The 70,783-nt window shown below is 47.1% G+C and overlaps 2 protein-coding genes across 3 annotated transcripts; one reads left to right on the forward strand and one right to left on the reverse strand.

The window, feature by feature from the left end:
* Positions 1-3,907: 3,907 nt before the first annotated feature.
* On the forward strand, positions 3,908-38,468 carry HIBCH (3-hydroxyisobutyryl-CoA hydrolase). The gene is made up of 12 exons (XM_009911220.2): positions 3,908-4,045; positions 5,287-5,371; positions 5,715-5,795; positions 9,288-9,340; positions 18,704-18,782; positions 20,345-20,490; positions 21,945-22,031; positions 24,421-24,479; positions 24,819-24,900; positions 29,679-29,798; positions 32,573-32,606; positions 38,272-38,468. The coding sequence occupies exons 1-12, from the start codon at positions 3,908-3,910 to the stop codon at positions 38,385-38,387; spliced, it is 1,080 nt and encodes a 359-aa protein (XP_009909522.2). The 3' UTR covers positions 38,388-38,468.
* A 5,994-nt stretch (positions 38,469-44,462) lies between these two features.
* On the reverse strand, positions 44,463-60,181 carry C37H2orf88 (chromosome 37 C2orf88 homolog). Of its 2 annotated transcripts, XM_054177004.1 has the most exons (3): positions 59,874-60,181; positions 52,269-52,345; positions 44,463-46,158 (listed from the first exon to the last, which is right to left on the reverse strand). In XM_054177004.1, exon 3 carries the CDS (start codon positions 45,988-45,990, stop codon positions 45,727-45,729), a length of 264 nt encoding a protein of 87 aa, XP_054032979.1. In that variant the 5' UTR covers positions 45,991-46,158; positions 52,269-52,345; positions 59,874-60,181; the 3' UTR covers positions 44,463-45,726. The 2 variants fall into 2 exon arrangements, with proteins under 2 accessions (XP_054032979.1, XP_054032980.1); XM_054177005.1 differs by lacking the exon at positions 52,269-52,345.
* Positions 60,182-70,783: the final 10,602 nt, after the last annotated feature.

Here is a 70,783-nt window from a genome sequence, read left to right on the forward strand (position 1 = left end):
AACGCGATTTCAGTCCACACAGCTCAGCTCCCAAGGTTTTCTCTACCTTGGACATCAACCCCCGGAGCGTGTATTACTGCTACACACGGCACCATTTGCTTGGCCCACAAAGGAACAGCCTCACCTCGCGTCCTCACACGCCTAATCCAGGATGCATCGCAGCAGCCTTTCACCCCAAATCCTGAAGAGGTGAGGAACTCTTCCCAAAGCTGCTGAGCAAGGGGCCTGCAGCCCTGCTTACAGACCCCACGTAGTCTGCCGGATACTCTGCCTTTGGCAGTCGCTAACTTGACTCGCAAAGGACTATTCGGAGCGAGCCGAAGGATCGCCCTGAGGCGGCCGGGCGAGCACGCCACAGCGAGGGGCGCCGAGCCGCAAGGGAGCGCAAGGGAACGGAACAGACCGGATCGGATCCCAGCCCAGCCCGCCGCGGCCCCGCGCATGCGTCCTACCCCGCCCGCCGCTTTCGTACCCGTCCCGGTGACGGCGATCGACCGCGCCGGCTGCTGCCATGGCGGCCCGGGTTCTGAGGCCGCTGCCCAGGTAATGGGGAGGCGGCTGCGACTGTCCTGAAGAGCGGCAGAGCTTCTCTGGCTTGGCGCTGAGGGGCTTGAAATGGCGCCGGGGGGCTTGAAATGGCGTCGGGGGGCTTGAAATGGCGCCGGGCCAGCAGAGCCCTCAGCCCTGCGGCAGGGAGCGGTAGTTTGGGCAGGCCCCTGAGGCTGCTGAGGTAACTCCCCCTGAACAGGTGTAACAAATAATTCAGTCGTAGATTAGCCAGGCCTGGTTTAATTTCCCCGTTCTAAACCGGGCATGTACTGCAAAACGAGCCTAGGCTGCTGGCATGTAGCGTGTTCCCGGGCTCTGTTTGTCCTCTCGAGCAGCCGAGAAACTTGCTCGTTCAAGCTGACAGCAGCCATGTGTCTGAACTCCAGCGAGTGGCCTTGTTAGCGGTCTCCCTTCCTCGGAGTACCGTGATAATTAATGAGTAACAGCCTCATTACTCGACGTGACGTGTTCCCAGAATGTTCCAGCATGGCCATCTCCTGTCAGCAACAGAAGCAGGAGCCTGGCTCAAGCTGTTGCATAAGCCCTCTGCGGTTGTGTGCACACACAAGGACGTGTTGTAAGGGAGGCTTTGGAAATGCACGCTCTTTGGTTTTTACAAGACCGTGAAAAAAAACCCCAACAAAATATGCTAGTGTTCATCTGGGGAAAGGTTGAAAATCTTTTAAAGGCATACACATAAGGAATCGGCAGGTCTCATCGACAGGGCTTTAAACTAGATTGGAAGGGGGAAGGGGCTGAAACCAATCCCCTCAGGCAGGAGGCTGGGGGTGATAAGCTAGAGCCAGAGGTGAAACCAGCAGCCTGGCTGCAGTGCATGTACACTAATGCACGAAGTATGGGCAACAAACAAGAGGAGCTGGAAGCCTTGCTGCAGCAGGAAAGTTACGATGCAGTTGCCATCACAGAGCTGTGGTGGGACGACTCACATGACTGGAGTGCTGCAATTGACAGCTACAGGCTCTTCAGGAGAGACAGGCAAGGAAGAAGGGGTGGAGGGGTGGCCCTGTACAGCAGGGAGGCACTAGATGCTATTGAGCTGGAGATCAGGGACCATCAGGTTGAGTGCCAGTCACTAGTGGTGTGCCCCAGGGATCAGTGCTGGGCCCCATGCTCTTTAACATCTTCATTGATGATCTGGATGAGGGCATTGAGTCCATCATCAGCAAGTTTGCAGATGACACCAAGCTGGGGGCAGGAGTTGATCTGCTGGAGGGTAGAGAGGCTCTGCAGAGGGACCTCGACAGGCTGGGCAGATGGGCGGAGTCCAACGGCATGAGATTGAACACATCCAAGTGCCGGGTTCTGCACATTGGCCACAACAACCCCATGCAGTGCTACAGGCTGGGGTCAGGGTGGCTGGAGAGCAGCCAGGCAGAGAGGGACCTGGGGGTGCTGGTAGATGGTAGGCTGAACATGAGCCTACAGTGTGCCCAGGCAGCCAGGAGGGCCAATGGCATCCTGGCCTGCATCAGGAACAGTGTGGGCAGCAGGAGCAGGGAGGTCATTGTGCCCCTGTACACTGCACTGGTTAGGCCACACCTCGAGTACTGTGTCCAGTTCTGGGCTCCTCAGTTTAGGAAGGAGGTTGACTTGCTGGAATGAGTCCAGAGAAGGGCAACGAAGTTGGTGAGGGGCTTGGAGCACAGCCCTGTGAGGAGAGGCTGAGGGAGCTGGGGTTGCTTAGCCTGAAGAGGAGGAGACTCAGGGGTGACCTTATTGCTGTCTACAACTACCTGAAGGGAGGCTGTAGTCAGGCAGAGGTTGGTCTCTTCTCCCAGGCAACCAGTACCAGAACAAGACGACACAGTCTCAGGCTGCACCAGGGGAGGTTTAGGCTGGAGGTTAGGAGGAAGTTTTACACAGAGAGAGTGATTGCCCATTGGAATGGGCTGCCCGAGGAGGTGGTGGGGTCGCCGTTGCTGGGGGTGTTCAGGACGAGGCTTGACAGGATGCTTGGTTGCATGGTTTAGTTGATTGGGTGGTGTTGGATGATAGGTTGGACACGATGATCTTGAAGGTCTCTTCCAGCCTGGTCTATTCTATTCTATTCTATTCTATTCTATTCTATTCTATTCTATTCTATTCTATTCTAAATGAAACACTGCTAAGTATCATACAAGCATATCCCCTGAACTTTGTCTTATTATTTCCCGGTTCTACTTCTAACTTCAAAATGTTAGTTGGCATGGGCATCTCCTATCTATTTACTCAGTAAGGCGTTTCCAACTGTTTTGATATCAAAATTGTACTTGGAGTTACTTGGATTTATAAAGGAGGTTGCTTTCAGAAATTTTCCTGACACAGCTTTGCTTAGCTGAGCTGTCATATGTCTGGGGGTTGCATGGCTGGTTTGGGGTTTTAGGTGTTTTTAATATTTCTTTTTCAGGCTGAGGCCACTCAACAGACTGCAAGTAATACTACAGCATTTGGTAAGAACTGTATCTTGTTCGAGCTGGAAGCTTTTGGGCCATTGGGATGTGCTGCCCGGGGAGGTGGTGGAGTCCCCATCCCTTGAGGTGTTCAAGAGGGGATTGGATGTGGTGCTTGTGGCCATGGTTTAGTGGTCATGAGGTGTTGGGTGATAGGTTGGACTCGATGGTCTCTGAGGTCTTTTCCAACCTGATTGATTCTATGACTCTTAACTCTCCTGATACAGCGCGTGATACTTACAGTGTGCCTGCTCACAGTGGCTCTGAATGCCATCATTTATTGCTCAGGCATAATGTTGCCCACACCTTTGAGCACTTTGCTACGAGTTTCTGTTACACTGTAAATTAAAGCTTAATTGTTTTGCCCTTACCCACTTTTATAGCTAGTGTCTATGTTATTTTCCTAGATATTCAACAGTGAGTTTGAAATCAATTGTGACAATACTTCAGCAGTTTGTTTTCTGCTGCTAAAGTCATTTGCAGACAAAGCAATGTGTGTTTTGGGGTTTGCAGGGTCAAACTGCCAGTAGGCACACCTGGAGCTGTTAAAGCTGTGGCAGGTACTTTCAGAATGTCAGCTCTAAAGAACCTTGGTTTTGTATTTTGTTATGTTGTGGGGTTTGTTGTTGGGTGTTTCCCCCTTTGTTTGTTTTGTTTTAAATGAATTGTCACTGTCAACAAAGTGAGTGGCTCGAAAGCTTGTCTGAAATTTGTTGTGCTCTGGAGAACTCAAAATGGTTTTGAAAGAACTCTTTAGGAAATGCAAATGAATCTTGCAAGTACAATTACAAAATGCATGGTTTATGATCTTGTACAGTGAGCTTTGAGAGTATGTTGCAAATTCTTGTATGTTACTCCAGGTGTCTGATGACATATGTTTAATCTATGTGCCTTTGCATGTGCAGATGATGTCTAAGCATACAGATTCCACAGCTGAAGTGCTGTTGGAGAAGAAAGGTTGTGCAGGAGTAATAACTTTGAATAGACCCAAGGCTCTCAATGCAATAAATATTTCTATGATCCGGCAGATCTATCCGCAAATAAAGGTTAGTGGCCTTGCTTCTACTCACCTATATGTTACCTAAAACCAATTCTAATACGCACTCTGACACTTCTAGGTGTACTGGTTGAAGGAATGAAAGTCTCTCTGAGTGCATTGGTCAGATGTATAGGATGGGAAAGAAGAGTTTAAAGCGAGTTAGAGGAGGAGACATCAAAGAAATAAGCTGTCAAACAAAGCTAAATCTACCATCTGGATAGATAAAGAGACACCCATATTAAACTCAGAACTGAATGCAAAGCAAGCAGCACTCAGAGTTTATGGTTCCCTTTGGTAACACACACTGGCCAGTTGGCACTGAGAAATTCCAAGCTATGCAGTGGTGTTGCCTCTTCACTGGATGCATGTTTTGTGGGAAGTCTGCATGCCTGAAATAAAAGATACAAGCCACTGGGAAGGAAGGTGTTGCCAGTGTCATTCCTTAAAGATGAAATTTGTGGATTTGCAGATGCTCTTTCTACAGGCTATGAAATTCCAAGCATGCAATACTCCTTTTTTAGTTTAATGATATTTTTTATATAGGCAAAGTCAAACTTACTAGATACCAGTATTTGTTGGATAGTTGCCTGCTTTTTGGCTATCTTGTTTTTCTTGTATCTGGGTACACTCACTTGAATAAGGGATACATAAACATATATATGCACAATTTTAGTGTGGAGGGAAAGCCTGTAAAAGGCATCCTTTTCTCACCATGGGTGCACTGCTGCTGAAGTCTTGTTACCAGTGTATTTCCCTCAGGCAAAAAAACCAACCCACCACAGTCTTTGTACCTAGCAAAACATCTGTGCACAAATTGGTTTGATCCAGTTCTTGATTAGCACTGGTTGTAGTCATTTCAGTAAAACACTCCAACAAGTTAAATGCTGTTCTCCTTGCCATGCATCTTAGATTTAAACACTTCATTATTTGGTCTGAAACATTTTTGATGTATCTTTAGACATTGGAAGCTTTCTGCCCCAGCATTGTGTTCCCATTGAAGTTTGTGTCAGGTCCCACTGCCTTTCTTCAGGCATTATTCTGAACTGTGGAAGGCAGCTCTGGTGATACCTGATGTCAGGTGTGAACAGGACACAGGAGTAGCAGAAAGGCATTTAACTCTCAAACTTCATTTTAAGACAAACTTTTAAGTATGGTTTGATTTGCTTTTTGAAAAAGGGAAGTATTCAGAAAAAAAGGCAGGTTTTGCACAGATGTAAATCTTACATGGAAATGTTTATTTCTTTTTAGACTTGGGAGCAAGATCCTGAAACTTGTCTAATAATCATAAAGGGAACTGGAGAAAAAGCTTTTTGTGCTGGGGGTGATGTCAGAGGTAAGGACTATAGTCTCTCAAATATTTGACTTTTCTTTGCCAGTTGCTACTTTGCATTGATTTCCTTCATTTACTGTGACTCAGCTTAACAGGGGTCTGTTAAAGCAGTTCACTGACTCACTCATTGCAGGGAGTGAGGAAAAAAAAAGTTACTTCAGTGTGGGGTTGGGTGATGAAAACCTATAGAAGAACACATTCTAATGGAAGAAAATTTTCTCAAAGTACATTAGGATTAAGTTGGTGCAAGGAAAAAAGCACAAACTATTATCATGTAATTTTAATTTTTGTGCTTAGATCTTCTATTAAACTTGTAGTAATCTTTATAATTCTTATTTCTTTGAAGCCATCAGAGATGCAGGAAAACTTGGTGATAGACTGGCACAAGATTTCTTCAAAGAAGAATATGCCCTGAACAATGCTGTTGGTATGTCTGGTAGCAACTTCTGTTTCCATAATAGTGGACTTGAATGTAAATTCCCTTTCTTTGCTGTGGTAACTAGTACTTTTTAAAATGTTTGTTTGTTTGTTTACCAAGTTCAATAGCAGTAGTGTAACGTGGGTGAATTAAGTCTTAGATGCAGAAAGTGCAGTTCTGGACTGAGTATCATTGATCTGCTTCAGAAAAGAGCTGAGATTAAAAAAAGATGCATGGAAAATCACTAATGTTCAGTCAGAAAGCAGAAGATCAAATTACTGCTAAAGCTTTCCATTTTAATAGAATAAACCAGGTTGGAAGAGACCTTCAAGATCGTCGTGTCCAACCTATCATCCAACACCACCTAATCAACTAACCCATGCCACCAAGCACCTATCAAGTCTCCTCTTGAACACCTCCAGTGATGGTGACTCCACCACCTCCCCAGGCAGCCCATTCCAAAGGGCAATCACTCTCTGTATGAAGAATTTCTTCCTAACATCCAGCCTAATGAACTGAATAAATGAATGACTGATTACAAAGGCTGTACTGATGGGGTGAAAGGCAATGGTTTCAAGCTAGAGAAGAGCAGATTTAGATTAGATGTTAGGAACAAATTCTTTACCATGAGCGCAGCAGAACAGGTTGCCCAAGGAGGGAGTTGAGGCCCCATGCCTGGAGATATTCAAGGTGAGGCTCAACAAGGCTCTCTGGGCAACCTGATTTGGTTGGGGATGCCTCTGCTTACTGCAGAGGGGATTGGACTACATGACCCTTGGAGGTCCCTTCCAACCCAAACCATTCTATGAGTACTCAAGCTTGGAGTTACCCGAGTATTGTAAAGAGCTCAGGAGAATGTGGTCTTTAACAGTAAAGGCACCGGGTACAGCTTACTCTGGGGTAAAGGATATTAAGAGAGGATGAATATTCATTCTCAAGAGTAAAAGTCATCAGATGAATCTCCTTGTGAGAAGAAACTTCTCCAAACAGAATCTCAGATTTGTTAAGGTTGGAAGAGGGACCTCAAGGATCATCTGGTTCCCACATCCCTGCCATGGGATGGGACCCTTCACACTAGATCAGGTTGCTCAGAGCCACATCCAACCTGGCCTTCAAAACCTCCAGGGATGAGGCTTCCACCACCTCCCTGGGCAACCTGTGCCAGTGTCTCACCACCCTCATGGTAAAGAACTGCTTCCTAACATGCAATCTGAATCTACCCATTTCTAGTTTTGCTCCATTCCCCCTAGTCCTGTCATTACCTGACACCCTAAAAAGCCCCTCACCAGCTTCTTTGTAGGTCCCCTTCAGATACTGGAAGGCCACAATTAGGTCTCCTCAGAGCCTTCTCTTCTCCAGACTGAGTAGCCCTAACTCCCTTAGTTCAATTGCATGCAGTTTGAATTATTAATTGTTGTGTCCAGTCTTAGTCACTACAGGAGGAGAGGTGACCATGCTGGTACCAAGCTGAGAGAAGAGTGTAGAGTTCTTAGATTAACAGTTACTTCTATAAAGTTTCATTTGACAGTGATTCCATAGTTGTACCTTTCTAGCCTTCATCAAGCACAGTTGAAGGTTTCAGGTATTCCCATGTCAGTTGGACTAGATGATTGTTGTAGGGCCTTCCTGACTAACTCTTCTAGTTACTCAGTTATTGCAAGAGTTGATACTTTCAAAGCTTGGAGTTCTAAAACAATTATTAAAGTGTTCTACATCTGTAATGCATGTAATTACCAAAGCTAGGTTTTGAATAACTTTGGTTATCCTGCCAGGGCAGGATCACTAGAGTAGGTCACACAGCAATACATCCAGGTGGGTTTGGAATGTCTCCAGAGAAGGAGACTCACAGCCTCTCTGGGCAGCCTGCTCCAGGGCTCTGGCACCCTCACAGTGAAAAAATTTTTCCTCATGTTTACATGGAACCTCCTCTGCTCCAGCTTGCACCCATTGCCCCCTGTCCTATCACTGAACATCACAGAGCCTGGCTCTGTGCTCCTAACACTCACCCTTCACATCTTTATAAACAAGAATGAGGTCACTTCTCAGTCCCCTCTTCTCCAATCCAAAGAGCCCCAGCTCTCTCAGCCTTTGCTCATGAAGGAGATGTTCCACTTCAGCATCTTTATGGCTCTGTGCTGGACTCTTTCAAGCAGTTCCCTGAGGGCCTTCTTGAACTGAGGGTCCCAGAACTGGACACAGTATTCCAGATGTGGCCTCAGCAGGGCAGAGTAGAGAGAGAGGACAACTCCTCTTGACCTACTAACCACAGCCCTTCTAATCCACCCCAGGATGCCATTGGCCTCCTTGGCACCAGGGCACATTGCTGGCTTGTGGTCACTGTCCACCGGTACCACCAGATCCTTTTCCCCTATGCTACTTTCCAACAGGTCAGTCCCAAACCTATATTGATCCATGGGGTTGTTCTTTCCCAGATGCAAGACTCTACACCTGTCTTTGTATTTCATTCAGTTTCTCCCTGCCCACCAGTCCAGGCCTGGCTGAATGGCTACATGTGAAGGATTGATCTGCCTTTTCAAATGGTTAATTTTTAAATCAGGGCTCTGTAGTTACTACAGAAAAGCTTTGCAACATGGTTGCAGTGGATACCTGACAGTGTTGAGCCTGACCTCAAAAGGTGCAGTGAGGCAGCAGTTTCATTCACAGTGAACGTCTGAATCTTTCCATGAATGGTAGCTGAAAAGTCTTCATATTTATGCCTCTTAAAGGCCCAAACAGATGAATCTGGCTGATAGAACTGTGGTACTTTAGGAGATTATCATCTCAGCCTGCCTCCATAGGGTTGAAATAAGCAGCAGAGTTGGCAAGACAGAACATTTTTGCATTGCATGGCTTAAACCTACCTGTGCATCTGGCTTTATAGTGAAGTTCTGGAGTGCAGGTACACACCCTGTGCTGGTAATCCAGGCTGCAAAATAGGGTGAAAGGGAAACCATTGTGTCCCAGCATCCCACAAAGCTATTTATAGTATCTTCCACCTAAACACAAGGAAAAACTTTGCTGTGAGGGCAACAGAGCCATGGAACAGGATGCCCAGAGAGGTTGTAGAGTCTCCTCCTTTGGAGGGACTCCAGTCCCCCCCAGGATATTGTGATCCTGGGCAACCTTCTGTGGGTAGCCCTGCTTTACCAGGGGGTCGGACTAGATAATCTTCAGAGGTCTCTTCCACCTCACACCATGATGGGATTCTGTGATAAGCTAAAGCTGTGATGGCTACGTTGTCAGATACTCACATAGCAAACTGCCATTTGCTGGTTGTCCATTGTTGTCTTACAACACTCAGAGTGCAGTCAGTCAGTAACTGGTGTTTCTTTTCATTGCTAAAGAATTATATGGGGTACCTTCATTGTAAGCTGATATTTCACTGTTTAATATACCATTTATGTCCTGTTGGTCTTGCTGTGGTAAGGCATGGGGACGTGTGCCATAGGTCCATTCTTCTGAAAGAAAGCCTTAATTTTTCTTTTTTAATATTTCTTACAGGCACTTGCAAGAAGCCATATGTGGCACTCATTGATGGCATTACAATGGGAGGGGTAAGTTTGGCACCTTGGTGTGCTACCTGATATAATTTGTTTTAAAGTAATGTCCTATTCTGTACTTGGTTTGATTGAAGCACACGTGGGGCAGTTCAAGTATTTCAATTCATTGTGCTCTGAACCCTTGTCTCTTGCCTGCCAGGTTAGATTGCTCTTCTGTTCTGTTCTTTGACAGCTAGTGCAGCTCCTTTCTCTGAGGATCTATTATTGTGGTGACTAAAAGAACAGGAAATGGCCCTCACCAAGTTTTTCAGAACACTGAAGTGTGACTTTGTAGATCATAGAAGAGCTGAGAAAGAGTTTTCCACTCAAAAATCATAATACAATTAAGTGTAAACACTGAAAAGCTGGAAAAATACTATCCTAAGCTAAACTTTTAGCAGGCATTCACAAAGACAGGGTGCCAGAAATGGAACACTACATGATAGAATCATAGAATGTTTTGAGTTGGAAGGGACCTTCAAAGGTCATCTAGCCCAAACCCCCTGCAGTCAGCAGGGACATCCTCAGCTAGATCAAAACAATAAATCACACAAGTATGTAACAACTGAGTTTCTAATACACTCAGGTAGTTAGAATCGCTGCCGATGCGCAGATAGCATAGATCTATGCTGGGAACGCTCTGAATCAGACAAGAAAAGAAAGACCTGGTTGTATTTCAGCAGTGTTGGCTGAAGGCTGTTGATAGAGGGCTTTCCTGAGAGCTTCATTTGCCAACAGATGGGGCTGTAGAGCTTATTTGCTGCATCTCCTTTCTACGCTCCTGTAGTTGATAAATTGGTATTCAAGAGAAAGGTGTCTGTACATCTTTTTGTACTTGCTCAGAGCAATAGGTTCAAGTGACAGGTATGTGTGATGAAGCAAATATCACTCTGCATTTTACTGAAGACTAGTGAAATCAATCATGAATATGACTTTACAGCTAAAGGATGATGTAGACCCTGCTGGCCTGTTGTATCACAGAATTTCAGCAGCTGGAAGGGACCTCGAAAGATCATCCAGTCCAACCCCCCTGCCAGAGCAGCATTGCCTGCACCAGTTTACACAGGAACACATCCAGGCAGGTCTTGAATATCTCCAGAGAGGGAGACTCTACAACCTCCCTGGGCAGCCTGTTCCAGTCACCCTCACAGTGAAAAAATTTTCCCTCATGTTTCCATGAAACTTCCTATGCCTCAACTTCCACCCATGGCCCCTAGTCCTGTCATTGGACAGCGCTGAGCAGAGCCTGGCTCCATCCTCCCGGGACTCACCCTTGACATATTTATAAACATTGATGGCATCACCTCTCAGTCTTCTCCAATCTGAAGAACTCCAGCTCTGTCAGGTTGCTCAGAGACTTGTGGAGCCTGACCTTGAATATATCCAGGGGTGGAGCCTCAACTACCTCCCTGGGCAACCTGTTGCAGTGTTGCACCACCCTCCTGGTAAAGAACTTGTTCCTGGCATCCAGGCTAAATCTTACCTTCTCACATTTCAAACCATTGCTCCTCCTTCTATCACTGCAAGCCTTTGTAAACAGTCCCTCTGCAACCTTCTTGTAGGCCCCCTTCAGGTACTGCAGATAAAGGTCACCCAACCTTATTTCCATTCCCAGCTTTCTTAGGTGCCTGGGCCTCAGTTTGTGAGAGCAATAGCAGTACCTAGTACTGACTGCCTTTCTCTCTCCTCAGTAGAGAAGAACCTGTGGAATACAGGCTGGGTGTATGAGAAGACACCCTGTTAACTGAGCCTTGGGGTTCATGACTGGCTTTCCAGTAGTTTTGTGAACACACCTAGCAGTACAGGTTTTGTAGGCAAGGTCTTTTACTTACATGGAAATTCTACATCTAAGTTACACAGACATCTTTAAGGTTATTATTAGAGAGCAGAATGTTGTAAAGAACTGTTGGAGACTGTTAGTCACTCAGGTAGTAAGGTCAAACGCATTCAGCTTTAGACTACACAGAGGCAAAGAGCTGAGAGAAGCCTCAGGATTATTTTGTTGCACCTGCAGGGTTAAATGTAGCAAGATGATTGCTTAGCAGATTGTCACCTAATGCATTCAGAACTCTCCAACAGCAGAAATTGTGTTGTCTTTCCTAGATGTTCCTCCTCAGTGCTTATTCTTTCTAGTTAAGATTCTCCAGTACAAGCAGCTTAAATTGGACATGTGTAACCAATGTATTTCTGTCTTAGTCACAGTTCTTTAAGAACATTTTCAGATGCTTGCATTCCTTGCCCCTAGCCATCTCTCTTTAATAGGGATAAGGATAGTTAGTCAGCCTTTACTATAGATTAGGTCTCCTGGGTCTTCCTGCAATCCTCTGGAATCTCTCCAGTTTGTGTACTTTACAGTTCATTACCAGAGACCAGACAATATTTCAGTTGGAGGATTCATCAGCACCAAGTAGAGCAGAATAATTTCCATTCATATATTACAGAGATATTCTGTCACAAACATCCCACATAAACAGCAGTTTGCCAAAGCATCAGGTGCCTGGAAGCGACCACAAGCTTCCACCCCAGTGCATTTCTTTATCACTTACCTTTTACCAGTGTTTAAATCCACCTTGAACAAGAACTTCTTTGTCAAAGAATCAGTCTTGGGGAGCTACCCTTTTCATAGACTCATGGAATGGTTTAGGTAGGAAGAGAACCTTAAAGATCATCTAGTTCCCACTCCCCTGCCGCAGGCAGGGACACCTTCCACTGGACCAGGTCACTCAAGGCCTCATCCAAACTGGCTCTGAACATCTCCAGGGAGGGGACATCCATCACCTCCCTGGGCAGCCTGTTCCAGTGTCTCACCACCCTCTCTGCAAATAATTTCTTTCTAATCTCCAGTCTAAATCTGCCCTCCTCAAGCTTCAATCCATTCCCTCTCATCCTTTCACTTCAAGCCTTCAAAGACTACAAGGAAGTACTCAATTTCTGCCCCCAGAAACCTGAGTTCTCCATCAGCTGGCACTGCCTTTTATAACCCCAAGACTGAGCCAGGTGTATTGAATCTAGGCTTCAGCCTTTTGGTGCCTCCTTCTAGAGACTGTTACAGCCTAATACTTTGAGTGGTTCTTTTTGCAGCAACGCTGCAGCATGATTATTTGTGTTAAGTTCATGGTTGCTATTAATACTTAATCAATATGAAGGTATTAGTCCCTTAGAAAATATACTTGCCACCTCTACATTTGCTTTTGCTTTCTTAAGTGTTCTTAGTTCTCTTCATAGAATTAGAGTGTCATAGAATGGTTGGAAGGGGTCTTAAAGATCATGTAGTTCCAACCCCCCAGGCCAGGGACACCTGCTAGACCAGCTTGCTGAAGGCCCCATCTAATCTGGCTTCACTTTGCTAGTTCCTATCTGATCTCCAAAGTGAGATGGTTTTGAAGTCTGATCTTGCCCACCACAGTGTTTGCCTTCACAAAACATAAGCTGTAAATGGTAGCAATCCTTTACTTCATCAGCCAAGCAGGTAGTATCAAATAAAACTTGGTTAACTGCTGGCTTCTGTGTGATCTCAGAAAACTGCAAACTGCTGGTAGGTCTTACTATGCTTTCAGATGATTGTGTCCACTGTTTCATAGTGATACCATCTAGGCTGCAGTTCATGAGTTTGTTTATGAGAGGAAACTCTGCTGTGTTCTTGGGGAAGCATCAGAAGCATGTCAGTTCAAAACATGAAGCTTTCACAGAGTGCTGCCTGCTGAGGGATCTGAGCTGAGTACCTCATGTTTAGCTTTACTTCTGTTTCATGTTAGTGCCACTTCATTTGCAGCAAAAGATGCCAGGGGCCTAACATTAGAGGAGTGTGACTTTCCTTGTAAATCAGATCTCAGGACCTGTTATGTTGGTCTTGAGGTAGAAATCTGCTCAGTTGAATTTGCATCCCTGTGTCTGTTGCATCATGTGAAGTCCATTTATCTTATTAAGGGTTTAAGAAGGATTTGACTTGTGGGGAATGCTGTCATCTTCAGTTTCTTCTGGGGAAAAAAACCAGAATATACCTCTGTGTTAAACTTTTACTGTGCTTTAATCAATGGAGACTTCAATTTTAATGAATAATTTTCCAGAGGGAGTTTGTTGTGATTGATGTCAAGTTTAGCTTGACATATTTGGGAAATTTTACCTCACAGCATTCTGAAAAGGTTTTGTAATTACAGAAGTTTGTTCAGTGATGCTTTGTGTATTTCCAGTGTTAACTCTTTACAGTGTACTGGGACCTAAGGAGAAAGACTCGATGGGCATTTACATCAGATGTGTCATTTCCCTTTGTAGTGACAGTCTTCAGTAGGTTAAGGTTAATGCCTGACATGCAAAATATCAGAGTAATGTAGGATGCTGAAAACAATGCTGAGGCAATACTAAACCAGGATTCACTCTGCTGATGTTCCAGTGTATTTGCCATCTGGCACGCTGGGCTGCCTGCTAAGCTCCTGCTGCATCTGATCCTAGCCACAAAAGCTGCACTTCATTTTGTAGCTAATCTATCTCTACTATAGTATCAGCAGCTCTTGACATCAACAAAAAAACCCCACTGATGGGCAGTTTTGCATGTGGTGTTATTCCCCAAAGGGCTTGTCAGAAAGCACTGTCTTGAAAACAGGAACTTTAAATTCAGGGTCAGCACTGGTGAAGTACAACTCCTCTCCTCTCCCTCTCCCAACTCTACAGTGACTGAGTTGCATAATGTATGCTGTGAAAAGGAATAGATACCACTGTTTTAGACCCAGAAGATAAAGGCAGACTTCCTGCATGTACATTGTACATGTACATTGTTGATGATGCATAGTTGTACTGCATTTAATATTTAGAATTACAGAACAAGTGTTTGCATTCCTGCACATATAGGTGTCACAACAAAGCAAGCTCTCTCTGAGACTAAAGCTCAAGCTTTCAGCTGTACTTTCCTGATTTTGTTTTCCCCTGCAACCTGTGTGTGTCTAAATGAGGTTTTATTTGTGGCTTCATGCAAAGCTTTTCTACCTCTGCAATGTGGACTGTTGTTGGAGAGATTTTTCATAGATTCATAGACTGGTTTAGAATGGTTGAAAGGGACCCTGATGATCATCTGGTTCCAATCCCCCTGCCACAGGCAGGGACACTTTGCACTAGACCAGGTTGCTCAAGGCCTCATCCAAAATGGCCTTGAACACTTCAACAGAGGGGACACCCTTCACCTCCCTAGGCAGCCTGTTCCAGTGTCTCACCACTCTCACTGTACAGAGTTTCTTGGTAATATCCAGTCTAAATCTTGCCTTCTCAAGCTTAAAGCCATTTTTGCAGGCTTCTGCACAGATTTGTTCATTCCATTTAACACCAGACTCCTTTCTTGCTTAATGTTCCACTATTTGTCTCCAATTCCTTCATGCAGATACCTAGTCTCACATCAAGCGTTATCTCATCATTTCTCTCTCCTTCCCTTTATCATAGATCAAGGGAAAAAAGCTCTGAAGAGCATTATCCTTGTCTGCTTCTCTGCCCTTTCATATTTTCTCTATTTTTTCTCTTTTCCAGAGGAACTGGAATGCTCATTTTCTCAAGTTAGTCTTAATCTGTTTTCTACTTTCTAAGCATTTTTTCCCAGCAAAACAGAACATCATTCCAAAATCCCCTTAGTTTATTCATGTCATCCTAAATAACTCTGCATCTGCTTAAGAACAGTCCTGTTGCAAGGGCCTGTCTTCAAGAACAGGAAGTGTGTCTTTGGTGTTAAGGTATAACCTCAAAGCTTAGTCAGGTTGATGGGGTTTCCCTCCTGCTTCCCCTGCACTCCCTGCAGACATTCCTGTGTTGGTCATAGAGATTTCTTGCAGTAGGCACTTTTTTAGGTGATACAGAGGAACAAAGGGACAGAGACTTTCCAGTGCTGAAAAAGGCGTGAGGAAAGCATTCTAAATTCTGGGTGGTCAGAAGGAAACCTCGGTAGGGGTTTTTATGTGTGTGCAAGATCCTACAGCTGGTGCGAGACAATCTGCAATATTAATAGAGGCTGGGAGATGATGTGATTGAGAACAGCCTTGCAGAGAAGGACTTGGGGGCTCTGGTGGATGAAAAGCTGGACCTGAGCCAGCAACGTGCACTCACAGCTGAGCGGATGATGGCATCCAAAGCGGTGTGCACAGCAGGTCAGGGGAGGGGATTCTGCCCCTTTGCTCTGCTAAATGACAAAACCCACTGTTTCTTGATGCTGCTTTTCAAATACCCATACAGGGTTGATTTGTATGGTCATCACCAGAGAAAATTATATTCTTGGTCCAGATTGATCTGTTGTGCTGCATTGCTCTGGTTAACTAAGTCAGCTTGTCTATTACTATCTACAGATAAAAAAGGATTATACTCTTTGCAGTGGTCTATAACATTAATGATGAGTGAAGATTAATTGTGATTGGGTTTAAGATTTGCCATGTCTGGATGCAGGGGGTAATGCTCTTACATCAGTGATTTTTGATCTAACATAGCTGTAAGCTCCTGCTGCTTCCCAAATCAATTCCACTCACTTGCTTTGCCAGCTAATGCTTTTGGAAACAGTTTTGCTGTACCTTGGCTGTCTTTACACATCTCTATTCAGATGTAGTTGCCCTTTGTTGTATCATGCTCAGTTTGTTTGTTGATTGTCACATTTCTTGAATGGCTCTAGCCCTACCAGAACAGAATTGTGTAGTTAAAAGTGAATGTAATCAATTGGTTGTGAGCTGTTACAGCAGGACTTCCATTGCAGACAGCATTAATGTTGCTATAATCATTCAGTTGTTTGCTTTAACAGCCAAAAATCACAGAGTCACAGAATGCATGGAGTTGGGAGGGACCCTTGAAGCTCATCTTGACCAAGCACCCTGCAGTGAGCAAGGACATCTCCAATTAGATCAGGTTGCTCAGGGCCACATCAAATTTGACCTTGAAGGTCTCCAGAGATGGGGCCTCAGCCACATCCCTGGGCAGCCTGTTCCAGTATTTCACCACTATCATTGTAAAGAACTTCATTATGTCCAACCTAAATCTGCCCTGCTCCAGTTTCAAACATTGCCCCTCATCCTATTACCACAAGCCCATCTAAACACTCCTTCCCCAGCCTCCTTGTAGGTCCCCATCAGATATTGAATTGTTCTCCCCAGAGCCTTCTCTTCTCTAGGTTGAGCAGCCCCAATTTTTTTCCTCTCACTCTCAAGAGGTTCTCCAGCCCTCTGATCATCATTGTTGCCCTCCTCTGGTCCTGCTCCAGCAGGTCTTTACCAGCCTACTAAAGAAGATCCAAACAACAGGTTGTCCAAGGAGGTAGTTGAGGCCCCATGCCTGGACATATTCAAGGTCAGGCCCAACAAGGTTCTGAGCAACCTGACCTAGTGGAGGATGTCCCTGCTGACTGCAGGGGAGTTGGACTAGATGACCTTTGGAGGTCACTTCCAGCCCATTCTATGATTCTATACTATAAAACTTGAAGTCTATGTAGAAAACAAATCCAATTATGACTTAAGCACTTGAGACAAGTGAAATGTGATTTAATTACTTCTTTCAAAAGAAAATGACCTCTTTCAACTTTTTATTATTAAAACTCTACAGTTATTTTTATCACTATAAAAAGAGCAAGCTTGGAAGAGAAGCTCTCTTCAGGGAGTTCACACTCAAGTCCTTGTTACTTAATACTCAAACTGAAACTTTGGGTCCTTATACAAATTTATGATTGTCTAGAATAGAAAAAAATGGATAAAAGGACTAAGCAAAAGGAAATTTAACAGTGAGGAAGGGAAGTAAGATGGAACAATGAGAGGGATAAGAAAGAAATTATTTGTATGAAGAAACTTCTTGTGAAGTATTGGGTAAAAGGTTTTGTCTCCAGGTAGGATCTAACTGATGTTTCTGTTGATGTGTATCATGTAGCTAAGCTTTGAGAAGAGAGACTTCTTTCCTCTGCTGGGGACAGGCTGAGAGAGCTGGGGCTGTTGAGCTGGGAGAAAAGGAGGCTCTGGGGAGACCTTAAAGCAGACTTCTGGTACCTGAAGGGGGCCTACAAGAAAGCTGGGAAGGGACTTTTTACAAGGGCTTGTAGTGATAGACAGGGGGAATGAAGCTTGAGGAGGGCAGATTGAGACTGGAGATTAGAAAGAAATTCTTTACAGCGAGGGTGGTGAGAAACTGGAACTAGTGGATGCCCCCTCCCTGGTGGTGGTCAAGGCCAGGTTGGATGAGCCCTTGAGCAAGCTGGTCTAGTAGAAGGTGTCCCTGCCCATGGCAGGGGGATTGTAACTAGATGATCTTTAAGGACCCTTCCAACCTAAACCATTCTGTGGATCTGTGAATCCATGAACGCTGTGGTTGTGCCCAGTAATCCAAATACTGTTGGATTATTTCTAATAGCATAGGGAGACGTTAGAGCTGCATTTCAATATCTGAAGGGGACCTACAGGAAGGCTGGGGAGGGACTGTTTAAAAGGGCTTGAAGTGATAGGACAGGGGAAGATGGTTTGAAGTTGGAGCAGGGCAGATTTGGGTTGGACATAAGGAGAAAGTTCTTTACAATGAGAGTGGTAAAATACTGCCAGAGATGTTCCTGGGGACATTCAAGGTCAAACTTGTGGGCAGCCTGCTCTAGTTGGAGGTGTCCCTGCTGACTGCGGGGCAGTTGGACAGGATGACCTTTGAGGGTCCCTTCCAACCTGATGCAGTTTGTGGATCTGTGTTATAGAATAGAATAGACCAGGTTGGAAGAGACCTTCAAGATCATCGCATCCAATCTATCACCCAACACCACCTAATCAACTAAACCATGGCACCAAGCACCCCATCAAGTCTCCTTCTGAACACCTGCAGTGATGGTGACTCCACCATGTCCCTGGGCAGCTCATTCCAATGGGCAATCACTCTCTCTGTGTAGAACTTCTTCCTAACCTCCAGCCTAAACCTCCCATGGCACAGCTTGAGACTGTGTCCTTTTGTTGTGGTGCTGGTTGGCTGGGAGAAGAGACCAACCCCCACCTGGCTACAACCTCCCTTCAGGTAGTTGTAGCCAGCAATAAGGTCTCCTCTGAGCCTCCTCTTCTCCAGGCTAAACAACCCCAGCTCCCTCAGCCTCTCCTCATAGGGCTTGTGCTCCAAAGCGCTCCCCAGCTTTGTTGCCCTTCTCCAGACACATTCCAGCAACTCAGCATCTTTCCTAAACTGTGGGGCCTGGAAGGACTGTTAGAGAAGAGGGCTGGATACTTACAAATGTGAATTTTCCTTCTGCTTTGGAGAGCAAAAGTTCCCCGATTAAAGAAGCGAACTCGAATCACTAATGCTGAAGGCTTTTTAGCTATTAGTAGGTTAAAAGAGAAAATGGGGTCATGCTTATGATTATTTTTACCAGTAATTTTCTAACAGTGTCCTTTGCTTGTGCTTCTCTCTTAGGGAGTTGGTGTCTCTGTGCATGGACATTTCCGAGTGGCTACAGAAAAGACACTCTTTGCGATGCCAGAAACAGCAATAGGCAAGTATTGTGAGGGGTGCCCACAGGCTCACCGGCTGACGCTTTCGCTGGCTGGGTACTCTGGCTTTGACTAAAAGCAGTGGCACTAATCAAACAACTGCAAAAAGGAATTGGAAATGACCTTGTACAGAAAGTCTTTTCCATTCAATTAACAGGAACTTGGCTGCACCCTGGGAGGTTGCTCCTTGAGGGTCTAAACCTCAGGGTTACTCTCTAGACTGCCACAAAGACTGTGTCACAGGATACAATGGAAGTAGATCTGAGGAACGAAGTCTTTGCTGCAGATGTAGGCAGATACTCTGAAGGTGCCAGTGCCAGTGTGCCAGCTTGATGTCTGGAAGTCACTGTGAGTCGAACTGGCTGTACTGCAAACTGCTCTGCAGTGTTAATGAGACAGGTTTTGGAATTCCAGCTTTCCCTGCAGATCATTGATCTAGCCCCATTACAGCAGTGCACAGGTGACAGCAGTGGTGTCACGTTTTGGTTTGTTTTCTTTTCAATAACAGCATAGAATCACAACGTTACTTGGGTTGGAGAGGACCTTTAAGATTGAGTCCAACCATCAACCTAAGACCACCATGGCCATTAGATCATGTCCCCCAGTGTCATGTTCACACATTTAACACCTCCAGGGGTGGTGACTCCACTGCCACCTGGAGCAGCCTGTTCCAATGCCTGACCATTCTTTTCCATAAAGAAATTTTTCCTAATCTCCAACATAAACCTCCCCTGGCACAATTTCTGGCCATTTTGTCCTGTTCTGTTACCTCATAGAAGGGAGAAGAGACTGACCCCCACCTCACTCCAGCCTCCTTTTAGGGAGTTGTAGAGAGCAATGAGGTCTCCCCTCAGCCTCCTCTTCCCCAGGCTGAACAACCCCAGCTCCCTCAACTGCTCCTCACCAGACCTGTTCTCTATACCCTTCCCCAGCTTTGTTGCCCTTCTCTGGACACACTGCAGCAACTCACTATGAGTATCTTGTGCATTCTTATGTTTGATCCTACAGTTTCTTTGTCAGCTCTGAGTTGTACAAAAGAAATGTTGTGTCTCAGAGCTGTATGAAGGTGTTGGCATGACTCAAGTCAGTCAGATTAAAGCGAACCCTCCTATGAAATCATTCCTGTTTCCCTGCAGCACAATCCTGGCACCAAGAGGGTATCCACACTGAACCTATTACTGTCTGGTGTGTAGACTCCATTAATTCTCTCATCAGTGTCCAAATCCCTTCTCCCTGCCTGTGCCTATGGAGAGTGCTCAAAACCTGTAACCTGTCCTGCATTTCTCTCCTGCAGAATTTCTAGTTTCTACATATTTCCGAGACAAGGCAGCAACAATTATGTGCCAGTGGAAGTGATACAGCTTGAACAGAGCTCAAGAATTTGCTTTAGGAAGGGTTTTGATGACAGAGAAAAGTCAAACCAAGCCAAGGAGAAACTTGGGCAAGAGAGCTGTGTCTGAGTCAGGGAGATCAAAGTGATAGAAGAAGTAGCTACTAAGCTAGATGCACGATCAGGATGAGCACTTTGCCGTTCATGGTTACTGTTTTGTTTTGTTTATTCCAGGCCTCTTTCCTGATGTAGGGGGAGGATATTTCTTGCCAAGATTATCAGGAAGGATTGGCTATTACCTAGCACTCACTGGAAGCAGGCTGAAAGGGAGAGACGTGCTAAAAGCTGGCATCGCCACACATTTTGTGGACTCTGAAAAGGTAAGGTGCTCCCCAGTGCTAGCAAGGGCACAGCCTACAGTCAGCATGCCAAGTCTGGGTTGTGCAGTGCACCAGTATGCTTCTACCAACCTCAGAGGCACATTTACAGCAGCTGGCCATGCATTGTGGATGGGGGTCACAAGATGCTCTCAAGCTGTTGTTTATAACACTTGCCAGCTACTAACCGTAGTTTCCCTCTTCCCTTGGTAGAGGGAGCAAATGTTGCTGTCTTTGTGATTCTGCAGCTGAAGGTCATGATTTACTGAGCATAACTGAAGTTGCTTCCAAAATTGTACAATTTAAACAACAGTGTCTGAAAACTGGTGTTATTTGTACAACTGCAGGGTTTTTAATCTAGGTAGTACAGAATCTCAGCATGGTGGGGGTTGGAAGAGACCTCTGGAGATCATCTAGTCCAACCTTCCTGCTATAGCAGGATCACCCATAGCAGGTTATGTAGGTTGACAGTTACCAGGTGGGTTTGGACTCTCTCCAATGAAGGAGACTCCACAACTTCTCTGGGCAGCCTGCTCCAGGGCTTCAGCATCCTCACAACAAGGAAGTTTTTCCTTATGTTTAGGGGGAACTTCCTGTGAGCCAGTTTGTGCCCATTTCCCCTTGTTCTGTCACTGGGCACCACTGGAAAGAGTCTGGCCCTGTCCTCTTGCCCCCACTCTTCAGCTATTCCTCAGCATTGAAAAGATCCCCTCTCAGTCTGCTCTTCTCCAGGCTGAACAGCCCCAGGTGTCTCAGCCTCTTCTTAGAGAGATGCTCCAGACCCCTCAGCATCTTTGCAACCTCCACTGGACTCTCTCCAGTAGTTCCCTGTCTCTCTTGAACTGGCGACCCTGGAACTGGACCCAGTACTCCAGATGTGGTCTCACTAGGGCAGAGTAGAGGGGAAGGAGAACCTCCCTTGCCCTGTTGGCCACATTGTTCTTAACACACCCCAGGATGCCATTGGCCCCCCTCATGTGTGTTCTGTGTCAGTCTCCTTAACAGATACCCAACTTGTTTCTTACAGAGGCTGTAAGAAAGTGTGAAAATTAGTGTATGTGCTAAGAGTCATTGTGCTCCAGCAACCTGCCTGGACCTAAGTGCAGGACAATGACTTTCTTTCCTTCTCTCTCTGAAGACCCTGGTTGGATACTATTCTGAGCATTGCATGGCTTGCCAGACTTCTGCTCTTGCCTTTCAGACTGTTGTAGGCTGGCTTTACCTAGTACAGCTGTAGCCCTTGGGAAGCAGATTCCCTAATGATTGCTGCAGACATATGAAACCCAAATGATTCAAGACTAAGTGAACTCTTGCTGCTTAGATTGTTTTCTTGGTACCTCTTTAAGATCTGCCTGAAAGTTGGGGAGTTTACTCTACAGTACCATTACCATAGCAGTGGTAATCCAAGAAATACATTTTGATTTACTTACTTTTAACTAAATCTCTTTTTTTCATAGCTGCCTGCCTTAGAGAAGGACCTGACAGGCCTGAAATCTCCTTCAACAGAAAATATTGCAGACTTACTGAACTCTTACCATGAAAAGGTAATCTGATCTGTTACCGAAATCAAGCAGAGCTGTAAAATAGGTGTAAGCACAAACTGTTTTATCTGTGCTACTGATCATTGGCTTTACAGTTAGAAACACAAGGAATTTCCAGACTTTTGCTAGTCTGCTCTGTTAGTCTATGAAATACTAATTTGTAGCACTAATGCCTACAGTGGTCACAATTAAAAGTGCTTCTTAACTTCTCTTCATTTTGGGTAGCCCTCAAATTCCTCTCGTGACCAGCTCGCTCTCTTTTTACGTGTGGATATAGAGTTCCAGCTATGATGATGCAGGAAATATTTTGCTGCTTATTTTTCCCACCTGTTATTTCTGGATTTCTAGCATGCTTTCCAAAAGGCAAAACAGGCACTAGCAGGCTGGGAGCTGTGTGTGATGGCAATTGCAGTGTGGGGAGTTGGCCTGAAATGTAGGGGTTCTGACAAACACGAGCAACAAGGGTGGAGCTATGGAGCTAGTCCGGAGGCTGCAGAAGTTGCTGCACTGCTCACTGTTTTATTTCCATCCCTTTATCAACCTGAAGTATTTTGCTAGCTTGATGCACTGGATGTAAATGTTAGCATTATTTTGATGCAGACCACTGGCACTCCAGATGTGAAGCCTGAATTTAAAGGGCTTAAGTTGTTGCTTTAATCTCCCACTTATTTGTCTGAGAGAAATGAAAGGCTGGATAAGCACAGCAGCTCTCGATAGGGCAAGTATCAGCAGAGTGCAGATGTGTTGGAAGGAAAGAGTTGAGGTCTTGAAGCAATATTTTCACGGACTCACAGAACGTTAGGGGTTGGAAGGGACCTCTGGAGATCATCTAGGTCAACCCCTAGTACAGGATCACCTAGGACAGGCTGCATAGGAAAGCATCCAGGCATGTTTTGAAAGTCTCCAGAGAGGGAAACTCCACAACCTCTCAGGGTTGAAGGGGCAGAAAGGTGCTGCTTTCCCAGCGGACAACCCCATAGTTCTCTCTTGTCATTTTGGAGGTGAATGTCACTGTATTAGTAATACATAAGTTGTATTATTAGCCCCATGGGCATGAAAATGAAAGGGTTGGGCTTTAGAATCAGTTTATCCAGTGGCCATTTTAGTTATTTAGATGCACGTTGTAATTGTGTTTCAAAGGAAAGGAAACTTCTGGAGCCAAATTCAGTGTATTCAGTCAATCCCTCTGTTACTCCCCAGTTGTTTGGCTTCAAAATCAGCAGTGTCTACTCTTGTTACTTCTGTTTTGGATTGATAAAGTTCACATATAAAGAATTAATTAGAAAACTAAATGGGATAAGCTAATTTACATAGTAGTACTGATTATTTGGACAAAACAGAAAGCTATGAAATGAGAGTGATTATATGTTGCAGTGGGCTGCTTAGCAGGATGGCACTGAATGGAAGAGGAAGCTGTGTATTTTTAGTTACCAGAGCTGAAATGACAGCTTCAGCTGCTCTTACTGAAACATCTGCGTGCATCCTAAACCCATTAATGCCAGAAGATAGGAGACAGTTGACAGCCTTTCCACATGAGGTCAACAGGTCTTTCACACTCTTTAGCTGTCTAAATAAAATGGTGTGAAATGACAGGGAATAGATAAAGAGAAATGTGGGGTTTGTTGTGGTGGTTTTTTCAGTTGGTGGTGGGTTTGTGGTTGGTTGTGTTACATACAAATACACATGCCTGTGTATTTAAGGAAATCAAACCTGGTTTTCTAAACTGTTCTCAGCTTTTTGAGTAGATTTATGTACAGTGACTTTCTCAGTGTGGTTGATAGAAATACACTGATAGAATAATTCATTACTTGTACACAAGCTAACACCCAGTCAAGCACATATAGATAGTAGCTGAAAGTAAGCACTGCATTACAAGGTGACATTTTGAACAGTCACAAGATAAAGTGACAAGTTCAAGTCATTTATACACACTGCACAATTGTCATTCATTACAAATGTCAGTATCTTATGAATAGTCACAGATTGCATTGGGTTGGAAGAGACCCTCAGAGGTCATCCTGTCCAACCCCAGTGCAGTCAGCCGGAACGCCTCCAACTACAGCAGGCTGCCCGGGGCCGCAGAGAGTCTGAATGTCTCCAGGGTCAGGGCCTCAACCACATCCCTGGGCAACCTGCTCCATTATTTCACCCCTCTCATTGTAAAGAGCTTCTTCATTATGTCCAACCTAAATCTGCCCTGCTCCAGTTTCAAACCATTGCCCCTCATCCTATCACTATAAGCCCTTCTAAACTGTCCCTCCCCGGTCTTCCTGTAGGTCCCCTTCAGATATTGATAATCTATTTCTGTAACACAAGTCATTGAATTTTTCAGTTCTGATAAGCTTTCCAGTCTAAAATAATCAAGGAAAATTCCTATTTGTTTTTTAAACAGAGCAAAGCTGACCAAGACAAGCCATTTGTACTTGATGAACACATGGAGAAGATTAACAGGTATTCAGCAATCTCTCTTCTTTTATATTCTTTTGGGTAGGGAACATGAAGTATTAGTATCAGTGTTCCACAGAGGAGGTGATAGAAATGAAATCCAAGTTGATCCTCTAAACTTTTTTGTCTCTGGGGTGCTTTATCTGAAGCTGAAAAGAGGTTTTAAGGAAGAGGAGATGCCTGTCAAGTGACTGACTTAAAAGTGAACAACAGGGAATGCTGCTAAGAGAGGCTGGATGAGGTGGTTACACGCAGTTTCCAGTCTCTGTCACTTGCACTTCATGGGGAAGAGGAAAGCTGAAGCACTTCATTCATTTATTGTTTCATTGATTTTTTTTCTTGTAGTCTTTTTTCAGGAGATACCGTGGAAGAAATTGTTAAAAAGTTAAAGCAAGATGGTTCTGCTTTTGCCAATGAGCAGCTGGAGGTAATGTCTTCTATGCTGTGTTTGTTAAGAGATCTTAAATCTGGTTCACTTCCTTAACGTGAGGCAGAACTTAGTCTTATTAACATAACTGATACTGTATAACACCAGAAAACACTGAGCTGAGAACTTCAGATTCTCACATATAGTTATGCAATCATAGAATGGTTTGGGTTGGAAGGGACCTCCAAAGGTCATCCAGTCCAACCCAATCTGCAGTGAGCAGGGACATCCTCCACTAGAGCAGGTTGCTCAGAGTCTTGTTGAGCCTCACCTTGAACATCTCCAGGGATGTGGCCTCAACTACTCTCTGGACAATCCGGTGTTCCACCACCCTCATGCTAAAGAACTTGTTCCTAACACCCAGTCTAAATCTGCTCTTCTCTAATTTCAAACCATTGCCCCTCATCCTGTCACTGCAGGCCTTTGCTTGCTCAAGGTCTCATCCAACCTGGCCTTTAACACCTTCCAGGGCAGAGGCATCCATGACCTCTCTGGGCAGCCTGTTCCAGTGTCTCACCACCCTCAGTTTAAATGCCACATTTTGAACCCAGTTACAAACAGGTAGAAAGCTACAGCACTAACACACCTTTTTGAAGTCACAGTCAAAACTCTTTTACTTTATAGGATTGCTTTGTTTGGGGGATTTACATGAGCCAATGCTTTGGTATCTGGGGAACTGGTGGGTGTCTTCATCTACAGCAAGGAAAGTGGTACACTGGACCTCTGGGAGGTTTCTTTGCTTTGTTTCTAAGTTAAAAATAGCCTCCCTCAAGGACCCTCAGCAGCTCAGGCCTGATTCTTTAATGGTCCTGGGGGGACAAAAGATGCAGCCAGTATTGCAGCTGGTGTTCTCACGAGGGACTCCACTGAGTTAGTGCCACTGAATTCAGTGGCCTTCTGATAGTACCTGATTGGAATTCAGATCTATTGGAACTTCAGCTTTAGCTTTCAGGATCAAAGATCAAGATACTGGTGTAGGTGTCAGATACTTGTATGAAGGCTTCTTTGCACTTCAATACTCCCCACTTCAGCCTGTCTCCTTTTCAGGCTTGTTCCCTAGCACCAATCCCCTCCTCCTCCTCCCCTTTGCAAAAGAATTTATTTATAGGTACACCAGTGACTCATTTTTCTGCAATCACACCTACCCAATTTCTTTCCTTGTTCCTCTTCCTTCGGCTTGATTTCTGGCAGTGCCTCCTCCACCTTCACCCTCATTGATATGCCAAGATAAGCAGCTGCTGGGTACACTAGACCAGTTAAGTGTTGTTTTCAGATATGCCCCATTTCAATGCTCCCTTTGACCAGCAAGAGCTTGCCATTTCACCTATGGAGCCCCTGTTAGACTGCACACACCATCTAACCTGCTCTGAGCAAAGACTTAAAATGTCAGAATGGGAAACTCAAAAGGAGGAAAGGTCCAGTTGGAAGGTCAAGCTGTCAAGAGCATATTACAAGAGATACAGGGTCTGGTTAAGAGTTGGTGTCCATCTGAGACCTACAGAGCAGTGTAATTAGAGCTAGATTCTCCATGTGCTGAAAGGCAGCTCATTGTTAGAGACCTCTACCAGAATGGATGCCCCCTTCCTGAAGGTGTTTAAGGCCAGGATGGATGAGGCCTTGAACAGCCTGCTCTAATGGAAGGTGTCCCTGCCCATGGCAAGGGATTTGGAACTAGATGATCTTCAAGATCCCTTCCAACCTAACTCATTCTATGAATCTGAATGAACCTATGAAATGTTGGCAGTTTGAGCCAGCATTAGTTCTGTTTACACCAGCTTCTCTCTCAAGTGGTCAAGAGAGTGCCAGAACCAGTGCTTTTAAGGTACATTTGCACAGCCTCCTGCTTGTGTAGCTTGCATGTTTTCTAGCTTAACTAGACAAAATGGGTCGCTGCTGTATCAGCTGGTGTCTGGAGAGGGATGAAGAGTAATTGGGAGCCAGAAAAAAAATACTAATGTTGATGGCTGGAAACCTGCCATTTCAGCCTGTCTGTAAGGCCTCTCTCCACTGTCTGTGATGAAAATAATGTAAAGAGGTAAATCTTACCATCTGCTGCTTTTCAGTAGTGGTACAAATGGCCTAATTAACAGGAAATGTCTATTGTCCTGTGAATAATACAGAGCTTTTAGCTGGCTTTACTGGGGAAGAAGAGTCTTGTTTAGAATAGGAAAACAAAGACCAGCAGCAGCAAGCTTTAGCCTCTTACCCCCACAACCCTGAAAGCTTTAAAACTCAGTTCTGTTTTCTTGACTGTTTCTGTTTTGTGTGCCTTTCTCCTCACCTCCCCCGACTGTTTACTGGCATGCTGATAGTTGAAGGATAGTCATGAGAGTCAGATTTGTTTGTGTGCCTTAAACAGATCCTGTCTGTTGCATAACATTTATAGCCTGTAGCTCTGTTAAAGGAAGGCAAGACCTCCAGGCTTCTTGTCAGCAGAGCAGTGTAGGGCTAAATCACCACAGTGTCTGTTGTTCCTAGACAAGAAGCCTGGACAAATACATTTCTATCTTTGCTGGCTTTTCATATTTTTAGAATAGAATAGAATTAACCAGGTTGGAAAAGACCTTTGAGATCATCAAGTCCAACCTATCACCCAACACCATCTAAACCATGGCACCAACTGCCTCATCCAGTCTCTTGCTAAACACCTCCAGTGACGGTGACTCCACCACCTCCCTGGGCAGCACATCCCAATGGCCAATCACTCTTTCTGTGAAGAACTTCTTCCTAACATCCAGCCTAAACCTCCCCTGGCACAGCTTGAGACTGTGTCCTTTTGTTGTGGTGCTGGTTGCCTGGGAGAAGAGACCTGGCTACAACCTCCCTTCAGGTAGCTGTAGATAGCAGTAAGGTATCCCCTGAGCCTCCTTTTCTCCAGGCCAAACAACGCCAGCTCCCTCAGCCTTCCCTCACAGGGCTGTGCTCCAAACCCCTCCCCAGCTTTGTTGCTCTTCTCTGGACACATTCCAGCAGCTCAACATCTTTCCTAAACTGAGGGGCCCAGAGCTGGACACAGGACTCAAGGTGTGACCTAAACAGTGCTGAGTCCAGGGGCAGAATGACCTTTTTGCTCCTGCTGCCCACACTGTTCCTGATGCAGGCCAGGATGCCATTGGCCTTCTTGGCCACCTGGGCACACTGCTGGCTCATATTCAGCCTACTGTCAACCACTACCCCCAGGTCCCTTTCTGCCTGGCTGCTCTCAGCCACTCTGCGCAGTTTTCTTCTTTGTGTTGGTCATAAAGCAACTTGAAGTTTGTGGCCAATCTGACAGAATCACAGGATGTTAGGGGTTAGAAGGGACCTCAAAAGATCATCCAGTCCAACCCCCCTGCCAGAGCAGGATCAGCTAGAGGAAGTCACACAGGAATGCATCCAGGCAGGTTTTGAAAGTCTCCAGAGAAGGAGACTCCACAGCCTCTCTGGGCAGCCTGTTCCAGGGCTCTGGCACCCTCACAGTGAAAAAGTTTTTCCTTACGTTCTTGTGGAACCTCCTCTGCTCCAGCCTGCACCCATTGCCCCTTGTCCTATCATTGGACATCGCTGAGCAGGGTCTGGCTCCACCCTCCTGACACTCACCTTTCACATCTTCAAAAACATGAATGAGGTCACCCCTCAGTCTTTTCTTCTCCAAGCTAAATAGCCCCAGCTCCCTCAGCCTTTTTTCACAAGGGACATGTTCCACTGCCTTCATCATCTTTGTGGCTCAGTGCTGGACTGTTTCAAGCAGTTCTCTGAGGCCATTCTTGAACTGAGTGGCCTAGAACTGGACACAGTATTTCAGATGTGGCCTCAGCAGGGCAGAGTAGAGGGGCAGTAGAACTTCTCTTGACCTACTAACCACAGCCCTTCTAATCCATCCCAGGATGCCATTGGCCTCCTTGGCCACAGGAGCACATTGCTGCCTCATGGTCATCGTTCTGTCCATCAGGACCCCCAGGTCCCTTTGCCCTATGCTGCTCACCAACAGGTCACTCCCCAGCCTATAGTGGTCCATGGAGTTGTTCTTCTCCAGATGCAGGACTTGTTCTGGTTGGATTTCATTCGGTTTCTCCCTGCCTAACTCTCCCGCCTGCCCAGGTCTTGCTGAATGGCAGCACAGCCTTCAGGTGTGTCAGCCATGCCTCCCAGCTCTGTGTCATCAGCAAACTTGTGACAGTGCCCTCTGTGCCCTCATGCAGGTCACTGATGACTACATTGACTAGGACTGGTCCCAGTACTGACCCCTGAGGGACACCACTAGCCACAGGCCTCCAACTGGACTCTATCCGGTTGACCACAACTCTCCCATTGTTACTGCCTTACTGCTCTGACTGCGGTACCAAATACAACCAAAATGCTGCACAGTTCTAATATCAGCTACAGTGTTAGTAACATGCAAGAGCAGTTCAGAGCAGCTAGAGATGACATTAAACCCAGAAAGGATTATAATTGCTTGTAACAATTGCTGTCACCACTTTAGAGAAGCTGTTTGGAGATGGCTTTCAAGCTGCATTAGATGCTCTGGCTAGTAGCAATTTGATCACAGATGATGTGACCTTAGTAGTTGTATGCTTTCCACAAGTAATGGCACACATCCCAGGGATCTTGCTGAGAAAAGTTTATGCAAGGAAGTTCATTTGGTGTGACAGTGTGGTGGGAGGGAGCAGGAGGAGTAGGTATCACATCAGTGAGCTCAGGGAGAAGAGTGCCATCGTTTACATCACAGAGCTCAACAGACTTGCAAATGTGTCTGAATTGAAGAGAATAAAAATAATTGTTAATGTCTTCCTCCCCAGACTCTGAACAAGATGTCACCTACATCCTTAAAACTGACTCTCAGACAGCTCAGAGAAGGAGCTTCCATGAGCTTACAGGAGGTACTCAGGATGGAATACAGACTGAGCCAAGCATGCATGGTAAGCAAGCAGCTGAGTCCTTTGCCTCTTTCCAGCCACGGAGTGGTAGCCAGTTTGTCACTGTAGCTACATTTCATTACCTGAAGGGGACCTACAGGAGGGCTGTGGGGGGACTGTTTAGAAGGGCTTTTGGTGATAGGATGAAGGGCAATAGTTTGAAACTGGAGCAGGGCAGATTTAGGGTGGACATAAGGAGGAAGTTCTTTACAATGAGAGTGGTGAAATACCAGAACCAGCTGCCCAGGGACGTGGTTGAGGAGGCTCCCTGGAGACATTCAAGATCAGACTTGCTGTGGCCCTGGGCAGCCTGCTCTAGTTGGAGGTGCCCCTGGAACTGCAGTGGGGTTTGGACAAGAGGACCTGTGAGTGTCTTTTCCAACCCAATGCAACCTGTGAACCTGTATATCACTGCCCTTCAGTAATGCTGTGAGACATTTAATAAAGAGGTTTATAAAGATTTTTACAATTATTAAGGGGATTTTATAAAGAGATTTTGATACTATTTGTAGTAAGGGCTGAGTACTTAGGTAACAACCATATGAGGAAGTGACCCTTCCAGCAGCACAGAGCTGCTAACTGAATGAGCTGAATGAATTTCTTCAAAGCTTCCTCGTTAGTTTTGTCACATTTTAAAGTAAGATTTTTATGTGCCTGATTAAATTAATGATGATAGTTCAAGTAAATGCTTTTTAAAAAAAACAAAACAAAAAAGCAGAGTGAAAATATATCTAATTCTGGGATCTTGCAGTGCCAGGTGGGATCCTTGCCCTATTTCTCCCCAAACAAGTATTGCTGTTCAGTTGCTAGTGAAGCATCCTTAGGGATTTAAATGTTCCATTTAACTTTATCAAAAATTAATTGGATGTTTCTAGGATTGCATTTAACTGCTGAGCATTCCAGGCAAGCAGAATCCATCCCAGTTTCTAAAGACTGGCCTTTCTCTGAAGAATTTCTGGTTCTGCATGGAATCATAGAATCATCAGGGTTGGAAGTGGCCTCAACGATCATCTAATTCCAACCGCCCTGCCATGGGCAGGGACACCTCACACTAGAGCAGGTTGCTCAGAGCTGCATTCAGCCTGGCCTTAAATACTTCCAGGGATGGGCTTGTACCACTTCCCTGGGCAACCTGTTCCAGTGTCTCACCACCCTCATGGTCATCCCCATCATGCAAAACTCTTAGGAGAATCAGGGAGATCCCCAGTGCAAGCCCTCTTTCTGTGTTGCAAAAGTTGTCTGATAACTACAGTTCAGCTGACTGGTTCAATTTAAGACTTTTGGCTGCATTTAAGCAAGAGCATCTAAAGCTCTTTAATAAGTTAGACTAGACAAGAACAGTGCAAGTGGATTTCAGCAAGGCCTTTGACACCCTCCCCCACAGCAAACTCCTGGCCAAGCTGTCAGCCCCTGGCTTGGACAGCAGCTCTCTGAGCTGGGTTAGGAACTGGCTGGAGGCTGAGCCCAGAGAGTGGCGGTGAATGGTGCCACAGCCAGCTGGCAGCCAGGCACCAGTGGTGTCCCCCAGGGATCAGTGCTGGGCCCCATGCTCTTTAATATCTTCATTGATGACCTGGATGAGGGGATTGAGTCCATCATCAATAAGATTGCAGATGACACCAAGTTGGGGGCAGGTGTTAATCTGTTAGAGGGTGGAAGAGCTCTGCAGAGGGACCTTGACAGGCTGGACAGATGGCAGAGTCCAAGGGCAGGAGATTGAACACATCTAAGTGCCAGGTTCTACACATTGGCCACAACAACCCCATGCAGTGCTACAGGCTGGGGACAGAGTGGCTGGAAAGCAGCCAGGCAGAAAGGGACCTGGGGGTGCTGGTTGCTAGTAGGCTGAACATGAGCCAGCAGTGTGCCCAGGTGGCCAAGAAGTCATTCTGCCCCTGTACTCAGCACTGGTTAGGCCACACCTTGAGTGCTGTGTCCAGTTCTGGGCCCTTCAGTTCAAGAGAAATGTTGAGTTGCTTGAACATGTCCAGAGGAGGGCAACAAAGCTTGTGAGAGGTCTGGAGCACAAGCCCTGTGAGAAGAGTCTGAGGGAGCTGGGATTGTTTAGCCTGGAGAAGAGGAGGCTTAGAGGAGACCTTCTTGCTCTCTACAACTATCTGAAGGGAGGCTGTAGCCAGGTGGGGGTTGGTCTCTTCTCCCAGGCAGCCGGTGACAGAATGAGAGGACACGGTCCCAAGCTGCACCAGGGGATGTTTAGGCTGGATGTGAGGATGAAATTCTTCACAGAAAGAGTGATTTGCCATTGGAATGGGCAGCCCAGGGAACTGGTGGAGTCACCATCCCTGGAAGTGTTTAAAATCAGACTGGATGGGGTGCTTGGTTCCATGGTTTAGTTGATTAGATGGTGTTGGATGATAGGTTGGACTTGATGATCTCAAAGGTCTTTTCCAACCTGGTCTCAAGGAGAAGGCCTTGGGGATGTCAGTTGATGAAAAACCTCAAAGTGAGATGGCAAAGGCTGCTGGCAGCCCAGAAGCCAGCGATGTGCAGGGCTGAATCCAATGCAGTGAGCAGCAGGAGGCGATTGTCCCCCTGGGAGGTGTTCAAGGCCAGGCTGCATGAGGCCTTGAGCAACTGGCTCTAGTGGAAGATGTCCCTGGCCATGGTAGGGAGGTTGGAACTAGATGATCTTTAAGATCCATTCCAACCTGTTCTGTGAATTCTATGAACACTTGCATTCTGAGCAGAAGTGGGACAGGGAAAGATGGGATAAACAGAAGCTTGCATGCTAATAGTTTGGGGTTTTTATCTTTCAGAGAGGCACTGACTTCTATGAAGGGGTTCGAGCAGGTAAGTGTGTGCACCAGAAACTTTTCTCAGTCCTATGCAAACTGTTGTGTTCCTTCTCAGCAGGTTAATAAGAGCCCAGGGAACACCCCCCAGGTTGCTACAGCTTTACTATTTGGGCTCCTGTATGGCCAGAACTCACGATTCCTTCCTGAGTCTAGCAGCCATGTTGTGATAACCCAGCACCATCAGGAGGCTTCACCACTTCCTTGGCAAAGTTCAACATCTATTTAATACTGACAGTAACAAGTAGCTGTGTGCATCACTTGTGTGTCCAGATTTAGTGCTGACAGTTGCTGGCTCGGGATGATTTTAAGACTCAAAGTCCCCAACAACTGCTGGTGAGGGAATTTTTAGGGTGTCAGGTAGTGACAGGACTAAGGGGAATGGAGCAAAAATAGAAATGGGGAGATTGGATGTTAGGAAGAAATTCTTCACCATGGGGGCTGTTCAGTCTGGAGAAGAGAAGGCTCCAAGGAGCCCTTATTGTGGCCTTCTAGTATCTGAAGAGGGCTATAAGAAAGCTGGTGTGGGTGTTCACTGTGAGGGTCACAGAGTACTGGAACAGGCTCCCCACAGAGGTTGTGGAATCTCCTTCTCTGGAGACTTTCAGGACCCATCTGGATGCATTTCTGTGTGACCTGTGCTAGATTCCATGGGCCTGCTCTGGCAGGGGGGTTGGACTTGATGATCTTCAACCCCTAACATCCTATGATCTTATGTTGGGTAGCGATAGGACTAGGGGGAATGGATCCAAGCTAGAGGAGGGGAGATGTAGATTAGATGTTAAGAAGCTCTTCACCATGAGGGTGATCAGACACTGGAGCAGGTTGCCCAGGGAGGTGGTCGAAGCCTCATCCCTGGAGGTTTTTAAGGCCAGGCTGGATGTGGATGTGAGCACCCTGCTCTAGTGTGAGGTGTCCCTGCCCATGGCAGGGGGGTTGGAACTGGATGATCCTTGATTCTACGATTCTAACTCTGTGTAGAAGAGACTGCTTTCACCCATGCCCAAAATATCTCTATATAGAGGTATCTTATGTTTAAAAACTCTAGATGTAAACTTAAAATATGCAGCATTTTAAGGCTTTGGTCAAGGGTAGTGATAGAAGTAGAGCAGCAGCTCAGCAAAGTTCACCTAGGGGACAGACTTAGATTCTGTCCTTGATCTACTGCTGATTCACTACGCAGTTTGTCACCCCCAATGTCACATCTGTTAGAAATTGTAGTAGTTATTTATGTCCTATTCAGCACAAAATGAAGCAGAGCAGAGGCATTTCCTTTCCCAAGGAGCTTACAGTACGAGACATTTGGATGAATAACACTTTGGGGTTGAAGAAACCTGGCTGTTAATTCACGCACTTCCATACTGGAGTACATCTTAGCACCTCCTCCTCATTTTTTCCTGTCTTTTTAAAGTAGTTTAAAATCCACTTGAGTAGTGGATATTAATGTGAGTGTTCACTCTCAGCAATCCTTTATTAAAGGTAGCCTGGGGTGAGAGATGCAAAATTTGTACAGCATGGAAAAAGTTTCACCTTTTAATTAATTAATCTTTTGCACTTATTAGCAGAAACTCCTCTGAGGAGTTTCCTTTTCGTGGTGTTGGAAATGGGGACAAAGATATCTTGAACAGAATATTCCTAGGATATATTCCAAATCACTACCTAAGCTGCCAAAATGTTACTCAGGAAAACTCAAAGCCTGAGAGTCAGATGAGCGCCAAGCATTCTCACTTGTAATGACCTCACAAGGTCATTAAACCATCTGGGGATACAGTAGAGAGCAAAAGCAAAAATCCCCTGTCACTATGGCCAGTAAATGACACAAACTGCTTGTAAAGAAAGCAGCTGCCAGAACAGCCATGCAGTAATTCTTACTGCATAAGAAACGTGGTCATTTTTGAAGCCAGTGCTAAAAACACACCCAGGTAGACTACACCACTCTCAGAAGCCTGAAGGGACAAAAATCTGTTCAATTAGCCTCCTAACTATTTGTGTACTTCAAATGGAATTCTACATACTGCTGATACTGCAAAGATCTTATTTCTATCTGGCTTCTGCCCTCTCCCCTGCAGTGCTGGCAGCTGGCAGATGTGAGCCTTAGCCTGGGCATACAAACCCCCTGCAGTCAGTGACTGGGTAGAAAGGTTTCATTCCAGCTAAGAATTTCAGGTGCTTAGAAATGTCAGTGGTTTTGACTGTGCTGAATGCAGCCAAGCAGTACAACACTAATTGAAGTAAAGTCACTGCTGCTGAGCAGAGGGGTTTGGAGCTGTCATTATTTTTCTTAGAACTCTTAACACAATGTCTACATCCAGTTACTTTTATCTTAATGAACTACTCTTAGCTTACCTTAGAAGTCTTCAGAATTTCTGTTCTTCTAGCAACTGGTATCTCAAGCTGGAGAAACACAAAAGAAACTATTGCAGAAAGGGACTGTTTGCATGATACTGTGAGAAAACAAGCATTTTAACCCATGTAAGATTCAAGATTTCAAAGAATTGTAGAATCATCTGGGTTGAAGATGATCTCCAAAGGTCACCCAGTCCAACCCCCTCTGCAGGGAGCAGGGACATGCTCAACTAGATCAGGTTGTCCAGAGCCCCATCAAGCCTCACCTTGAATATCTCCAGGGATGTGGCCTCAGCCACCTGCCTGGGCAACTTGAGTGCTCAACCAGCCTCATGCTGAAGAACTTGTTCCTAACATCCAATCTAAATCTGCTCTTCCCCAATTTCAAACCATTGCCCCTTATCCTATCACTGCAGGCCTTTGGCAACAGTCCCTCTGCAGCCTTCTTGCAGGCCCCCTTCAGGTACCAGGAGGCTGCTATTAAGTCTCACTAGAGGCTTCTCTTCTCCAGGCTGAACAACCCCAGCTCCCTCAGCCTGTCCTTGTAGCAGAGATTCCCCAGTCCTCTAATCATCTTCATGGCCCTCCTCTGGTCCATGTTCTTCCTGTGTTGAGGGCTCCAGAGCTGGAGAGGCCATTTCAGTGGCAAGGCAACTTTGAGCATTCAGCTTATCCACCAGAATAAAGCTAGTCACAGTATGAAACAGAAGGATTACCTTGATTACACATTAGTGCTGTGTTGTGAAGCATGTTCAGCAATTACTTCTCTGTTTCAGAGTTGAAGCTGCAGTATTATACACATGGACTTCTGGTTTTTTAACCCCCTCACTAATTGAAAGCATCTGTAGTCAGTGCTGGCTTTTTTTGGGTAACAGTTAAGATCGTTTGGGCCAGATGGTGAACTTCAGCTGAAGTTGAGTAAGTGCTACTCCAGTGGAAGAAATCTGGGACAATGATGTCTTTTAACCCAAACCAATCAATGGATTAATCTCACAATGTTTAAAATGAACCTGGATCATAGCTTCCCCACTAAAATCACTTCTACAGCACATTTCTTTTAAAGAATTGCTCCTGTGGGTTCTGCTCTCTGTGGAGTTGCAGCTTCTGTCTATATAAATTCATAGAATGCTTTAGATTGGAAGGGACCTTAAAAATCATCTAGTTCCAACCCCCCTGCCATGGGCAAGGACACCTCCCACTAGACCAGGTTGCTTAAGACCTCATCCAACCTGGCCCTGAGCACCTCCAAGAAGGGAGCATTCATGGCCTCCCTGGGCAACCTGCTCCATGTTACAATGAGTTTCTTTTCAACATGAGTGTTTCTGTGTGTGCAAGGTGTCCTCAGCCCTCTATTTGCAGGTAAGTGGATGCAGGCCTCTGGTTCTCTTTTCTCTTTGGAGATGCTAGCTACAGTTGTGATTCAGCTACAGAAGCATTAATAAGTGCAGCTGTTGTTTGGACAGTATTTATTTTCTAGGCACTTTCCAGGTGTTGGCTATAGAGGTAAAAGCTAAGCTTTCAAGTCCCATTTTTTACCACAAGCTGCCATTAGGCCTGTCTTTTGGTGAGACACTACCTAGGTGGGTATTCTCTCCACTGAACTTCAAATCCACCTCCTTGGCTCATTCTCACCCTGGATGACTCAAGTTTAGTCACCAAGTCTGTTCAGAAAGACATAAGAACTTACCAGATAAACAGCTGTTACTCTTCAAAGTGGCTACTTGCTGTGAGTATCTTCTGTTTACACACCATTCAAACCATCTTGTTAGGAAGAAAACACAAACAACAGAAGTCTCTTTCCAGCAGAGAGACTTCCTGCTTGTCCTCCCTTTTATGCTGTGGGCTGTGCTGGTGAGGAGGTCTTTGAGGACACAGGTGCATCTCCAAATCCGTTGCTGATCACACAGCTGTGAGATGTGTGGGGGAGGGCTGTTGGGCAGTCAGTGCAACAGGGAGAGCAAGTTACTGCAGCTGCCCTTTTCTAAGTGATAGAAATCTCCTGAGCAGCAGCTTCGTGGGCTTGCTTGGAGCCAGGAAAGTGCTCAGGGCACTCCGGAATTCCACTCACAGTGGTCATTTTTACACACAAATAACCTTTCTCCTGTCTTACTACAGTTTGCTAGTGCAGCTGTCCTTGCTGACATGCTTTCAGCATTCCTGTCATGCAAGGAATGAGTTTGGAGATTTTTTCCCTCATTATACTTCGACATGTGATTCATTCACTGATGAGTTTTACCTTCAGGGAAGCATTTCACAGGGTACAGCATAAAGTGTACATGTTAAGATTATACAAACCTTCACAGGTAAAGCATTCTTGGGCTCTGTAGGATCATAGGACGTTAGGGGTTGGAAGGGACCTCAGGAGATCATTGAGTCCAACCCCCCTGCAGGGCAGGACCATAGAATCTAGCACAGGTTGCACAAGAATGCATCCAGATGGGTCTTGAAAGTCTCCAGAGAAGGAGACTCTGCAACCTCTCTGGGGAACCTGTTCCAGTGCTCTGTGACCCTTACAGAGAAGAAGTTCCTCCTCCTGTTGAGGTGGAACCTCCTGTGCTGTAGTTTGTATCCATTACCCCTTGTCCTATCACAGGTGCAAGTGAGCAGAGCCTGTCCCCTCCCTCCTGACACCCAGCCCTCAGATATTTAGAAACATTGATTAAATCCCCTCTCAGTCTTCTCCTCTCCAGACTAAACAGCCCCAGGGCTCTCAGCCTCTCCTCATAATGCAGTGCTTCAGTCCCTTGATCGTCCTTGTAGCCCTCTGTTGGAGTCTCTCAAGTAGATCCCTGTCCCTCTTGAACTGGGGAGCCCACAAAGAGACTCTGCTTTGCTCTTTGGTTATTAGTCATTTCATTATTGGTTTATACAAAGTGTTCAGATTAGCTTTAGATGTTTACCACCAGGATATGACTCAAAGCAGGTGTTAAATGTCCAAAGCTAATGCTAATCAGAGGGGTTTGCACAGCGATGTGAAGGCCCTGGTCCAGAAGGAGCATTGTGGATGGTCCCAGGTTCACATGGAAAGCAGGAGCCAAGCAAGAGGAGCAGGTCTAACAGAAAGCACTCATTTCAGGTCTGTTCCTTCAAAGCTTGGACTACTTCAGCGTCAGCCAACTTGCAGATCCATCTCTAGACAGGTCACAACTCAAGGATTTTCATTAGAGTAGAAGTATATGTTACCAAAACTCTTGTCTTCTGCAGAGCATATTGATTTTTCTCCCCCTCCCTGTATTCACTTGAATTGCCTATCTTGATGCAATCTGAAGGCACCTTTGAGTTTCCAAGTAACTTTTGTCTTATGCACCACCTGACAGTGCTGATTGACAGAGACCAGGCCCCCAGATGGAAGCCAGCTGCTCTAGAAGAAGTCAGTGATGAATTTGTGGACAATTGTTTTAAGCCACTGGGAAACGACGATCTCAAGTTGTAAAGACCAAGCCTGTTGACATCTTGTACATCTGCTCAAGTCTGTGGTATCAGCATTAACAGCAGTGTGTGATGAAGTTTGAGAAGGTGCTTTCAGCTAGCCCGGGATTCCTTTGTGCAGTCAGCAGCGGTCGCTTGCGCTACGCTGCCGCTATGGCAAACTGCTCATAGCTCTGGTCAATAAGGGGAAGAAATTGCTTCAAGGCAATTTGTAATTTTTGTACTGCTTCACACAATGATTAACATTTCATTAGTTGCATCAATTATTAGTTTAGGAAAGACCACTTGGTGGGGGGGAGAGTATTGTTAAGGGGTGACCTAAGTGAGAAGTCAGGAGACCTTTGTGTTCTTGGCTCTGGCGCCGAGCTGGTGAATTGTGCCTCAGACTCTTCTCTACATAATGACAAGGAAAATATCCTTACAACTTTAACCCAGTCAGAGCTGCAAAGGGAAATGCAAGACATGCTAAAGCCACGGTGTTAATAGTCTTGTAAAGGAAAGATCAGACACGTTGTTAGTCTGAGAGCAAGAACTTTTTCCTGTTAACATTTTGTCAGCATTAGTCTTGCCATGTGCTGTAGACATTGTTTCAAATGTCATCCCCTTGCCAGAGCCTAGAGCACTCTCCTGCTTGAGTGCAAAACCATTTATTTTTTTTCAGTGCCATTAAGTTTGATTGAACTACATCATTAGGTTTTGAGGATTTCAAATACCACCTGATTTTTCCTGGTCTTACAGTGAGGGAGGGGTAACTGCCTCAGACCTTCCTCTGAGCGCTGTCTGACATATTTCCTGGGGATGTTAGTGATTCTCTAACGATTTTACTGGCCCTGACTTTGCAAGTGGCTGGAGTTGAGCCATACCAACTAATCTGTGTTCTTATTTTCACAAGCCTATGAGCATTGCATCTGCTGGATGGAAAAGTCTGTGAAAAGAAAAGGGGGCACTGAAGATAAAATATAGGGGAACCCATGAGGTATCTGCCGCTACCTGGATCATAGAGGTCTTTAATACAATGTACCCTAACATGTATTTCTTGGGATCAAAGTTTAAATATACATTAATAATCTCTCACTGTATGTGTATTAAGGGTTGCTGGCTTCTCAAACTGAAACTATTTGAATCCCAGCGTGGCGGTGGGGTGGAAGGGACCTCTGGGGATTGTACAGTCCAACCCACCTGCTAAAGCAGGGTCACCCAGAGCAGGTTGCCCAGGATCACAGTGTCCAGGCAGGTTGACTCAGTGTGAAGAAGTTTTTTCCTCATGTTTAGGTGGAAGTTCTTGTGCTCTAGTTTATGCCCAGTGCTCCTTGTCCTATTACTGGGCACCACTGAAAAAAAATGGCCCCTTCCTCTTGCCCCTTGCTCTTCAGGTATTGATAAGTGCTGAGAAAATCCCCTCTCAGGCTACTCCTCTCCAGGCTGAACAGCCCCAGGTCTCTCAGCCTTTCCTGCCAAGTGAGATACTCCAGGCTTCTTGGCATCTTTGTAGCCTTCACTGGACTGTCTCCAGGAGTTCTGTTTGACTTGAACTGGGGAACACAGAACTGGACCCAGTCCTCCAGATGGTGGCCTCACTAAGGCAGAGCAGAGGGGGAGAAGGACCTCCCTTGACCTACTGGTCACTCTTCTTAATGCTCCCAGCTATAGTGCCATAACCAGAGCTTTTGGGAGAGTGAAACTACTTTTGTGTATGCAACGCAGAGCTGCTAACCTTTGTTCACCATGCATGCCTCTTTATGGTTAATCAAATCAGTGTTTCTTCCTACTTGTTTCTACAGTTGTAGGCAGGTCACAGATACAAATTTTGGCTTCTCTGAGGATGAACCTTTGAGACTAAAGGAAGAAAACTTTTGGTCAGGTAACGTAGTCATTCCATCAACACTGGGGAATCAAAAAGTCAGAGCTGCAGCAGACCCATGATGGAGTTTTCAACACTGGGCCATTTTTATTGCCAGCATCAATGGTCTACACTGTCTCAAGCTCCTTCCTTCCTAGAAGCTGTTGCCTGGAAACCAAACCCAGAAAATTCAAGCGTCAAGGTGAGCTGTTAGAGTGACTTTCAGAGACTTAAGAGGTGAACACAATGGAGAGGATCTCAAGAAAAAATTGCATCTTGCTTTGTCAGTAGAATCTTCAAGGTGAAATGGTTAAAAATTCAGCTGCAAGTTGATGCTGTGTAACAATTGACAATGTTGTGTAACAAATGACAATGGTCTCTGGGTTTGCTTTCAGAAGCAGGTGAGAGCTTTCCTGATTACATGTGGGGTAATTCTGAAAATAGGCCTTGAATTTCTACCTCCTGCTGGCTCTGTAAGAAACTTAGACCTCCACCTCTTACATCCCAAAAATGTTAATGTGTTGTAGATTTTTCACAAACAGGTATTTTGACTCTATTTAAAAACAACCCAAAAAGGTCATTCCATGATTTTCACCCAAAAGGAGCAATGTTCAGTGTCCATATGTAATGCAAACCACAGCAATCCCCAGGGAGCAGATGTGACGTTGCCTTTTCTGATTGAAAAGAGCAACATTTTAGCAAGAGGATACTGCTGAATCAGTAAGCTTTGACTTGCCTTTTCAGCTGCTTCCAGAATTTACTTGAGCAGGAATTATCCCAAACTCCTGGTAACAAGATCTGTCCGGCCTGGGCATTGGTATTTTTAACCCAGTAAGAGTCATACGAGCAGGTGGTAAGTTTAGCTTTATTTGGTCCACAAGAAAATAGTTTCCACCAAAAAAATACTGTAAAAAATATATTGTCATGTGTTTTATTTGGGAATACTGATGGTGTCTTACTCCAGAAGTCTTAATGGTACAAAGTTGTGCTGCAGTTAACGTGTTTTGAACCATCATTAGAATATCAAATCAGTCACATCATAACCACTTGGACTATATATATGTTTCCTGGAGAAAACAGAAAGCAAATGTGTTTTTTAACTCCTAGATAGAAGTAAATGGTTTTGCTGAGTATGCCAGTCCCATACTGGAGGGTCTTCACTGCACAAAATCGAGGCAAAGAATCAGTGGCAACTTAGCTGGGAAGCCATTGTGAGGCCGCTTAAGGTAACCTAATGATAACTAACCAGCTGTCATTTTATGTAGGTATTTTGTTTAGTAAAGAAGGCTTTACTTTGATGATGATGATTAGGTATTAGTATTGTGCCTATTAGTTATGCAGCAGAACTCTGGAAAGAGATTTCCTTCAATCTCTCACCAGCCTGCAGTATTGACCAGATTTCTGTTTTTTTTACTTAGTAAGGGGAAGTGCATTATTTATTAAGGACAGCATCTTGTAGAAGAGATGATTTTCCTGGTGAGAAGCTGTCTGCCTGTTGTTTGTAGCTTGTTTGCAAGCTTGTTTGCTTTCCATTTGCTGCGTGCTTTCCCTGAAGTGCCAGTGTCATGGAAAGCAGCATAAAACAGCTGGAATTGCACTTCAGGCCCTTTTGGAGCTGCTGTAATCTTCAAGCATTCACAAGGGAGGACAAGCTTTGTGGCTGCAGGTCAGCAGCTGGTTGGACATAACAAGCAGCAAGCAATTCAGTCACTGCCATGCTCTGATAGGTGGCTCTGAGCAAGCAGCACAGCCACCACGCAGCAGCTGCACCAGAAGGAAGCTCGCTGCATGTTCAGCTACACCCAGGTAACTTTCTCCTTTGATGAGTATTTATCAGTATAAGGTGGTGTGCTCTAACTTCAGCCCATTTCAACTGAACCATTCAGTGCAACCATTAACCTGATGCTACCAAATTCTCTTCTCTTCTCCCAGGCAACCAGCACAAGATGTGAATGAGGTCACCCCTCAGTCTTTTCTTCAAGCTAAAGAGGCCCAGCTCCCTCAACCTTTCCTCATCAGGGAGATGCTCCACTCCATCACCTTTGTGGCTCTGTAGTGGACTCTCTCAAGCAGTTCTCTGAGGTCCTCCTTGAACTGAGAGACCCAGAAATGGACACAGTATTTCAGATGTGGCCTCAGCAGGGCAGAGAGAGGGGGAGGAGAACCTCTCTTGACTTACTAACCACAGCCCTTCTAATCCACCCCAGGATTCCATTGGCCTTTGCCACAAGAGCACATTGCTGGCTCATGGTCATCCTGTCCACCAGGACCCCCAGGTCCCTTTCCCCTGTGCTGCTCTCCAACAGGTGAGTCCCCAGCCTATTGTGGTCTGTGGGATTGTTCTTTCCCAGGTGCAAGACTACACTTGTCCTTGTTGGATTTCATTCAATTTCTCCCTGCCCAGCTCTCCAGCCTGTTTAGGCCTGGCTGAATGGCAGCACGCCTCCCTGGGCAGCCTGTTCCAATGCTTGATCAGTCTTTCAGTGAACAATTTTTTCCTAATACCCAGCCTAAACCTACCCTGGTGCAGCTTGAGGCTGTTCCTTCTTGTTCTATTGGTACTTATACTAATTACCTGTGAGAAGAGACCAGCACCTACCTCCCTACCTTGTCCTTTCATGTAGTTGTAGAGGGCTATAAGGTCTTCCTTCCGCCTCCTCTTCAAACAGTCCAAGTTTCCTCAGCTGCTCTTCACAAGCCTTATTCTCAAGGCCCTTCAGCACCTAGTTGCTCTTCCTTTTATCTTCTCATTTAGTATTCTTTTATATTCTAATCCTACCTTTTGTTGGACTGTGCAGTCACAGCCTGCCAATGAAGGAGCTCAAAAAGTACATCTGGGCAATTCTGCCTCCAGAATGTCAAGGCTACCTCCAAAGAAAGGATTTGAGGCACTGCAAAAGCAAGCAATACCCCACGCCTCATGGCAGCCACCAAGTTACCTGTACAGGGGGCCAAGGCAGATACACCAAAGTACGCTCTTAGAGTGAGGGCAGTTCCCAGTCTGTCAGCCTCTGTGGAGTTTGGGTTATGCCTCTGACAGTGTTGACATTCTTCAAGTCAAGTCTAATGTTGCAGAAAAGCTGGCCTTTATTTGTAATAAAACTTTGGTTTAGCTGGGCTAAGAATATTTTGTAATACTCTGGTGAAGCAGCATCCAACTGATAGGCACTGATCTGATGGGTCTTCTGGGATTGCTTTTAAATTCAGCCTGCTTCATGGCATGGAGGTTTTTTAAATAGAGCAGATGTTGGTATGTTTTAGAGCTTCAAGGAAGAGTTAGTAGAATTTAAGAGGGCCATAATACCTTAGTCCCACTTACCTATGGCTTCAAAGGCTGCATTACTTCAAAGAGTAAGACATTACATCATAATCAAGTTTTGTTCCCTTGTCCAGCAAAAGCCTGAGGACAGTCTCAATAGCAGGGCCTAGTCTGGTTGCTGTCAGTTAAGAGCAGTCTTGTGCTGTAAAGAAGCATTTTTCACCCTTTACTCCTGATGCAACCACTCCCTATCCAGGTGAATTTCAAGAACTAAGTTTGTGTCACAAAGGTTGCAGAGCAGCTCAGTTCATAGACAGTCTTATAGCTAAGAAAGAGGTGGGCTTCTTTCTGCTTAGAATCACAGAATTGTTTTGGTTGGAAAAAACAGGATGAGGGAGCTGGGCTTATTCAGCCAGGAGAAGAGATGGCTCTGAGGAGACCTAATAGCAGCCTTCCAGTACCTGAAGGGGGCCTGCAAGAAGGGACTGTTTACAAAGGCCTGCAGTGATGGGGGGTAGGGGCAATGGTCTGAAATTGGAGAACAGCAGATTTAGATTGGATGAGGAACAGGTTCTGCACCATGAGGGTGATGGAAAACTGCAACAGGTTGCTCAGGGAGGTAGCTGAGGCCCCATGCCTGGAGATCTTTAAGGCCAGGCTCGACAAGGCTCTGAGCAACCTGACATAGTGAATGATGTCCCTGCTGGCTACAGAGGGGGTTGGACAGGATGACCTTTGGAGGTCCCTTCCAGCCCAAACCATTCTATGATTCTATGAATGACCAGAACTCCCTGTGCCTCTTTAAAACAGTAACACTTTTGGGCACTATGGAAATATTTTTTCTATAAAATTAAAACATCAAATGGAAAGTTCTTTGATCTGGGAAATGAAAAACCCTACATCTTTTACACTAGCCATAACAGCAAAGGAAACAACAGGTGCTAACTCCCCAGGCTTTTAGCAGGCATTCACTTGATAGTGTCAGCAAAACCATAGCTTTAAGATAATTGATCCTTTTGTTGATATCTCAGATGCTAGTTAGGAGCCTGGAGAAGTAGGGCATAATGTGTGGATGCAAGCTGGAGAAAGTAAAGAATGGAACCCTCTAGCTTTGGGCCTTGAGGCTTTTTCACTAGCTCAGGGCACTGCTGAGGCTGTAGATTTCTGTAGCTCATTGCTGCACAATTTTACCAACAGGCAAGCGATGAGCCTGCAGAAGGTAAAGGAAGGCAAACTGTTCCAAGGGGGTTACTGCAGAGTGAAGTAGAGTAATGCAGCCAGAGTTCCCATGACACATGGTCCTAAAACACTCTTGGACCTCTGAAGGTTCATGTCACTAGCTAGCATCAGTAGTTTTTGCAGACCTATCTGGGTTACAGTAAAAAACCCCAAACAACCCCCCCTACACCTCCCCCCAAACCCCAGCATCCTAGCATCAAAAAAAATCCAACAACAAAACCCCCAACCCAGAAAACAAACAGCTTTGGTGTGAACACAGTGGTCAGATGTCATCAGACCACCGTACTGCAGGATTTGAGAGACCTGGCTTCATGCATTTCTGGAAGCCAGTGCACCTGTCAGTGATAATGCATCGCTTCTCAACACTGTTCTCCTAAGACTGGAAGTGAAATTGTATCATAATCCTTGTGGTTCACTGAATACTACTTGGCTTTATAAAATGCTTCTCCTCACCACCATAGTTTTGTGGTTTACAGATCGAGTCAGGTCAAAGAATACAAGTAAAATCTGACAGCAGCCATCCCTGCTACATGCAGACCTTGGCTTCATTTGGGCACAATGCAGGCAGACTTACCAAGCACAGAGAGTTTCTGCTCTTTTCACCTACCACAAACACAGCTCTGATTGTTTAGGCAGCACATCAAACTACTCCATGTCTTGTCATTAAGCATCTTTGGGGCCTCCATGGCAGTGCTTGTGCAGTTGCAGGGCAGCCAGGTTATCTCCCTTTTTAACATGAATTTCTGCTGACATTCAACACACACAAAGACAGAACACGCTCGGCGTACGGCTGGGTGGCGAACGACACTGGACTCATGGATTCTGCTGGGATCCCGTTAGTTTCTTAGCAAGACAGATTAAAAGGCAAACTATTTTTTTCCCCAGCCTCTTCTTGCAGACACACTGAGGTGGTGGTGGCTTTACACTCAGCTCACAGCTGATCCTGTGTGCTGAATACCAGCTGCTGAGCAGGCAGGCCAGCGGGCAGTCCTCGGCAGGCAGGGCTCAGGGCACATCGCTCTCGATGAAGGGGATGTCACTGTATTTGCTCTCAGTCACTGCCCACTGCTTCACCGCCTGCTCGAGGATCTCCCGGGAGAGGCGGTGCGCGTAGTCCAGCACGATGGTGCTGGAGGGACCTTTCTCCTCCGCCTTGGCTCCTATCAGCGAGGACTTCTCCCCGGTGCAGCCTTCACTGCCTCCTGTGATGCGCTCATCCTGGAGAGTGTTTGAACCCGCAAAGGCATTCTTGGATTTGATGCATCCCATGGTACATCTGAAGGTGCAGCTGCAACATTCAGTTCAACAGCATTGTTTTGAGGACCTGACAACAGTTCCTCTGTTTCATACACAGTGGTGTTTGCTTCTTGCCGGCAGGTCCAGTTACTTCCGAGGAGGAGAACGTCTGCGTTTGTGCTTCTTTACTTCTGAGGAAATCTGTCAAAACAGCGTTTCATGTAAAGGCAATGAACAGTTTACTGTTATCAGTGAGCTCAAAGGGAAGCTGAATTCACCACAGACGCCAGCAGCAGCAGCTTTAATAAATCTCTGCGTGGCGTGCCGGGAACGTTTTTATCAGCAGCATCCGTCTACTACAAGTAGGCAAAGCTTGACCTCAATTCGGGCTGCCTTGGAGTGCAATTCCCAGTACGTGCTGTAAGCCATCTAGGAATGTAGAGGTCTTAGGAAAAAGAAGTAATCTGTTTCTCCCAGACTGCCAACGCAGTGCTGTCCTCCGGATCGGTAAACAAGCGCTGCTTAACTCCACCGGCGGCGGCTGCTGAGGAGAAGAAAAACCAGACCCCAAACCACCCCACAGAAGCACCATGCAACCACCACCCAACAACAGCCTTGTGCCATGGCTGTTGTACACCCCTTGGGCAGCACTGACACTAATTCTTGGTGTCATTGTGCTGTGCTCAAGGAGGCTTGGGCGTGCAGGCAGGAGAAGGGGTTCAGGAGAAACGAGCTGCTTTTGGGGTTTTCATCAGGAGGCTGGGGAAAGCAGCAGCAAACTGCTGTGCTCAAGGCAGCTCTGTTCAGAGATGGAGCTCCATTCTTACTGAGATCTAGAGAATCAGAGAATGGTTTGTGTTGGAAGGGACCTTCAAGATCATAGAACCATAGAATCAATAAGGTTGGAAAAGACCTCAAAGATCATCAAGTCTAAGCCTGTCACCTAACACCTCATGACTACTAAACCATGGCACCAAGTGCCATGTCCAGTCCCCTCTTGAACACCTCCAGGCATGGTGACTCCACCACCTCCCTGGACAGCCCATTTCCAGGGCTAACAACTCTCTCTCTGAAGAACTTCCTCATGGTGCCCATGATTTAGTCCCAGTCTCCCTGCCAGTGGCAGGGACACCTTCCACTGGAGCAGGTCGCTCCTGATCCCTCCTAACCTTTCAGTGCAGATGGTGAACTTCAACTAAAGCTAAAGAAAATCATTATGTTAGTGCTACTCCAGTGGAAGAAATTTGGGACAATGATGTATTTTAACCCAAACCAATCAATGGATTCACCTCACAACATTTAAAACTAACCTGGATCATAACTTTTCAGTGGCTTACCCAGTAAAATCACTTGTACAGCACATTTCTTTCAAGGAATTACTCCTGTGGGTTCTGCTCTTTGTGGGATTGCAGCTTCTGTCTCTATCGATTCATAGAATGCTTTAGGTTGGAGCGGACTTTAAAGATATCTAGTTCCAACCCCACTGCCAGGGCAGGGACACCTTCTACTAGACCAGGTTGCTCGTGGTCCCATCCAACCTGGCTTTCAGTACTTCCAGGCTTGGAGCCTCCACAGCTTCTCCAGGCAACCAGTTTTAGTGCCTCAGCACCACCATGGGGAAAAAAAAATTACTTTCTTCCAGTTTGAAGCCATTGCCCCTTGTCCTGTCACTGCTTGCATTGGTGGAAAGTCTCTCTCCAGCTGTCCTGTAGCTCCCTTTAAATAGTGGAGAGCTGCTCTGAGGTTTCTGCTGGGGAGAACACCAGACAGAGTCCTTTTGTTAGCCGCCTCGAGAATGAGAATGGGTCAGCCTTGAATTCTGGGTGGGTTTTTTGTTTCTTAGCCCACAAAGCTGTGCCTTAGGCCACTTTCTGTGGACAGGCAAAGCAGAATCTCACGATATGCCCAGCTTGGCATGAGCTTCCCCACTTCTCAGAGTTAATAGACTGCCAGCCAAAATAAAGACTCTGCTGCACAGAAACCAACTGTTCCCTGCAGCTTCACCCAATGACGTTGTACTAAGGTCAGCCAAAGTTAAAGGTTTTTTTGTAAATAGCCTTAGAAAACATAATCATGGCAAAGATGTTGAGCCTCATTGATTTGCTTTATATGCTGGGGGAAAGAGGCTCCAATCCAGTAGCCTGATTACAAGCAAATATTTGCTGAGGAGATCAATGCCATGGGCAAGCAAATGGTGCTTCACAGGTAGGATGGGACTTGCCCAGCCTAGCAGCTGACTCATAACCAGGTTCACAGGGACAAGCTTCTCTCCTTTCTCCTAGTTCATAAAAACATCACAGAGTCACATAGAATCATAGAATCAATAAGGTTGGAAAAGACCTCAAAGATCATCAAGTCCAACCTGTCACCCAACACCTCAGGACTACTAAACCATGGCACCAAGTGCCACATCCAATCCCCTCTTGAACACTTCCAGGGATGGTGACTACACTACCTGCCTGGGCAGCACATCCCAATGGCTAACAACTGTGTGAAGAACTTTCTCACCCCGAGCCTAAACCTGAGCCTGGTGCAGCTTGAGACTCTGTCCTCTTCTTCTGGTGCTGATTGTCTGGGAGAAGAGACCAACCCCCACCTGTCTACAATCTCCCTTCAGGTAGCTGTAGAGAGCAACGAGGTCTCCCTTGAGCCTCCTCCAGGCTAAACAACCCCAGCTCCCTCAGCCTCTCCTCACAGGGCTGTGCTCAAGGCCTCTCCCCAGCCTTGTTGCCCTTCTCTGGAATTGTTCAAGAACCTCAATGTCCTTCTTAAACGGAGGGGCCCAGAACTGGACACAGTACTCAAGGTGTAGCCTAACCAGTGCTGAGTACATATTGCATTGGCTTGGAAGGCACCCTTAAAGGTCATTTTGTCCACCCCCCCCTGCAGTCAGCAGGGACACCTCCAACTAGAGCAGGCTGGCCAGGGCCACATTAAGTCTGATCTTGAATGTCTCCAGGGAGTCTCCTCAACCACATCCCTGGGCAGCCTGTTCTGGTATTTCACCACTCTCATTGTAAAGAACTTCCTCCTTATGTCCAACCTAAATCTGCCCTGCTTCAGTTTCAAACCATTGCCCTTTGTTCTATCACTGCAAGCCCTTCTAAACAGTCCTTTCCCAGTCTTGTTGTAGGTCCCCTTCAGATATTGAAATGCAGCTCTAAGGTCCCCCCTGAGCCTTCTCTTCTCCAGGCTACCTGTTTACAAAACACTTTGTAGAGCTAAGTGCCAGCACTCAGCAGTGGTGGTTCATGTTCCCAGCAGGTCAGACTTAAGGGGCTTCTGAAACCACCAAGTACATATAAATGTTTTCATCCCTTCAAGCTTTGTGCCAGAGTATTTCAGCATTTTGGAGAAATGTTTGTAAACTGCTTTAACAAAATGCAGTCAAGCCTCTTGTGTGGGTAATGACAGGCTGCAGCCCCTGCCAGTGCAGTGCAGAGCAAGCAGGCAGTACAGTTAAGCCTGGAACACCACCTCACTGCTGCTCTGTGTGCTTCTACCCAACACAGAGGGGAGCTCAGCTATGGCTGAGATTTTTACTGCAATACCTTGTTATTAAATGAGTCAAAGGAAGGATTCCCTTCCCTGCTCCAAAATCCATTTCTCCCTGTGGATGTTTATAAAACACCCATGAGCTGATGAAACATTCACTAAACGTGCTTACAGGCCGAGGCCAAGGGGCTAAGCTGAGGGAGCTGAGGTTGTTCAGCCTGGAGAAGGGAAGACTCTGGAGGGACCTTAGAGCTGCCTTCCAATACCTGATGGGATCCTACAGTAAAGCTGGAGAGGGACTTTTCATAGGAGTGTCTAATGATAGGACAAGGGGGAATGGATTTAAGCTGAGGAAGAGTAGGTTTAGACTGGATCTTAGGAAGAAGTTCTTCAGTAGGAAGGTGGTGAGACTCTGAAACACATTGCCCAGGGAGGTTGTGGATGCCTCCTCCTTGGAGGTATTCAAGGCCAGGCTGGATGAGGCCTTGGGCAACCAAGTCTAGTTGAGAGGTGTCCCTGCCCATGGCAGGGGGGTTGGAGTAGGTGATCTCAGAGGTCCATTCCAAGCTAAGCCATACTATGGGATGCCTGAAGGCAATTCAGACATGTGAATAATTCAAAACTTTCCAATAGCAATATCCTCTCTGGGTCTAATTTTGATATTTATCATTAATAAAACATTAATAAAACTAATTTCCACTTGCTCTTCTGGACCAATATGTAGCTCCAAGTATGTACCATGGCAAAGAATCACTAATAACATCTGTGACCCAGCACTGCTGCAGTCTTTGTCCAGCCAAGGTAGTGCCCAAGCTTCACTGGGAGGCAATGCAGGTATGTGGCCTAATCCCTTCTGACTGCACCACTGGTAGCAACTTCGAAGTTTCAGATCAGATTTTGTGTCCTCCCTAGGCTTAGCCAGAGCTGTGAATGTTGTAGTTACACCTCAGATTCCCCAGACCCAGGGAAGCTCTATGCCACAGCTGATACAACAACATACTTTATCAGTTTGATCCCAGACACTTTCTTTGATGATGATTCAGTTTATCTCTTTGGAGCCATGTTTTCTACATTGTCCTCTTCTTGCACTTACTACAGGAGGCCTGTCAAGTGGTAGCCAGCTCTAGTTAGTATTTTGTCATTGTTTTAAGATGTTTCCCTCCCACAGCTGGAGTTCCCTTTCCTCTTCTGTGAGGGGACACCAGCAGATGAGTTAGTGTCTAGCAGAAAGAGGGAGAGAAAGTGAGCTAAGGAACAGCTAAGCAACAGGTAGGGAAAAACCTCCTAGGTCAGCATCTTCTTCTAGAGGATCTACTTCTGTTCCCACCTTCTCACCTCTGCTTTTTCACCTGGGCTAAATCAAACATTCTTGTGACTGTCCTACACAGAGGAAGTGGTGGGTTATGAAACTTGTAGCTCATGGCAAGGCATGCAAGACAGCTAAACTGTTCCGGATTGATCACCAGTTGATTTGCTTAAAAGCAAAGGTATTGACCCTGGTTGAAATTCATGGCCATTGCTCATTTCATTATTTATAGACCACAATCCTTTCCAAGTCACTGCAGTAAGTTTTATGGTTTGCCTGCTCTACTCAAGTTAGCAATTGTTAGCATGTAAATAAAGCTGCCTTCAGTCCTCTGCCTGCTTTCTAGTTTTTTGACAACCACTACTTGCACAGATGTGGTGGAAAGCACTATTTAAATCCTATCTCCTCTCCAGACTGCAAAGTTCTGACAGGGTGTTTAACATCCCTAACTCTCCTCACAATGCTCACACCCTCAAAGGGGAAGAAAAGGCAGTTCCTTTAGCTCCTAGGAACTGCACAAGGCAAAGCTGTCTGGTACAAATCTGTTTCTTGCAGTGTTCAAGCTCTAATCTGTTGCCAGTTGTGTCTCAAGAAACCAGGGCATAAATGGTTCAGGCCAAAACGTTTGCAGATGCCATTCCTCATGTGACAGAGAAGCAGCTGTGCTTAGCTGGAGGCAGAGGTTGGGGAGCTGCCATCTCCTCTACTATACCAACACCCAGGAGTTACAGCCACACTACAGAACCACAGAATCACAAAATGGTCAGGGTTGGAAGGGACCTCAAGGATCATCCTGTCCCAACCCCCCTGCCATGGGCAGGGACACCTCACGCTACAGCAGGTTGCTCAGAGCCACATCCAGCCTGGCCTTGAAAACCTCCAGGGATGAGGCTTCCACCACCTCCCTGGGCAACCTGTTCCAGGGTCTCACCATCCTCGTGGGGAAGAACTTCTTCCTAACATTCAATCTGAATCTATCCACTTCTATTTTTGTTCCATTCCCCTTAGTCCTATCACTACCTGGCACCCCAAAAAGTCCCTCCCCAGCTTTCTTGTAGGACCCCTTCAGATACTGGAAGGCCACAATCAGGTCTCCTCGGAGCCTTCTCCAGACTGAACAGCCCCAACTCTCTTAGTCTGTCTCCACAGGAGAGGTGCTCCAGCCCTCTATCACCATCAAACCCCTTAACATCTCTTCTCAGAGGCTGACTTCACAGTAAATTAAATGTTGATTTAATTAATTTGAAAACTAGAGGTTTCCAGTTGTGCTTGATTTCGGTGGACACATAGTCAATATGCTTTTAAATACCTCATTAAACTTCCACGCCACAAACACTGTGCAGTATTAAAGAGTCCTGAGAACAACTCATTCTCTTCCCTACCCCTGGAGCTCGAAGGACAAGTTGAGGTTTTGTTCCGCCTCTTAGGTTATTTACTACACACATGCCCCGTGGTGGTATGAGGAGAGAGAAAATACTGAGGGAGTTGTACCACACAAAGCTGCACTCACCTTGCAGGAGGGGGTTAAGCAGTCTCTGTGCCAGCCTGGCCAAGCGCTTCCTGCCAAGGTAAGTTCATTTCCAGTCGCTGAAGGAAACAAAACAGTGGTAAAAGGATGCCTGCAGTTCACCATTATACAAGGCCAAAAAGGCATTACTGGCACAGGTGCAGTTTTATTTGGACAAATAAGATTCTTTTTCAGGCATTAAAATCATCAAGAGGAGACAATTGCAAACAGATAAGTGCAGGCTAGCCAAACTCTGGAGTTCCTCCTGCCCCTCTGGAATATGTCTCCATCTGATGAAGACAGGCATAAGAGCAAGAGTTTCGCTGTTAGGCAACATCTCTAGCTGCCATAGGAAACCAGTTCCTGCGTCTGTTTAAATGGTTTCCATCCATAAGGCCTGTGATGAAATCTCCTTGCAGCTCAGTGCTACTCTGCAAGGAACCACTTTGCCTAACACTTTGTTACAGCAGTCACCAGATTGAAAATGTCACACTTTTCAAAATAGCTCAGCACAGCTTTGCCCAGCTGAAGACAGGGAGGAATTTCTGCTGAGGCAGAGCCAGGCTCCCTGCTTTCCAAACTTTTACTAGATGGTCCTTGAGGTCCCTTCCAACCCTAACAATTCTGTCATTCTGTTGGTGAGGGACTTTTTAAGGTGCCAGGTAACGATAGGACAAGGGGAATGGGAAAAAAGCCTAGAAATGGGGAGATTCAGATTGGATGTTAGGAGGAAATTCTTCCCCATGAGGGTGGTGAGAGACTGGCACAGGTTGCCCAGGGAGGTGGTGGAAGCCTCATCCCTGGAGGTTTTGAAGGCCAGGCTGGATGTGGCTGTGAGCAACCTGCTCTAGTGTGAGGTGTCCCTGCCCATGGCAGGGGGTTTGGAACTGGATGATCCTTGAGGTCCCTTCCAACCCTGACAATTCTATGATTCTATGAGTCCCTGTGACCCTCCTCCAGATCTCCCTCTTCAGTACTTACCCAAACCACATCTGCTTTGAACAAGTTGTCCCACTTGTCCCTAGTGCAGCACAGGCAGCTTCACAACTGGGATTCTGCAAAGGAACCATTAAATAAAACAGCTCCTGTGAAGATGTCAAAGTTATACATCATCACAGAGCAGTGCTGGCCTTGCAGGAGCCTGTTTGCCTGCTCACCCACCCTGTGTGACTTTGACAAAGGTAAAAGGATGATGCAGCACTTTGGGAATTAGAGTGAATGATAGGCTGCAACAACTTCTGTGCAGCACCTAGCCCTGGGTGCACAGTGGGGCTGCTGCTTGGTCCAGTGGCTCCTTCTGCAACCAGGACTGTTTCAGCAAGGACATAGGAAGGATAATAAGCCAGCACCTGGAGCAGCCCAACTTTTGCCTAAGCTGAGAAGCTCTCCCCTGTTTCCCCTTCTGCCTCTCAGAGAATCATGGAATTATTAGGGTTGGAAGGGACCTTGAGAATCATCTAGTTCCAACCTCCCTGCCATGGCCAGGGACCCTTCACGCTAGGTCAGGTTGCTCACAGCCACATCCAGCCTGATGAGGCTTCTACCACCACCCTGGGCAACCTGTTCCAGTGTCCCACCACCCTCATGGGAAAGAGCTTCTTCCCAACATCCAATCTGAATCTACCCACTTCTAGTTTTGCTCCCTTCCCCCTAGTCCTGTCACTACCTGACACCCTAAAAAGTCCCTCACCAGCTTCTGCTGAGACCTGGACCTTTGTTATCCAAGCACATAGGGAGAACAGATAGACCACTCCGGTCCTGTTGTCATCGTGGAGACAATAAACGCTGCACTTTGTAGCAGAGACCGTCACACTCCTGGCAGGTGACCCAGCTGACGTACCAGCAGAGGTAAACCAAACAGCGTTCAGGCTTCCAGACCTCTGAACTGTACCTCATCACGTCAAACATTGGTGTGCTGCACGTAGTAACAGTGAGGAACAGAAAGCCAGAACATCCTTTCTGCGCCTTTCCTCTCCCTGCCGAGCTGGGGTGTGACTCGGGAGGACACATGACACCGTTGGACGCTCTGCAGCTCGGAGCCGAGCAGCGCCACACAAATGGCAGAGGGATGAATCATTGGCTCAGCACGCAGCAGCGCCTGCAGCGCTGCAGGGCAGCCCCAGCCAGGGGCTCTCAAAGCTCCCCCCTCCACTGCTTTTCCTTTCTCCTTAGCAGCCGCTTTGCTGCAAATCCTGCAGAGGAGACAGGCAGTAATAACCCCATGGATCACTACAAGTTGGGTGCTGACCTGCTGGAAAACAGCTCGGCAGAGAAGGACCCGGGAGTCCTAGTGGACAATGAGATGAGCGTGAGCCAGAAACGTGCCCTTGTGCCAAGAAGGACAGTGGTCTGCTAGGGTGCATTAAGAAGAGTGTGGGCAGCTGGTCAAGGGACGTTCTCCTCTCCCTCTGCCCTGGTGAGGCCAGGAGTATTGTAGCCATTGTATCTGGAGTACTGTATCCATTTCTGGGTTCCCCAGCAAAAGAAGGGTGGGGAACTCACTGAGAGGGTAGAGCAAAGGGCTGTGAGGATGGTTAGGGAACTAGAACGTCTCTCTTATGAAGAAAGGCTGAGGGACTCGGGGCTTTTTAGCATGAAGAGGAGCAGACTGAGAGGGGAATTTATCAGTGCATGTAACTACTTAAAAGGGTGGATGTCAGGAGGATGAGGCCAGGCTCCTTCCAGTGGTGCCCAATGAGAGAACAAGGTAATAGCTTCAAACCTGAACATAGGCAGTTCCACCTAAACATGAGGAGAAACTTCTTTACCTTGATGGTGGTGGAGCACTGGAAAAAGGCTGCCCAGAGGGGCTGTGGAGTCTTCATCTCTGGAGTCATTCAAAACCTGCCTAGACACCACCCGGGGCAACCTCCTCTAGCAGGGGGGTTGGATTAGATGATCTCCACAAGTCTCTTCCAAACCCTATCATTCAGTGAGGCACACTGCAGTAACATAAAGGCTCCTCCTAATCACGGGAAAGGGAAGCTTTAACAAGCCATTTTGAGACAAGCATTATTCCCTCGTCCATCTACCTCACACAGCCACTAAACAATCACTCAGTCAGTATCTGAACACCCCAAAAAACCTCAGACAGTGCAGAGGAAAAATGGAGACCTCACTCCTTGCAGGGCCATCCTGTCCCTCTCGTGTTCCTTACAGCCACCAAGAGATAAGCGTTACAGGCCGAGGGGGCTGGATGCAGGAGCCACAGACAAGTGCTGTGCAGGATTAGCATGTAAGTGAAAGCCTCCTGGTTATCTGTCTCGGAGCACACGCTGGAATTTCAGAAGCTTGAGCTTTTCCTCTCCGTGGCCAGAATTGATAACACTTTTGGAGGCTTCTAAGGCAGCCTGTAACTGAATGGAGAAAGAACAAGACTCACTTTTCAGTGAGACCTCTGGTTTATGTTAAAAGGCTTTTCAGTGAGAGGACAGCTGATGTAGCAAGCAAAGGAATACAGCAAGACACCTTCAGGTGAGAACAAGAGCTCAGGAAACAGCAGTGCCAGTAGGTACAGCCCTCAGCAGCCACAAGGTTAGTTTTCATCCAAGAAAAGAATACAATTCTTGTTAAAAGCAGAGAACATTGTGTGCTTGGTAGCTGTCTGATTGGATGAAAGTAGCACTGTCCCCAGTCAGCCTGTCCCCAAATCCTCCCTCCTCCTGTTTACCAGAATCACATGGAGCAGCCTGAAGGCAAGAGGGTGTGAGGAAGCTGAAAACTTCTTACAGGTTCTGCTCTCATTTTACCTGAGCTCAACTGCTCTCATTGAACTGAGCTCTTAGTTTGAACTGAGGTCTACTAAGTTCTCCTTCCTCTCTGCTCTGCACTGGTGAGACCACACCTGGAATACTGTCTAGTTCTGGGCTCCCCAGTTCAAGAGAGGCAGGGAGAGACAGACTCCAATGGAAAGCTACAAGGATGATTGAGGGGCTTGAACATCTTTCCTGCGAGGAAAGGCTGACAGAGCAGGGGCTGGTTAGTCTGGAGAAGAGAAGGCTGAGGGGGTATCTTATTAATGTCCATAAATGTCTGAGGGGTGGGTGTGAAGATGCAGGTGCCAGGCTCTTTTTGGTGGTGCTCAGTGGTGGGACAAGGAACAACAGGTACAAACTAGAACACAGGAGGTTCCAGCCCAACACGAGGAAACACTTCTTTACTGTGAGGGTGCTGGAGTCCCGGAACAGGCTGCCCAAAGAGGTTGTGGAGTCTCTTTCTCTGGAGACTTTCAAAACCTGCCTAGGCACATGCCTGTGTGACCTGCCCTAGGTGATCCTGCTTTGGCAGGGGGGGTGGACTAGATGATCCCTGGAGGTCCCTTCCTGCCCCTAACATTCTGTGATTCTGTGAGCTGCTTGTCCAAGCATCTGTACCTACCACTATTTTCTTCAAACTTGGACAGAAACATCTACAACCTATTCATTCTGCTTGGGTTTTCAATGCCTGGTGGGGTTTTTCCCCAGTGGCTCAGAATACAAGCAGACAGGTATCAGCACAGACTCTCTGCCAGACCACACGTGAGGAAGAACATTAACCTGCCCTCATGCAAACAAGAGCAGGATGAAAGCCTGTTTGCTAGATAAGATTGGGCCAATGTATTTCCTTAGGAAGTGAGGCCTCCAAGCCAGGCTGTAGAAGAAAGGGTATGGAAAAGATGCAGAGCCTCTCAGAAACTCCATCTGTAGGGAATTAAGGAACCCAACTACAGAAATTATAGAGGAATATCTTGATTCAGAGGAAGGAAAAACTCATGGTCACCGAGGAGATCTGAAACTAAGAACCCAAATAACAAATTGTGCTCAAAAGCAGCGAGTGAACAGAAACAGAATGTCAGAAATGGATATACAGCTTTCAATATAAATATGCAGCTGTTCCATTCTCCTCCATCCTGGGGTCAGCACATCTTTCAGCAAAGCCCACAGATCTTGCTGTTATCAGCCCGTCCTCCCACAGGCACTGACTGCAAATCAACATAGTCAAGAAGACGACCCACTCAAACGTGCCCACAGCTGAGGTAAATGCAAGATGTACCATCAAAGGGTGTCAGAGGCTCTGAGCAAGGTCAGACTGCTCTAAGCAGCCTGTTGGTTTCTTACAGTGCTGTGACACTGTGGATGCAGTAGGGTGGAAACTGGTATTTCCCTACATATACCACGAAACTCCCACCCCAGCAGGTCACAGCCTGCCCTCAGGAACGCACTCAAACATCAAGCTACTTAGACTGTGCTAAAGCTTAGGATCCAGGCTTCTTTTTAAAGGTGTATTAGTGTTTTCCACAGGTGCCAGCCAAAGGCAGACCGCTGCAGATGACAAATAGAGATGCACAAATCTTTGCAAGAAAGCTCCTCCTGCCATTATCACTGGCTGCTGCCCAGCCTGGGGAGCCTGCCAGCAAGAGCTGGCGAGCAGCAGCAGGTGAAGCAGTGGATCAGTATCTCAGTCTGACAGGGTCGTGTTTTATTGTACTATCTGTCACAAGATCCAGCTCTGAACATATGGAGCTGCAGACCATAAGGTATGAATGAGGTTGGTGGGTTTGCTTTGTGATGCCCTTACAAAGGACTTTGTACAAGGGCTCGTAGTCATAGGATGAGAGGGAAAGGCTTTAAGTTTGAGGAGGGAAGATTTAGAATGGAAATTAGGAAGAAATTCCTTACAGTGAGGGTGGGGAGACATTGGAACAAGTTGCTCAGGGAGGTTGTAGATTCCCCCTCCCTGGTGGTGTTCAAAGCCAGGCTGGATGAGGCCTTGAGCAAGCCGGTCTAGTGGAAGGTCTCCCTGCCCATGGCTGGGGGATTGAAACTAGATGATCTTTAAGGTCCCTTCTAACCTAAACCATTCTGTGAATGGCAAAGGCTTGGATTAATGCAGATGAAAGCCAGAAGGAAGGAGACAACCAGGACCTGCCTAAGATCAACCACAGAAGGGTACAAGAAGAGCAGCACACGACCCTCTTTCTGTTGCTATACAGAAGCCACTTGTCAAGCTGGAAATCAGAATGAGGAATGCAGTAGAAGATCCATTTCTCCACATTTCACACAGGGAGGTGCAGGGGAACACTGCCTCACGGGTTAAAATCACAATTCTGTTACTAAGGACAGGCAGAAACCAGCTGGGGGGCAAGAGACCCAAGGAGGAGTTAACACCCAGATGCTCCAGCTGTAGGAAGCTGCCCAGAACTGCAATGAAGAGCTGTGCCAGCCTTAAAAAAATCACTGTCTCACAGCTCTCCCCCAGGATCTGCTTTTTGAATGTCACCACTCCTAAGGTGCCAGCTTCTACCTCCAACAGAGCTGCTGCCTTCACACCCGAGAAGCCATCTGAGGCCAGCTGTGCCTTGTGCAGCCTGGTGGCACTGCCAGTTCGTCCCCCTAGGACCCTCCCCATGGAACCACTTTGTCCCCAGAGACACAAGCATCACAAGGCTCTGCCCAAGCCTTTGTGAGACTTGCACAAGCCACAGTCATCTTGAAGGGGGAAGTTTCTCAGCAGAACATCATGTTCAGAAGAAAATGAATTGGAATGAACTGGAAGGTTAAAGATGCCACTTTGTGGGGACTGGAGCATAAATCCCTCTTGGTTGATTTTTTTTCCCCCCTTTCTTTTTAAATTACTATATTTAGAAACCTAATTTGGACTCCTTCTTCCTGAACTATGAGAAAGCAGGAGATGTTTCTTAATGCTTTATAATTTTTGCCATGGATGATCTTAGCACTCCTAAAGCTGTGTTTGGCAATGTGCTACATCAAGGTAAGCTGCACGCAGCTTGGAAAAGCTGCTGGGGGCAGGGGCAGAGGAGGAGCCCTCCCAGCACCTCAGCCAGCAAACGCAGCTGTCTCGTGTCCTCCCCGCAGCAGGAACACGGCTCATGGAGGCAGCCACACCATTTACCCTCCCATCAATCGCATCCCTTCACCCTGCACTACCTCCTCTCTGGTAACACTGTGAGTGCCCAGCTGGAGCAGCACCTGTGAAGATCATGGAGTGCAAGCCCCCTCTGCTAGAGCAGATTCACCTAGAGCAGGACAGCATCCAGGTGGTATTTGAATGACTTCAGAGATCGAGACTCTACAACCTCTCTGGGCAGCCTGGTTCAATGCTCTGCCACCCTCAAAGTGAAGATTTTCCCCCCTTATGCTAGAACCACAGTATTGTTAGGGTTGGAAGGGACCTCAAGGATCATCTAGTTCCACCCCCCCTGCCATGTTTATGTGGAACCTCCTGTGTTCCAGTTTGTGTCCAAATCTCTGTTTTGAGGACTTGGCTGCTCACAACCTGACTGTGAGATGACAGGAGGAGTAAGGCTGTCTGTCCTGAAAACCCCCACCACAAAGCCCAGCTCTTCATGCTTCCCTCCACAGCATAAGCTTGTGATGGTGAAGATCAGTCCTGCCCACGGTCTCTATTCACCCCACGGGTCATGGAATCATATGGGTTGGAAGAAACCTCTAGAGAACGTCTAGTCCAAGGCAGGTACTCCTAGATCAGGTTGCACAGGAATGCATCCAGGCTTGCCACCCCGCCTAGGGTGGAGACAACCCTCCCCACAACCCAACCCTGGGCTACCCTAATCCTTGCAGGACCTCCAAGCAAGAAACCTTGACCTACCAGCACGACGTGGGGGGTGGTTTAAGTGCCACAAGCATGGTTATCCCACCAGCACTCCTCCATCCATCAAGTCAATCAGCTCGGTGAGGGTTCTGCTTGCTGGTTCAGGCTCTCATCCTCCAGCTTCTCGTTCCTAAAGATGCAAACCCACCACTTTAGGGATACATTTCCCCTCCTCAGTCCTTCCTGGGCTCCCTCCCTGGAGGATACCTGTGCGAGGAGCGCAGGGACGGGCCGGGGCGCCACGCTCCTCGCACAGGTAGCCCCCGGGGAGGAAGCCCAAATCGGCTGCCACCCACCGCCACTCACCCGGCTGCGCTCCGCTGTACTCCTCCCCTCGGCACCGCTGATGCTGCCGGGTGGAGCGGAGAAAGGGAGGTGGAGGGGCGGGGGGGGAAGCTCAGCCTCACCGCTCCGCCCTCCCTCGGTGCCGAGATGTCTCAGCAGCGGGATGGAGCCGAGAGGGGAAATTGAAGGGGAAAAGGAGGGGAGAAAAAAAATAGAAATCCTCTTTTAGGGGTTTTTAACTTGATGAAGGATGGAGGCAGGAAATGGAGAAAGCTTAGCTCAGCCCTTTGATCAATCAGTGGATGGGGAATGAGGAAGTGCTGGTGAATGGAAGAGTGAGGAGAAACGGTGGGAAAGGCTAAGAGTGAAGTCTCGAGGGAGTGGGGGGATGGGGGGGGTGTTTTTCCTCTTGCGTCCTGCCAGGCAGCATCAAGTCATGAAAAACTGCAGGGGAAAATAATATAGAATCCCCGAACTGGTTCAAAAATACCTTTAAGATCAGCAAGTCCAACTGTTAACCCAGCACTGCCAGGTCACCATTCAACCATGTCCCTCAGCCACCACATCAGAGGAGTTACACCAAAGGTTTTTGACAAGCCCCCCATCCCTTCTCTTCCTTATTGATGGAGCTGAGCAAACCAAAACAATCACATTTCTAATCCTTCTAGAATAAAAGCAGCAGTAAAATGTGAAACATTTGTTGTAGAATAGAATCACAGATTCATTTGGGTTGAAAAGACCCTCAAGATCACCGAGTCCAACCATGTAGTCGTTGGATAATGGTCAGACTCAATGATCCTAAAGATCTTTTCTGACCAAAATGATTCTATCATTCCCTACCAAGTCTCCTCCTAAACCATGTCCCTCAGCACTCTGTCTCATCATAGCGCTGAGGATTCAACCACCTCCCTGGGGAGCCTGTTCCGGTGTTTGAGAACCCTTTCAGCAAAGAAGTTTCTTCCAACATCCAACCTAAACCTCCCCTGGTGCAACTTGAGGCTGTTTCCTGTTGTCCTGTCACTTGTTACTAGGGAGAAAACAGCAGCTTCCTCCTCACTACTACAGCTCTTCAGGAGAGGCTGTGAGCAACCATCTCAGGTCAAGCCTTCCTGCCTTTGGGGAGTCTCAACAGTGAAGCTCCTGCAAGATGCACCTTGAGGGATCCCCTCTTAGAGGCTGCTGTGAAGCTCATGCCTGCCTGGGGCTGGCAAACAGCCCCATGGGACAGGCAATGGTCTCCTGGTCCTGGTGTTGTGCTTTGGGACATGGGGCTCACACTGGGCCTTGGTTTCTCCTGCAGCAACAGGATGATGGAGTGCTCAGCACTGTGCTTGTGTCCTTGATGGAGGTAGCACTCACTCTCAATGTCCATGGTGACCTCTGGCTAAGCGTCCCTGTGCATTTAGGCAACAGCTCTATTGCCAAGCAGCTTTCTAACAAACATCCTTCCAGTTAGGCAGCGGCCAGCCAAGGGATTTATTGCAGCATTCTCAAAGCCAAAGGAGACACTATGCTGATATTAATCAAGGAAAATGCTGTCCTGGGTGTAGCTGCTGGGTCACAGCTGGTCTATTGTTCTGCTGTTAGCAAGTCCTGCAGGGGCTGTGCAGGGCTAGAGAGGCCTTGCAAAATACACACTATATCCCTCCAGTCCCCACTGCCTTCTCTGTGCCTGGCAAACCCCAGGCTCTGCTGCACAGCCCAGAAAGCTGGAGGGCAGGGGGTGGGCAGCCACCCCTGCACCCCTCCACAAATGACATCCTTCAGTTCCTTCTGTGACAGGATCACTGCTTCCAGCTGCTGTGACCACTTGACAACAGCACCCAACATGACACTCATTACTTGCAGCCAGAATCCCATCAGGGAAGGGACCACTGGAGCCTACCCAGTACAACTCCCCTGCTGAAGCAGGGTCACCCGCATCAGGTTGCACAGGATCACATCCAGGTGGGTCTGGAATCTCTCCAGGGGAGACGACTCTGCAGCATCTCTGGCAGCCTGCTCCAGAGCTCTGGCACCCTCACACCACAGAAGTTTTCCTTGTGTTTAGGTGGAACTTCTTATGTCCTAGCTTGTGCCCATTGCCCCTTGTCCTGTCACTGGGCGTCACTGAAAAGAGTCTGGCCCCATTCTCTCGCCCTTCACCCTTTAGATACTTACAAGCACTGAGATGCTCCCCTCTCTGACTGTCCCAGCCTCAGGTACTAACATCATGTCCAGTTCCTCACACCTGTGATTCTGAAGATGTGAGTTCTCCAGCCAAAAGCACGCTCCTTGGGAGTGAAGCACATGTATGCAAGTGTTTGCAGCAGGAACAGGTTTCAGGAGGTTGACCCAGAGCCTGTAAAGCTGTCATCCCATACCCCCAGGTCACTCTATGTTGCAGCTTTCCAACCACACAACCCCAAGTCTGTAGATTGCCATGAGGTTGTTGTGACCCAGGTGGAGGACCTGGCACTTGGCTTTGTTAAACACCACACAATTAACCTTGGCCCATTGGTCTAAGCTGTCCAGATCCAGCTGCAAAGCCTCCCTACCCTCCAGCAGATCCACACAGTCACTCAGCTTGGTGTCATCGGCAGGTTTACTGAGGGTGCACTCAACCCTCTCATCCAGATAATGAATAGAGATACCAAAGAGGACAGGCCCCAGTACTGAACCCTGGGGAAACTAGCACCCAGTCTGATCACTTCCTTACATCCCTATAGCTAATGACCACACAGCACTTGGGCACTGCTCACCTCTCCAGGCCACCACCCTACAACAAACCGTTTAGTCCAGGCAGGGGCACTTCAGTGTAAAGTGTGTGTGGGGGGGTCACACAGAGGGAGTTGAGGAGATGGAGTTGGGTTTGATGAGAACTTTGAGTTGGTGTTTATTTCTGTGTGCCAAAACATGGTGAATATTTTATGAGCTGGGGAGCATGAGGCTGGCTTTGTTACTTGCCTCGAGTGCAGCCATCAAATGCGGAGCAGCCGTTTGGAAGGGCTACCAGGCACAGCGCAGGCAGGTGATGAAATATTTAGCTTGTGAAGCATTGCAGTGTGAAAGGCTGGGGCCAGACATGGGGGCTGTGAGGTTCAAAACCACAATGCTCAAATCCAAGGTACCCCCAAACCCAACATGGAGGCCTCTGAGCACAGCAGTTGCCCAGGGAGTGGGGCTGTGGGGTCTGCATGGTTCCCTACTCCTTGCCGGGGTACAGCAGCTCTTGCTGCACTTGGAGTGGCCTGGGAGGACATGGGCACCAAAGCTTTTCCTGGGACTCAGTTTCACAGATCATACTGCCTCTTGCACTTGTCTCCCCAACTGGAGTGGCTGGAAGCACATTCCTATAGGGGTAAGGAGTCATGGAATCACAGATCGTTTCAGTTGGAAGAGACCTTCGAGGTCATCAAGTCCAATCACTAACACAGCACAAGAGAGTGCACCACTAAACCATGTCCTTCAGCACCACATTTACACGGCTTTTGAATTCCTCTGGGCCTCCACTGCTACCCTGGGCAGCCTGTTCCAGGACTTGACAACCCTTTCAGGGAAGAAATTTTTCCTAACAGCCAACCTAAATCTCCCCTGGTGCAACTTGAAGCTGTTTCTCTTCCTCTGCTTCTTCTTAATGGGGACAAAAGGCCAACCCCCACCTGGCTCCGATGTACTTTCGGGGAGCTGTGGAGAGTGAGAGACCTTCTTTTGCCCAGGCTGAACATCCCCAGTTCCCTCAGCCACTCCTCACAAGACATGTGCTCCAGAAGGCACTTCCTACCTCCAGAAGAAATTGTTTTGAACCTAGTTTGACATTTTTATTGTCCTAAGATCTGATATTTAGCTATTTTTATTAGCTATGTACTTTATTTACTAGAGCTTGCTGGAACTTCCTGTAATGCAGCCCAAACTCAGTAAGTGCTTGGCGTGCCCTGCTCTGCTGGTGAGGGACAACTGCTTGGGTGTCCCCAGAGTGACACAAGCACTTTCCCATAATAAGGGGCATGCAGCATAAACACATTTGCTACAGGAGGAAAATGATGCAAACTTAACCATAGTTCCCATCCCTGTCTTTCTACCTGCTGCTCATCATGGCTTCTCCACACCTGCAGACCCTTCCTCCTTCCAAGTCTTTAGTTCCTCCTTCCATACATTCATAGAATGGTTTAGGTTGGAAGGGACCTTAAAGATCATTTAATGCCAACCCCCCTGCCATGGGTAGGGACAATTTCCACTAGATCAGGTTGCTCAAGGCCTCACCCAAACTGGCCTTGAACCCCTCCTGGTAGAGAGCGTTTGTCACCTCTCCGGGCGACCTGTTCCAGTGTCTGTCTGCTATGCTTATTTCTGCTCTACTCATATCCTCTTCTGCCATGCAACATCTCAGCTCCCTCTCGTTTTACCTGTGCCCAGTTCACAATAACCCCAGCTTTCTTCTATATCTTCTGACCTGTTCTGTGTGGCTGACCAAGACCTCTGAGATCATCAAGTCCAGCCTATGTCCTCACACCACCACATCAGCTAAACCCTGCCACCAAGTGCCACATCCAAGCTTTTCTCACAGACATCCAGTTGATGGCTACTTGACCACCTCCCTGGGCAGTCCATCCCAGTGCCTCATCAGCCTTCCTGTGAGGAAGTGCTTCCTAATATCCAACCTAAACTTCTCCTGGCACAGCTCCATACCATGCCCTCTTGTCCTGTCACTGGTTGCCTGGGAGCAGAGCCCAACCCCCACCTGCCCACAAGTGAAGCTCTCGTTGATGTGGGTCATGGCATTCAAAAAGGGATGCAAAGCTCCATGGAGGGGGGGCAGAACTGGATCTGTGCAGCTCCAACCAGCAGCTCAGTCCCTAGCTGTTGGCTGCTGGCTGAACCACTTCACACTTGCTCTGTGTCTCAGTTCATGTGATGCACACGCCTGTACCTGGGAGGGCTCGACCCAGGCAGGTATTTCTAGCTCAGCTGAAGCTAGGACAAAGATGCTGTGGCCAGCAGCTCCCCCACCCCCCAGCATGCCCACAGCCATGTGGTGACTTCACAAAAATCTATCTGTGTGTGCAGTAATCCACTAACTGCATGGGCTGGAAAATGTTACGCAGCCAGAAAAGAATCGATGCAGGGACCGAAGTTTTCTCATCGACTCACAGCTCCTCGTAATCCAAATCCACCAGCCTTAACGTTTACCCAGCGTGCTGTGGCCACCTCACAACAGGCTGCTTGGGGAGGGTTTCAGAATCAGACAGCTGTAGAAGTTGTTTAACTGGCTTTTAAAGAAGAGCTCTATTTTCAAAGCTTTATTGATGGGGAAGATGTTTTCTGCCTCCACTATGAACTTTCTCTCTCCTTTTTCACAGAAGCCCAGCATGCTGGGGGTTGGGAGGGACCTCTGGAGATCATCTAGTCCAAGCCCCCTGCTAAAGCAGGGTCACCCAGAGCAGGTTGCCCAGGATTGCAGTGTCAGATGGGAGGTGTGCTAAATCCACCTTCCTTCCTGTGCCACACCAAACGAGGTGGTTTGACCACAGAAAGAGATTCCACAGCCTCTCTGGGCAGCCTGGGCCAAGGCTCCAGCATCCTCACAGGAAAGATCTTTCCTCATGTTTAGGTGGAGCCTCCTCTGTACTACTTTGTGCCTGTTGCCCCTTGTCCTATCTCTGGGCACCACTGAAAAGAGTCTGGCCCTATACTCTTGCTCCCTACCCTTGAGATATACTGGCCAGCACGGAGAAGATCCTCCCTCAGTCTGCTCTTCTTCAGACTAAACAGCCCCAGGGCTCTCAGCCTTTCCTCTTCACAGACATGCTCCAGGCCCCTCAGCATCTTCATAGCCTCCACTAGACTCTCTCCAGCAGTTCCCTGTCTCTCTCAAACTGGGGAGCCCAGAACTGGGCCCAGAACTTTCTTTATACCACATTGCTCTCATTCTCTGAGCCCAAGTGCCCAGAGCTCTTATTTTCTGAAAACATTTGTTGGATGTCTGTGACCACTTGGATCAAAAGGAAGGATGAGTATGGGCAAGGCATGCCCAGACAGCAATCACTCGGTGCTGCCCCACTTTCCAGCTCTGTTACTACAGAAGTGCAGAGCGGTGGTGACTGCATGCCTGCTCTCAACCTTAGGGCACAACATTGATTTCCAGATCATGATTATTTCTGGAGCATCCCACCCTCCTGCTCTCAAAACAGGATTTGACAGTTTGTAACTGTGAGTTTAGAATATAAATGTAAACCCCAATTGCATTGTCATGTGTGAAGATACCCTGCATATTTAATGTTTAGCCCACCGTTATCTATTTGATTGTTTGTGTAACTTGGATGTGCATGGAGTCATACAATTGTTCCAGTTGGAAAAGCCCTCTGGGATGATGGAGTCCAACCATCAAGCCAACGTTGCCATGGTCATTAAACCACAGAATCATAGAATTGCCAGGGTTGGAAGGGACCTCAAGGATCACCTAATGCCAACCCCCCTGCCATGGGCAGGGACACCTCACACTAGATCAGGTTGCTCAGAGCCACATCCAGCCTGGCGTTAAAACCCTCCAGGGATGGGGCTTCTACCACCTCCCTGGGCAGCCTGTTCCAATGCCTGACCACTCTTGCAGCAAAGAATTTTTCCCAGTCTTCAAGCTAAACCTCCCCTGGCAAAATTTTGGAACCACTTCCTCTCGTTCTATCACCTGATGCTAGGGAGAACAGAGTAACCTCCACCTCGCTCCAGCCTCCTTTCGGGGAGGTGCAGAGAGCAATGAGGTCTCCAATCAGCCTCCTCCTTCCCAGACTAGGCAACCCCAGTTCCCTCAGCTGCTCCTCACCAGATCTGTTCTTCAGACCTTTCACCATCTTTGTTGCCCTTCTCCAGACCTGCTGCAGCAACTCAATGTTTTTGTTGAAGTGAAGGGCTCCAGACTGGACCCAGTGCTAAAGATGTGGCCTCACCAGCCACTGGGTACAGGGGGACATTCTCTTCCCCACTCCTGCTGGCCACACTACTCCTGACCTAGGCCAGCATGCTGGTGACCTCCTTGGCCACCTGAGCACACTGCTGGCTCATTTTCAGACAGCTGTCAACCAGCAACCTCAGGTTCTTTTCCACCAGGCAGCTTTCCAGCCGCTGCCACAAGCCTGGAGCATTCCTGGGGTTGTTGTGAGCCATGTACAGGACCCATCACTTGGCCTTGTTGAACCTCATAGTGCATCTGCTGCTGTAGCTGAGGGGACCATGTGAACCACCAGTATATTCACTGAACTCTAATGAATCCCCAGCACCATGTGAGACTCTTACCGTTAGTCTTCATGGTGATCACCATGAGATATCTGGGGAAAGACCTGGGGTGTTTTTTCCAGAACAAAGAGGTGAAACACTCCATTTAGCAGCAGGACTTGAGGCACAGGCTCAGCTCTATTCAGGTACTTACACTTACATGCATTTCAGTGAGTAGAGGCTGCGTTGCAGCAATTCATTTCATCCAGCCACCAGCACCTGTGTGAAGGCCACTGCAACGCCACCATACTGGCCAGATGTCCTGTGAAGAGACAATATTATTTACTTGGAACTTTCTAGGTGCTTGTAAATGTGCTAAAAAATAAGTTCATTAGGACAATATGTAACATGGTTTAGTAGTCATGAGGTGTTGGGTGACAGGTTGGACTTGATGATCTCTGAGGTCTTTTCCAACCTTACTGATTCTATGATTCTATGTGGGTATTAACTCTTTTCTCCCATAGAACAGCTCAGCAGAAGAAGCAACCAGAAGAGGAGAGGCTAAAGGAGCAACCAGCTACAAGGACAGGCTGAGGGAGCTGTGGTTGTTCAGCCTGGAGAAGAGGAGGTCCCTTCTGGTCCAGACCATTCTATGATACTAAAATAAATTGCTCAGCAGTGGTAAAATTTCTTTTCTGTGAAGGTGCTGGAGCCCTGGAGCAGGCTGCCCAGAGATGTTGTGCAGTCCCCCTCTCTGGAGAGATTTCAGACTCACCTGGACATTGTGATCCTGGGAAACCTACTGTGGGTCCCCAGAGGTCTCTTCCAACATCCCTCCCCACTGGGATTCTGCAGTATGAAGTAATTTCACCATAATGCATTCTCCCTGGTTGCTCTAGAGCCGAAAGGATCTGTTATCAAAACCTAACACTCCTTAGCACTCCTGGGGCTGTTAAAGCTTTGTACCCTGCAGGGAGGAGCCCTGCTGATGCCCTGAGACCCTCAATATTTCCCCTCCCTCCTCAAGTGCACTGTAGTCAGTATGGCCAAGAAGAGGCACAGCAAAGCACCTGAGGGATTCAGAATCAGCCACAAAACCTTTTAAAACAAGTTTGAGTATTAATTCTCATTCAGGATGGCAGTTTTCAAGAGGAGCAGAATTTCTTCCAGCAGGAGCAGATTGACCACTTCAGCTAACAAAGGCTTGCTGGTGATGAGTCCTGAGGTTTCCCCTAACAGAAGAAAACTGTTCCCCAGGGACTTCCAAAGAGTGGCCTCAGTTCTACAGCTCCTCTTGGTGCCCTAGCAATGACCAGTTGTTTTTTCACTAAGAAACCTTTCAAACTGATGTCTCCTTCTGTGGTGTCTGCAGATGCTGAGGATAGAACCACCAAACCAGCACTGCACATTTGCCATGAAGGAAAACCTACACAGCAGCAATAAACTCACCCCAGGAGCTCTGGGGAAAGAGGCAGCTCTACCTTTTGCTTTACTCTGCACATGAAACTGGAGCTTCTGCTTGGCAGAAGGGCAGCAGTAAGCCTGCACATGTGGCTTCAGCCATTCCACAGCTCAGCAACAACTTGGGTGCTGTTTGCATGCAGCCTGTGCAGTCAGGTGTTTACCACCTTGTGAAGGGAGAGCACAGAATCACAGAAAGGTAGGAGCTGGAAGGGACCTCTGGAGATCCTCAAGTCCAACCCCCCTGCAGGGGCACCCAGAACAGGTAACACAAGGATTACAATGTCCAGGTGGGTTTGGAATTTCTCCAGAGGAGGAGACTCTAGAACCTCTCTGGACAGCCTGCTCTAGGGCTCCAGCACCCTCAAAGCAAAGGAGTTTTTCTGTAAGTTCAAGGGAAACCTCCTGTGTTCTAGTTAGTACTTTTTGCCCCTTGTCCTGTCACTGGGCACCACTGAAAAGAGTCTGGCCCCATGCTCATGGCCTCCACTTTTTTAGGTATTTATATACATTTATATGATCCCCTCTCAGACTGCTCTTCTCCAGGCTAAATAGTCCCAGATCTCTCAGCCTTTCCTTGTCAGAGAGATACTCCAGGCCCCTCAGCATCTCTGTACCCTCCTCTAGACTCTCCAGGAGTTCCCTGTCTTTTTTGACCTGGGGAGCCCAAATGGGACGTAAGAGTAGAGGGGGAGAAGAACCTCTCCCAGCCTGCTGGCCACAGTTTAAATGCATCCCAGAATACTGTTGGCCTTCTTGGCCAGGGGGCCATGTTTGCTGGCTTATGGTGAACTTGTTATTGACCACAACTCCTAGCTCCTTCTCTGCAGTGCTGCTTTCCAGGAGGTCAGCTCCTGACCTGTACTGATGCTCCATCCTTACCTTGAGCACAGTGCTAGGAAACACAGAACAGGAATACAGTAAACGCCAAATGTTATTTCCCTTTGTCCTAACAAGGCAATCTACCAGCCTGAATACCACTCCTCATTTATGAGCAACTCTTCTGTTATTTTTGATTCCTTAAATCCCTCTCTGCCAGCAGTAAAACATGAAGCAGGGAGAGCAGACACCAACCACAGCCCTGCAAACACCAGCCAGCAGCACAGCAAGGGGATTAAGTTTCCAGGAGACATTAGAGTATTGCAAAGAGGATCAAAAGAGATTTGGGACTGAAAAGCCACCCACCAGAATTACAGTCAGCTGAGAAACCAGGCAGGAGGAAAGTGGGTAAATCTTTCTCATTTAGAGCTCTCCCAGAATAAATTCCAGCTTCGGGAAGCGCGCTGCAGTGCATCACGTCAGGCTTCCTGGCCACACGAGGCTGCAAGCGATGCCATCTTCTTTCTACATGGAAAATTATCAGGGGCAAATGTTCCCTGGTAAAAAAGACAAGCCAAAATCACATGGAGCACAAGTCACCAGCATGTCAAAAACTAGGAGCCCTCAGTACAGCAACACGAGAGCAGCTGTACAACTGCCACTCCAAAGGAAATAACACCGAGAAATACGAGGAATTTAAGGGCTCAATCTTCCCAGAAGAGCCCTTCCTCCAAAATGAAAATCAGAGTTCCCAACCCAAAGAGATATGGAAGAGGGGACTGAGTGTACCCTCGGCAGGTTTGCTAACGTTACAAACTGGGAGAGGGGAGGAGAAGGGGGGGAGGGTGGGGGTGGGGAAGGTGGAGGGGGTGGCTGACACCTGTCAGGCTGTGCTGCCATCCAGTGACAATGAAGCAGGCTGGAGAGCTGGGTGAAAGCAAACCTCATGGAGTTCAATAAGGACAAGTGCAGGGTCCTGCACCTGGGGAGGAGTAACACCAGGCACCAGTACAGGCTACTCGCTGCGCTGCTGGAAAGCAGCTCCAAGGAGGAAAAACCTTGGAGTCCTGGTGGACAGCAAGATATCCATGGGACAGCAATGTGCCCTTGTGGCCAAAAGGACCCACGGTATCCTAGGGTGCATCAAGAGAAGT

Source organism: Dryobates pubescens, chromosome 37 (genome assembly GCF_014839835.1).
Source record: "Dryobates pubescens isolate bDryPub1 chromosome 37, bDryPub1.pri, whole genome shotgun sequence".
Lineage (NCBI taxonomy): Eukaryota > Metazoa > Chordata > Aves > Piciformes > Picidae > Dryobates > Dryobates pubescens.

Bases quoted from the DNA above. Each gene is read 5' to 3' on its own strand.
- C37H2orf88 (XM_054177005.1), bottom strand. From the start codon at position 45,990: ATGGGATGCATCAAATCCAAGAATGCCTTTGCGGGTTCAAACACTCTC.
- HIBCH (XM_009911220.2), top strand. From the start codon at position 3,908: ATGTCTAAGCATACAGATTCCACAGCTGAAGTGCTGTTGGAGAAGAAA. The intron at 18,783-20,344 runs GCAAGTATTGTG...TGTTTATTCCAG, and splicing joins GATGCCAGAAACAGCAATAG to GCCTCTTTCCTGATGTAGGG. The intron at 20,491-21,944 runs GTAAGGTGCTCC...TTTTTTTCATAG, and splicing joins ATTTTGTGGACTCTGAAAAG to CTGCCTGCCTTAGAGAAGGA.